General features: G+C 43.6%; 1 protein-coding gene across 2 annotated transcripts; it reads left to right on the top strand.

Moving 5' to 3' along the window:
• The first annotated feature begins 19,662 nt into the window (after positions 1-19,662).
• Positions 19,663-56,702, top strand: MKNK1 (MAPK interacting serine/threonine kinase 1). 2 transcript variants are annotated; one of them, XM_074961796.1, is made up of 14 exons: positions 19,663-19,814; positions 22,928-22,990; positions 30,782-30,887; positions 35,204-35,305; positions 36,200-36,297; positions 37,899-37,978; positions 39,219-39,292; positions 43,704-43,808; positions 49,079-49,134; positions 49,271-49,366; positions 51,794-51,988; positions 52,469-52,633; positions 53,376-53,419; positions 54,751-56,702. In XM_074961796.1, the coding sequence occupies exons 1-14, from the start codon at positions 19,809-19,811 to the stop codon at positions 54,980-54,982; spliced, it is 1,422 nt and encodes a 473-aa protein (XP_074817897.1). In that variant the 5' UTR covers positions 19,663-19,808; the 3' UTR covers positions 54,983-56,702. The 2 variants fall into 2 exon arrangements, with proteins under 2 accessions (XP_074817897.1, XP_074817898.1); XM_074961797.1 differs by lacking the exon at positions 53,376-53,419 and having other exon boundaries at positions 54,751-54,950.
• Positions 56,703-72,089: the final 15,387 nt, after the last annotated feature.

Consider the following 72,089-nt stretch of genomic DNA (forward strand, 5'->3'; position numbering starts at 1 on the left):
GGGCTCTCTGTCTCTCCTATTGAAGCTGCTCCACTGTGGGTAAATCATGAGTCATTAGGCCAGACAGAGACCAAGAATGATGCTGTAGCCTAGTAGTTAGAGCTCCCACCTATGAGCGGGCATCCCCCTGCTCCCATGGCTATTTAATTATTTATCCAGAGTGGTACAGCTTCAACCGGAGAGACTGAGGGCTCCCTCCCCCCATCAGAATATCCCACAGCTCAGTTGTGAGAGAATGCTCCTGAGAGGCGGGAGATTCCTGTTCAAATCCTTTCTCCCCAGCAGGCAGTGGGGAATTAAATCTGGTCTCCCATAGCCCAGCTGAGTGCTCTAGCCGTAAGGCTAAAAGTTACACGGTGGGCACCTGCTACCGCCACCATTTTGTGCTGTGTGAGGTAGGCGCCTAACTCATTCTTGCAAAAACCAGTGTAGGCGTCTATACTACCTGACTCCTTGACTTTCAGGCCAGAAGGGGCCATCATGATCATCTAGTCTGACCTTCTGCACATCGCAGGCCACAGAACCTCGCCCACCCACTCCTGTAATAGACCCCTAACCTCTGGCTGAGTTTCGGAAGTCCTCCAATCGTGGTTTAAAGACTTCAGGTTACAAAGAATTCAGCATTTACACTAGTTTAAACCTGCACGTGACCCGTGCCTCATGGTGCAGAGGAAGGCGAAAACCCCCCAGGGTCTCTGTCACTCTGATCCGAAGGAAAATTCCTCCCTGACCCCAAATATCACCAGTGATCAGTTAGGCCCTGAGCATGTGGCAAGGCCCACCAGCCAAACACCTGGGAAATAATTCTCTGCAGTAGCTCAGAGCCCTCCCCACCTAGTGTCCCATCACCAGCCGTTGGAGATATTTGCTGCTAGCAGTTGCAGATCGGCTACATGCCGTTGTAGGCAGTCTCACCACACCATCCCCTCCATAAACATATCAACCTTGAAGCCAGTTCAGTTTTTTGCCCCCACTGCTCCACTTGGACTCCAGGCGGATGGTTCCCGTTCAAGGATTCCCTAGCAGAGATGGGGGCCTCCCTGCAGCCTGGACTTAAGGCTTGAACTCTGTGAAAGGGGAGAGAGTTAGCATCTCCCACTGGCTAGTTTAGGTGGTTCCCCGCCTAGCCAGCACACTTTTGTGGATCGCAGTCTAAGGGTCTGTCTCTCTCCATGCATTGTATAGAGAGCCCAGGCATCTAATAGGCTTTGTAGTTTGCAGTGTGGTTCCTGTGATTTTTCTAGTGCTTATAAGTTTGGCACTGCAATGCTCTTTTGTAGATCCAGGCCTTAACCTCTCTCTGCTTGAACTTTCTCGTATATGAAATGAGAATATATCCATACCTCAGGGTATTGAGAGACTAATCTAATTTATGCTTGCAAAATGCATAGAGCTCTTTGGATGGAAGGTGCTGTCTATCTAAAATATTATTAATAAACCAAATCTGGGGATTGGGATGGGGTGCGTCCCCCTTCCATGCATGAGCTCTAGCTTCTCTTTGGGGTCACATAGGAATGACAGCAGAGCAAGATCTAGGATCCATCCACACGAGCAAAGTGGCCTGTTGCTGCTGCCGGGTGGTAGCAAAGGTTCCCCCTCATGTGGCATGGAAACCAATTTAATTGCTAGTGAAGTCAGGACAAAACTATTTCCAACACATTACAGAAGGGGAGGCTGAGGCATGGTGGGCTGCGTGAGCTAACATCCAGTCTCACAAGGGCTACCTGCATCTGCCCCCGGACTTTAGCACTAATGAGCTTTCCTCGGATTATCATTGACTGGTGGTGTACTTGACAGGTACTGCTTGTCCAGACTACGCAGACATATAAAATTCCCTGAGAGTGAATAGATAAGAGAAGGTTGCACTAGGGTAGGGCTTCCCAAACTCTTCCATCCCAGGACTTTCCTCCCATTTAGAAATATGCAGAAGAAGCTGCAGCCTTCAGGTTGAGAACGTGTGCCTTACAGTGACGCTGCTGGTTTTAATGGAGGTGGTTCTGATCCATGGGAATGAGAGGAGAACCAGACCTGGTGATGTCCCACTACAGAATAGAACCAAAAATATAAATAAATCTAACTGGAGAAGAACAGGCTAAAAAAACCCTACTAAACAAAGCCTTGGGGTAAATACACCTCTTTTTGCAGAAAAGTCCCTGTATTACAAGGACTACTGAAAAAATTATCCTCTATTCAATGCTGACCTTTTAATTTTCAATCCCAAACCTACTTTCCCCTTCAATTGAAACTTTTGCAGCTGACAAGCTAATTTCACTTGTCGAGAGATCTGTGCCTATTTTCCACCTGCAACATCTATCACAGAACTGTTACATGTCACAGAAAGACTGTAAATGTCTTTCTGTGACATGGCTCCTGTCCCTTGAGCTCCCAAATTCACTAAAACCATCACCCTCAGCGTAATGCTGCTCTTTTGGTGGGCGGGTTCACTGAAGAAGGTGACACGTTAATGTGAGAAATGAGCTTTGAGAAAGTGGAAAGTTCTGATGTTTTTGTAACCGCTGAAGAAAACGATCTTTTTTTTTATTTAAATGACAGTAATTTGGCCCCACCTTTATTATTCCTTTGTTTCCTTCCTCCAAATCTTATCAAAGTTTATATTTAAAGGCTACATTAGAGTGTGCACTAATTATTCTCTCCATTTCAAGCTGACTTTTCTGAGCCTGATTCTGCAAAGTGCTGAATACTTATTATTTATTATTATTTTATTATTTGTATTGCTGAAGCTCCTAGGAGCCCCAGTCATGGATCACAACCCCATTGTGTTAGGTGCTGTACAAACACAGAACAAAAAGACAGTCCCTGCCCCAGCTGAGCATGAGCTCCTGTTGCGGTTCAAATACAAGACAGAACAAGGCTTTAAGCAAGCAAGCAGGCTGGTCTGCCAACGGGCTGGTCTGCCTGTCAGCTTTTCACCCTCTCTTTTATTTCTCTCTCTCCCCCCGCGCATTACATACTCCAACAGATGAAAGGAATACACTGGCTTTGTATAATATTCTTATTTACCAATATCTATCTACCGCATTCCTTGCTCTCGGGCCTTGAGCCCAGTCCTGGGAGGCTTCCCACGGTTCATGTCATCTGGGCGAGATTCCAAGGTTCATGCCCTTGAAAGGAGCCGTGTGTGCACTGCTCCTACACAACACTCTGGGTGTGCCCTGAATGTTGCCAAGTGCATGAACCCTGCATGAATGCTACAAGCTCCCAGCATGACACTGGGGTCAAAAGAGTTAATGAGATCCTGGGATGCATAAACAGAGGAGTCTTGAGTAGGAGTAGAGAGGTTATTTTACCTCTATATTTGGCATGAGTGTGACGGCTGCTGGAATCTCGTCTCCGTTTCTGGCTCTTCCTTCTAGCAGAGAAATATAACATGATCCAGTGGATGGAAGTTGAAGCTAGACAAATTCAGACTGGAAATCAGGTGTAAATTTAACAGTGAGAATGATTAACCACTGGAACAATTTACCAAGGATCATGGTGGATTCTCCATCATCTGACAATTTTTCAATCGAGATAGGATGTTTTTCTAAAAGATCTGCTCTAGGAAGTTCTCGGGCCCGTGTTGTACAGGAGGTCAGACAAGCTGATCACAATGGTCCCTTGTGGTCTTCGAATCTAGGAAGCTGTGAAAGACCTTAATTCCCCTTACCTTCAGTGAGTCCTTAGCCTCTCACAGAGTCAAGCCAATGGAAACATCTATGGTTATATAAGATGGGATTTGGGAGAAAGGAAAAAAGTACCCAACCCACACAACTCAACAGTTGGGAAGGGATATGAAATTCCATGCTTCAGAGTATAAATTAACCTCTAACTCATGGGGATTGGGAAGAACCCTCCCCTGTGGGAAGGTTTTTCCATCATTTTCCATTCTGCGGGTTCTTTCACCTTCCTCTGAAACACTTGGTCCTAGTCATTGGATGCCCACTGGTCTGGTCCAATATGGCAGTTCCTATGTACCCATCTATGCCTATTTGTTGTATCAATTGAATTACCTGATATTTTCTCTCTCAGGGGACTATATACCCACCCTTGCAGAGGGATGGATCTAATAGGTTTTTTTCTTTTTTTTCATGTATCCTCCCCCTACTCCTCATTAGAGGAGGGTACTACAATGATACATGATGGATCAAATTCACCACTGGCCATTAACTTCAATGAACTTCTATCAGCTTATACAAGGACATAAAAATGCCAAACTGGATCAGATCCATGGTCCATCTTCTCCAGTATCCTCTGTCCACCAGACAAATTTGGCCCTACATACACTGTTTGGGACTATGTCCCAACAATCTAGTGGCCAGTCATATGGGTCCCCTACTTTCTTTTCTCTTGGTTATTGGGCAAACATAGTGCAGAACCACCTTCCCTGTTGTATGGCTATTCAGGATGGCTGGAGAAGCTTTTGTGGAGAAGATCCTGGGCTCCTGATGCTGTGACTTTTCGTTTTACCTCTTAATGGTTGCGTACTTATTTCTTAAAGCCCACTTTCGGTGCAGTCCCAGTATTCTTCTCTTGCTGGAACACGTGCTGATCACTGTTCTGTAGAGGTAGCAGCTGTTCTAGCTGCTCTCTCAGGTAGCTCTTGCTTGACCTCCTCAATTTATGTGCACTATAACTGTGTTAGATTTAACAAATAATTGAGTAAATAAAAAAAGGAACTTAGCGTAACCAGGCTCTGCTTTCAAAGGTGTCACCACTTACAAATTAGCCTCCCACTTCTGTTCTAAGCGATTACTGTAAATATCTTTCTGCGATATGCCTCCTGTCCCTTGAACTCCCAAATTCACTAAAACCATCACCCCCAGCGTAATGCTGTCTCTTTCCAACACCCAAAAGGGAGTCTATGAGAGCATTACAAGCAATCCACTTCACTCCAACCATGCAAAGAAGCATGCTTGTTGCATATCCTCAGAAATAATGATATATTACATGTATATAGCACCTCTCATGTCAAAGGATCCATTTCACAAACTATTGATGAATTTCAGACTCTATTGAACTAAAGTGCGGTTTTGCCAAGTCAAGGGGGCCAGAATTTCAAAGTAATATATACATCCAGCACCACTGAAATGCAGCCACCTCTCGGGTGGAGGTGGTAGCTCACTGGGGAGGAACATACTGTGCACAAAGTGAGAGAGTGGAAAAATGTTGCCCAAGGATACAAGGGCAAACCGCCGCTCTTATGGAAAATGCCAGAGAGAACCTAAGGTAGTTGGACACCCTGTTCCCAATTCATTTGACTGTGAATGGAGTGTCCAAATCCCTTACACAGCTTTGACAATCTCAGCTCTACTATTCATGCCAAGCAGATAAGGTCTCCGCATTTTACGTCTCATTCTCTTCCTCTCAATATTTAGCGAGCAACCAAAAGGCGATGACCTAGAGACTCCTCTTGTGGAGACAAACAAAATACTTCTAAAGGAGCCACCAGGGGGACAATGAGCAGTCATACACATCCTTGCTCATACAGCCCTGACTCCTTGGAGTAGAGCAGACCCTTTGAAGCCAGTGGCCATGGACTATTCCTGGGAATACAGAATTGTCGGATCAGGACTGTAGGTTGTTCAGGTGGAATACCTAGGAAGCAGTGCATGGAGACTGATAGTGGAGAGTGAAGGGAATCACGGAGGTATGTGTTAACTGTGCGTCAGCTCATGGGGGAACGACTAAGAACCTGCCAGAGGAGTGGGAAGGAGGAAAAACGAAGGGACGTGTGAGTTAGTATGTTTCTAGGTGCTTGTCTACACGGCAAGTTACCAAGCAGCAAGTCAGGGTGTGAATCTACAGCACACCAGCTTGCTGTGCAGTAATGTCTTGTGTGGACCCAGCTAGAACACACCGAAAGTCCCAGAGTGCAGCTTGGTTTGTTACACTGGTATTGCCATAACACCAACAGTAGAGTTACTGTGTGCTGGTGCACTGTAGATTCACACCCGGCTGCACCGGGTAGTCACATGACACGCAGACAAGCCCAGAAACTGCCTTTGGTGTCTCGGGTTCCAATCCTGCAATCTTTACCACAAACACGGGAATTGCCAGGGTCCTTCTAGCCCAGTATTGTGTCACGAGCTGATGAGCACAGGCTGGTGCAGAGAAAGATGCAAGAAGTCATGTAGTTGGCAGTTAGGAGACAAACAGCTGTGAGGAAAGTTCCTCCTGACCCTCATTAGAGGTCGACTCTCATCCTGCAGCAGAAGGGTTAATAGTCCTTCCAAAACCCTTGTTTATTTTGTTAAATATTTGCGACTAAAACCCCTGATATTATCCCTTATCAGTGAGGGTAACAGACCACTGGAGCCAAGGGAAGTCGTGGACTCTCTGTCTCTTGATGTCTTCAGGTGCCTTTCTGGAAGAGTTGCTTTAGCCAAACATAAGTTAGTAGGCTCCATACAGGGGCAACCAGGTGAAACGTAATGACCTGTGATGTGCAGGACATCAGACCAGAAGATCTTATGGTCTGTCCTGGCCCTGAGCTGTAGGGATGAATTTATGAATCTATATTCATGTTAGCCATACCAATGTCCAATCCATTGTTTAATCCCATAGCTCTCATATGAGTACGCTCTATTTTTGCAAATAATCCCATTCAAGCCAAGGCAGTATTCATATGAAGACGGTTTGGCAGGGGTGAAAGTAAGTTAGAAGACTTACCGGTACGCCAGAGTCCTGAGCAGGGGGCGTGGCCTCAACTGGAAGAGGCGTGGCCTTAACCGGAAGAGGCAGGGCCTTAAATCCCCAGGCCCTCAGAGCTCCAGCTGTGGTAGTGGTGGCTGGGAGCCCGGGGCCCTTTAAATCACCCCTGAGCTACCAGCTGCAGAGGCGGCTGGGAGCCCTAGGGCTCGGGGGCGATTTAAAGGGCCCAGGGCTCCAGCTGCCGCTACCGCAGCGGAGCCCCGGGTCCTTTAAATCACTGAGGAGCCCTGGGGGCTCCCGGCTGCCACTGCTACCCCGGGGCTCTGGGCTCTGGCAGAGCTTCAAAGGGCCTGGGGCTCCGCTGTGGTAGTGGCTGCCGGAGCCCCGAGCCCTTTAAATCGCCACCTGAGCCCTGATGCTCGAGCTGTGGGGTAGTGGCAGCCAGGCTCTGTCGGGGATTTAAAGGGCCCCGGGGCTCCAGCCGCAGCTACGGCCCTGGCCCTTTAAATCCCCTCTGGAGCCCCGCCACCGCTACCCCGGGGCTCGGGCAGCAGGGCTCCGGCGGGGATTTAAAGGGCCTCGGGGGCGGGGGATAGCGGTGGCTGGAGCTCCAGGGCCCTTTAAATCCCCACCTGAGCCCTGCTGCTGGATCCCTGGGGTAGTGGTGGTGGGGATTTAAAGGCCCAGGGCGGTAGCAGGGGCTGGAGCTCAGGGGCCCTTTAAATCCCCGGCAGAGCCCCGCCGCCGCTACCCCAGGGCTTTGGCAGCAGGGCTCAGGTGGGGATTTAAAGGGCCAGGACGGTAACAGCAGCTGGAGCTCCGGGGCCCTTTAAATCCCCGCCGCCGCTACCCCAGGGCTTTAAATTGCCGTCTGGGAAAGCCAGTCCCGGTACAGCGCACCGGCTCTTGCCAGTACGTCGTACCGGGGCGTACCGGCTTACTTTCACCTCTGCAGTTTGGTCATTGGAGTAAGGTTAGCAGGATTAGACCCTAAGCATGGCCAGTCTGTCCCAGGGTAGCTGGTCTCTGTGGAGAGACTGGGCTGGGAGACCCTGTACTGGAGCAGGTGAGCCGAATCCAGCTAATTAAAGAGGGCTGCGCTACACCTCGGCCTATAAAGGGCTGCTCGAAGGTAGCTGAGAGGAAGGACTGAGCTAACTGAGCCCTAGGGAGCAAAGTCGTGGTGGAGTGGAGCTGATTCCTGTGGTGGGTAAAGCAGGCACTCAAGGAAGCAAGCCCATTGCTGCAGCTCCAGGAGGGCAGCAGAGGTAAGGAACTGGGTGGCCCTGAAGCCTGGGGACCAGGTATTGAGTTAAGACAGCGTTCTGTTCATTAACAATTATAAAAGAATAAACGTCCTTGACTGAAGGTGGGCATGGAGCCGCAGCAGCCCCCAGGGACACAGTCCTGTTATGCAGTGGGAGTGAAATCCTGGCCCTGTTGATGTCAATGTAGATTTTTTTCATTGACTTCAGCGGAGCCTGGTTTGGGTCTATCATAAGTATAAAGGGAAGGGTAAACCCCTTTGAAATCCCTCCTGGCCAGAGGAAAAATCCTCTCACCTGTAAAGGGTTAAGAAGCTAAAGGTAACCTCGCTGGCACCTGACCAAAATGACCAATGAGGAGACAAGATACTTTCAAAAGCTGGGAGGAGGGAGAGAAACAAAGGGTCTCTGTCTGTCTGTATGCTGCTTTTGCCGGGGACAGAACAGGAATGGAGTCTTAGAACTTTAGTGCGTAATCTAGCTAGGTATGTGTTAGATTATGATTTCTTTAAATGGCTGAGAAAAGAACTGTGCTGAATAGAATGACTATTCCTGTCTGTGTGTCTTTTTTGTAACTTAAGGTTTTGCCTAGAGGGATTCTCTATGTTTTGAATCTAATTACCCTGTAAGGTATCTACCATCCTGATTTTACAGAGGTGATTCCTTTACTTCTATTAAAAGTCTTCTTGTAAGAAAACTGAATGTTTTTTCATTGTTCTAAGATCCAAGTGTTTGGGTTTGTGGTCACCTATGCAAATTGGTGAGGATTTTTACCAAACCTTCCCCAGGAAGTGAGGTGCAAGGGTTGGGAGGATTTTAGGGGGAAAGACGTGTCCAAACTACATTTCCCAGTACACCCAGTTAAAGTTTGGTGGTGGCAGTGGATCCAGGGGCAAAGGATAAAATTAATTTGTAACTTGGGGAAGTTTTAACCTAAGCTGGTAAAAGTAAGCTTAGGAGGTTTTCATGCAGGTCCCCACATCTGTACCCTAGAGTTCAGAGTGGGGAAGGAACCTTGACAGGGTCCTTGGAATTAAGATATTCAAGGCAGCACTGCTGAGCATGGAGAAGCCACCAAGGGAAACCAATTTGTTTTCTGTGTGTTTAGCTTCTCCTAACGATGCTATTATGGAGTGGGGAGTAAGTCACTGTGCATTTATCATTTCCTTACACATTGGCTCTGTACCCTCCTGTTCCATCTGGCAAAGCTCTTCCTCTGGGAGGGAGTGTGAATTTCTCTGAATTTGTAGATATTTTTAATGTAATCAGCTAAATGTTTAAGCTCTCAGCCCCTTTTGTTATCCATGAATAAGTGACTCCCCCACCCTTAGAAATCATAGGAATGATTAGATTAGAATCCTAGAATCTCAGGGTTGGAAGTGATCTCAGGAGGTCATCTAGTCCAACCCCCTGCTCAAAGCAGGACCAATCCCCAACTAAACCATCCCAGCCAGGGCTTTGTCAAGCCTGACCTTAAAAACTTCTAATTAATTAAGGCCTCTTGTATTCATAGTGGCGTAGCTGTGACAGTCCCAGGACATTAGAGAGAAGAGGTGGTTGAGATGGTATCACCTCATCCATCTTGTCTCCAAAGGCTTTTTGGACTATCTAATCCATCTCGCTGCTATTGCAGGATTATTGCCTGAAATACCTTTTCTAGTGCCCAGTCTAGTTTTAAATATCCAAAGCGCAAGGTCTTCTACCAGTTCCCATGGGGGAGACTATTACATAACTTAATAAAATTCATCATCAGGAAACTTGGTTCTCTTGAGATTCAACCTAAAACTTCTGTTCTTCCATGTCATCTCACTGCTCCTCGCTATACCATGTTCCATAACCATATACAATTCTTCTCCCTTCTTGGTGTTCTTATACCTTGCAGTCATGAGCAGTGATAGAGCTGATCAAATCATGGATTGTTCACTGAGGGCTGTACTGAAAAATATGAAAATGTATTTGATTCAGTTTGAACAGAAACTGTTTTTCCCTCCAGTCTTTCTTGTCAAAACCAAAATTTGTTTTTGTTTTTTTTAATTTCAGATTGTTTTTGGGGTGTTTTTCACCATGCGTAGTGGCTTTTTTAATTAGGTAAATTCCAAAATGAAACACCATTTCAAAATGAAATGCCAAAACATTTTGTTTTGGAACTGTCAAAATGCTAATGTTCTCTTCTTTGTTTAGAAGCCAGCAGTTCCTCACATGGAGTGGCCATGTCTTCTCACTGCTGCCCACGGCATAGTTTAAAAGCCAACAGCTACCTGCAAAGCCATTAACAGAGTAAATAAAAAACGAATGGCCCTGGGAAAAATTAGTTATTTTAGTGTGCTTGGTAGATGGCACCTTAGCAAATGACCATAATTGTTCTTTCTGCTGCCATTTTATAAGATTAATTCCTGGAATATCAGCATAATGATTTCCTGGAAGCAGAAGCCCCTTTTTAGAAGGCAGTGTGCTTTGAAAAGCTACTGAAAACAAAAAATAATAAAGCCCGAAGAAGACACGAAAGAACAGTTTCATTCTTGTATTTGTTAGAAAGGGATAGACCGGGGTTCTCAAACTTCATTGCACCGCGACCCCCTTCTGACCCAAGTCCCGCCCAAGCCCCACCACCCTGGGGTGGGGGGCCAAGGGCTTCAGCCCCAGGCAGGGGGCCTGTAACCTGAGCCCTGCTGCCCAGGTCTGAAGCCCTCAGACTTGGGCTTTGGCCCCAGCAAGTCTAAGCCAGCCCTGGCGACCCCATTAAAACGGGGTCCCGACCCACAGTTTGAGAATCGCTGGGTTTGACTGATGCCATGTCTACACTACAGGTGCTGCAGATTTGTAGCTATGCTGCTGAAGTGCCAGAGGATAGACACTTCCTACAGCAACGGATGGGTTTTTTCCTTTCGATGCAGGTAATCCACCTCCCTGCATGGCGGTAGCTAGGTCCAGATTCTACCATTGACCTATCTGCCTCTACATGGAATTTCTCACATCCTTGAGCAATGTGGCTAGTGACCTAAATTTTAAGTGTAGGCCGGGCCTGAGACTAATTTAGCCTTGTGTAAGGGGCGAATGCAGAGCCGTTCTTACCCATACGCAGCTGCATAGGGCACCAGGAAATTTGGGGCACCAAATTTCCTGGTGCTCTGCGCAGCTGCATGCTGCTCCAGCCCCTGCTCCGGCTCTTCCCCAGAGCCCCGCCCCTGCTCCGCCCCGCCCCTTCCTGCCCCGGCTCTGCCCCAGCCCCGCCCCCCACTCCCCTGAGCTCTGCAGCAGGGCCGGGGCTGCACTCACCGGCATCGGGAAGTGCAGGGACTGGCCCCAGCTGTGCCGCCGGTGACTGCTGGGGGGGGGGTGATTGCCCTCCTCCGCGCCCCGCAGAGGCCTGAGGCCAACCCCCCCCCCCGACTTCCCCCCTGCAGAGTCCTCCCCCCCCCCATGTGGGGGCCACGCAGGGCCCCAGAATTGCTAGGGCCGGTGCTGGGCAGATATGCAGCTGGGTCGTGCCAGAAGGCGCTCCGGGAAGGAATTGTGACTGAGTGACAACTCCCTCCCTGCTCCCCCGCCTTGCTTCTAGAAAAGGAAGGCTCAGCTCCTCAAATATAGGTTGGTTCCTAAGTCCTACTGGCTTCAGTAGAAGCTAGGAGCTGAACTGCCTTTGAAGATCTGGGCTGCAGTAACTTCCTGGGTCCCTTTATGTTGACTGCAGTGTGTAAGAACCTTCACAGGGAGAAAATACTTGGCACGAACAGGCTCTGTAATCTAGTGGAGAAAGGCAGAACTAGAACCCATGGCTGGGAGTTAAAGGCAGACAAATTCAAAGAGAAATAAGGCACCGCTATTTAACAGGGATGTATGAAGTACCCAGGGAACTGGTGGATTCTCTTGAGGTTTTTCGATCAAGACTGGATACCTTTTTGGAAGTACGTTTGAGCCACGTTTTGGGGCTCAGTGCAGCAGGAATCCGCGGAAATTCTCTGGCCTGTGCTATCTACACAGGAGCTCAGATGAGATGATCTAATGGTCCCTTCTGGCCTTAACCTCTGTCATAAATATAAAGGGAAGGGTCACCACCTTTCTGTATACAGTGCTATAACATCCCTCCTGGCCAGAGGCAACATCCTGTTACCTGTAAAGGGTTAAGAAGCTCAGCTAACCTGGCTGGCACCTGACCCAAAGGACCAATAAGGGGACAAGATACTTTCAAATCTTGGCGGGGACGGGGCGGGGAGGCTTTTGTTTGTGCTCTTTGTTACGTGGTTGTTCTCTCTTGGGACTGAGAGAGGCCAGACAGAAATCCATCTTCTCCAACCCATCCTAATCCAAGTCTCCAATATTGCAACCAGTAGAGGTAAGCCAGGCAAGGCGGATTAGTTTCTTTTGTTTTATGTGAATTTTCCCTGTGTTAAGAGGGAGGTTTATTCCTGTTTTCTGTAACGTTAAGGTTTTGCCCAGAGGGGGATCCTCTCTGTTTTGAATCTGAATACCCTGTAAAGTATTTCCCATCCTGATTTTACAGAGGTGATTCTTTTACCTTTTCTTTAATTAAAATTCTTCTTTTAAGAACCTGATTGATTTTTCATTGTTCTTAAGATCCAAGGGTTTGGGTCTGTGCTCACCTATACAAATTGGTGAGGATTATTATCAAGCCTTCCCCAGGAAAGGCGGTGTTGGGCTTGGGGGGGATATTTTGGGGGAAAAACGTCTCTAAGTGGGCTCTTTCCCTGTTCTTTGTTTACAACGCTTGGTGGTGGCAGCATACGGTTCAAGGACAAGGCAAAGTTTGTACCTTGGGGAAGTTTTTAACCTAAGCTGGTAAGAATAAGCTTAGGGGGTCTTGCATGCGGGTCCCCACATCTGTACCCTAGAGTTCAGAGTGGGGAAGGAACCCTGACAACCTCTATGAACAGGGTGTAGCTTACTTCCCCCCTTGGGCCAGCTCCATGATGCTCGTTGGGCATGGGGGGGAAGGGGAATTAAATGTCTCTGCCCACTGCCCTATCCACATACCTAGGGGAGCCAGAGGAATAACTGGTGTGCAGCCCCTGCTCAAACCCTCTCCCTTGTGTCTGAGCTGCAATGTGGTGAGTGCCAGGGTAGCTACACAGGACAGTAGCATGGGGTCTTGCTCTCTCATATGTCCCTGTTAGTTTGTGCCAGGTTGTCATACAACCTATTGGGGGGGGCGGTAAATAAACAAGAAATCTACCATATATATAAATAAACAAGAAATCTACCATATATACCCAGAAGGAATGTACTATTTTCTCCTGCTAATCCTTCAAAATAATGTTGGGGCCCAATCCACCCAATAAAGAGGGGCCAGCACAAACTCTATGCACCACCGAAGAGCTATTTAAGTCCTAATTGATTCCTGTGCAAAGGGCACCACAAAGCCTATACATTGTTTAAGCTTCAACTGTTGAACCTGCAGCATGGGGGTGAATTTCACCCCGATTCCCATTCAGGTGACAGGATATCTGTATAATGTCTGTGGAACGCTCAACCACAGGGTTCCCGTATGACTGTGAGAAAGTCACTTAACCTCTGTCAAATGGGAACGTTTTCCTCCTTACAAGAGTGTTGAGAGATTTAATGTATTAATGTTCCTGATATCATTGGATGGAGGGTGTTTTAAGGCAGCCAAGTAGTGGTACTTGGCAGTTGCTTCTTGCTCCTTACTTTAATCTACTTTTATGTCTCTCTTCATTTCATATGGACGTTAGCTCTACAAAGTTTGCGTTTAGTTTGTGGCAGATTTTGTAATGTCGCTGAAACTGACCTTTGTGAATGTCAACCTGAGTGAATAGTAGCAGAGCTTTTTAGCTCCAGTGCTATTTGTCCACAAGTCATCCAACTCCCCTGATCGTTCCTATATTGGGAACTACTCACCATGGATAACTGTCTTCCCTCAGGCCTTTTTAACTGCAGAGAGGTGGACTGGAGCTTCTTAATTTAGAACTGGGTCACTGCAGAGCTAAACTGCATTGAAACAGGACTTCTTTCTGGCTGCATAAACACAGTATGTCCTCTTCTGATGCTTGTGATATATACTTGATACTGGTTTTTATCATTTAATGATGCTCCTGGGTGCAGATCTGAAGCCTTCATATTCCATCAGTTCTGCAGGAAAAGAACATCTTTTTCATTTGTCAGACCACACCACACGATCCATTGTCTACAGCCAAGCTCTAAGATACAACCGCATTTGCTCCAACCCCTCAGACAGACACAAACACCTACAAAATCTCGATCAAGCGTTCTTTCAACTACAATACCCACCTCCTGAAGTGAAGAAACAGATTGACAGAGACAGAAGAGTACCCAGAAGTTACCTACTACAAGACAGGCCCAACAAAGAAAGTAACAGAACGCCACTAGCCATCACCGTCAGTCCCCAGCTAAAACCTCTCCAACGCATCATCAAGGATCCACAACCTATCCTGAAGGACGATCCCTCACTCTTGCAGATCTAGGGAGACAGGCCAGTCCTCGCTTACAGATAGCCCCCCAACCTGAAGCATATACTCACCAGCAATCACACACCACACAACAGAACCACTAACCCAGGAACCTATCCTTGCAACAAAGCCCGTTGCCAACTCTGTCCACATATCTATTCAGGGGACACCATCATAGGATCTAATCACATCAGCCACACTATCAGAAGCTCGTTCACCTGCACATCTACCAATGTGATATATGCCATCATGTGCCAGCAATGCCCCTCTGCCATGTACATTGGCCAAACCGGACAGTCTCTACGTAAAAGAATAAATGAACACAAATCAGACATCAAGAATTATAACATTCAAAAACCAGTTGGAGAACACTTCAATCTCCCTGGTAACTGGATTACAGCCCTAAAAGTTGCAATATTACAACAAAAAAACCTTCAAAAACAGACTCCAACGAGAGACTGCTGAATTGGAATTAATTTGCAAACTGGACAACCTTAAATGGGGCTTGAATAAAGTCTGGGAGTGGATGGGTCATTACACAAAGTAAAAGTATTTCCCCATGCTTATTTCTACCCCGCCCCCCGCACTGTTACTCATACCTTCTTGTCAACTGTTGGAAATGGGCCATCCTGATTATCACTACAAAACGTTTTTTCTCCTGCTGATAATAACTCACCTTAATTGATCACTCTTGTTATAGTGTGTATGGCAACATGCATTTTTTCATGTTCTCTGTGTGTATATATATCTTCCTACTGTATTTTCCACTGCATGCATCCGACAAAGTGGGTTTTAGCCCACAAAAGCTTATGCCCAAATAAATTTGTTAGTCTCTAAGGTGCCACAAGTACTCCTCGTTCTTTTCCCTGTTCAATGGAATTCACCCTGTAATGTAAAGGATCCCCATCAGGCAGATAGAATTTCAATGGAGAAATATAAACTATATTCATTTGTAGATCATGTAATAAAACAAGGATCAAGGCCATATTGTATTAATATTATTTTATCAATACTCGTTAAAAAGGTAAAGTCATCACAACAAAGTCCTTATCCCACAGTATTTATACAATAAAATCAAAGCAGTTTGCTTAATTTCTTCTGCCTTGGCTCACTACTGTTCTGATTCTCATGTCCTATGGCTGCAATGATCACAAACAAAGAGTTCATCTTGATCTGTGAATGGCAAAAAGATCGCAATTCTGGGGAGATGAGGAGGGATCTTTGGGAAATTAAGAAGTTTGGCAAGTTAGAAAATAGGAAAACTTTGTCTAATACAACGTCTGTGATTGTATTAGCATCGGGTTAAGAAGGCGAGGTTTGGTCGCTGATTAGTTGTTGGCTACTATTCAGGCTTGAGGCAGCAGAAGGTGCAGGTTTTAGATCTGTAACCTACAGCACTGACATAATGTCATGCTGTCCTTCTGAGATTCTGGCCCAGAATGAGATTTCACTCATCATTGTGTGTCTTGGTTCCCCTAGATCTACCCCTGCTCAATCCCTTCTGCATGCTGAGATGAGAGGCCTAGAAAAGTGCACCTCTATGGCATGCAAGGGGTGCAGACGTTGACATCTTGCCTCCATTCCAATGCAGTATTGCTACTCTGGTTCCATTGCAGTCAAGGTCCTACATGCCGTAGGAAGGGACTGGAGGCAAAGGAAGGGGTAGGATTTGGTCTACTAGCAGTAAATCTAGAACAAAAGCGTTCTCGTCACCATTGGCGGAGATGGCATTGCACCAAGAAACTGGGGGACTAGAGTGGTCTTGTTCTCTTCAGAGAAGTTACTCTGCCTTCAGACATTTAGATGCACTATGTAGTGTATGGAGATTTAAGAACTGTAGCAATCAGATGCAGAACACAAAAGATGGAGAGCTTGTGACAGAACACAAAAGATTTGTCAGTTGGCCACAATTGCAGCTGGCCTCATAGTTTTAGACTGAACCCAAGGACTGATGTAGCTTGCAAATGAAGATACACTGTGCTAATTTTATTTTTATTGTTACTTTATTTTTCTTCTTGTTCTTAATCTGATCTACTTGGAGGGATATTTGGTCTACACGATTTCTGGAGACATAACACAACTCCCACTGACTTTAGCCATACAGCTGTGAAGGCAAAGATGTGGAAGTCTTGTGCTTTGTGTTATCTGACATACTGCTGACATATGCAAGCATCTTCCTGGATCCTGAGGCTAATCTGGAGATTGCTAAGAAACTTGTGGTTTATGTAGCACACCAGCTGGGAGTATGTGAAATGAGAGAAAACAGGTAAAGGAGATATGTTTCAAAATATCAGCTATGTGATGTGTAGGGGATGCCATAGGCATAAATATAACACAGTATTAACTTTCTGTGAAAGTATTTGAGCCAAATAGATGTTCTTGAATAAAAGATTTACATGAGATAAATATTCTTGCTATGCTCTATTGCATAACCAGAATAAACATTCACTATAGTATGAAAAGTTAAATTGACGCTTGCATTTTCAGAACTTGACTGGACATTTTCTGACACTTTAGGCAGCATATCCTGAATTTTGTTTTCTTGTTCATTAAATTTATTTACGAATATTTACAACTATTATTTGCATTACAGTTAGCATCCAGAAGCCCCAATCAAGCTTGGGGCCCATTTTGCTGGGGGCAGTACAAACAGAAAGAGACTGCTCCAGCGACTTTACAATTTAAATAAAAAAAGATAAACAAAGAGAGGGAGGAGAAAACAGAGCCCCCAAAAGGGAAAGTGACTTGATCACGGTCCCACGGAAGGCCAGTAACAGAGCCAGGAAGTCTCCAGGCTCCCAGCTCCCCATTTAGGAGGTTTTCGGATCCTCTGCTGTTTACAAGGATCTTTTTAGCTGGTTGATTTTCCCTTTGTAGGGTAAATAGCATCACTGATGCCAAAGCTCTGTATTGGGCTCATCCCTCACTACACGTCCAGGATTGTCAAATGTCATGCATCTCACATGATGGTCATGCATTTGGAAGTCTAGTCAGACATTCCAGTAACTCAGCAGGATTCTCATGAATCCAACTGAACTATGGGAAGGTTGCAGGCATTTGTCTGCAGATGAGCCTTTTGGCCACTAGAAGCCACATTAGTGCCTGCCCTGCAGATGACCAGAGCCCTCATCTCCCTCCCCAAAGCTGGATCAGGGCAGGAACCAGAACCCCAGAGTCAGTGATGATGGCTGGAGAAGAATCTGGGAACAGCAGCACCAGCGCTGGCATTTAGAAGCCTAAATACCTTTGAGGATCTGGGTCAAGGTATCAGGTTCAATACTGGTCTCAGGTTTCCTCACTTTTGAGCTGTAACAGGCTGCCTCATTATTTGTACTGTCCTAGCACCTAGAAGCCCCACTCACAGTCTAGGACCCCATTGTGCTAGGTTCTGTACAAACATAGAACCAAGAGATTATCCCCGCCCTAAGGAGTTTACAATATAAGTATAAGACAAGAGACAATGGATGGATACAAACACTGACAAGGGAGTACAAAGAAACTATATTGTCAAGATGAGAGGCATGGGTCTCTGCACGACAGCAGCCTCTCCATTGACAAATTTTTTGTAGGCTTCACAGCAAAGAAGAGTTTTAAGTAGGGTTTTGAAGGAGAACAATGAGTTGGTTTTGTGGATGGTTACAGGGCACTCTTGACCAGCACAAAGGGCAGTATGGGAGAAAGCACAAAGGTGCTTCTTTCAAAATGTAACAGGTGGGCCATGGAGGCTTGCATCATGGGCCAAATTGATCTGTGGATACTAAGTAGGAAAGCATACGTAAGGTGGGGAGTGAAGACAAGTAGCTTATGTTTGATACAGAAAAGGGAGCCAATGGTGGGGTGCAAAGGTGGGTGGGGACATAGTCAAAATGATAGGCTAAGAGCCCCTTGCCCCTAGCATCCACTACACACTCCTCCGGGAGCTAACCAGAAGCCCCAGAAGTTCTTCCCCGCCCCTAAAAGAGAACTTCAGCACTTCCTACCTATTGGGGCCAGGGGATGTTGTGAAGGCCAAAAGTCTAACTGGGTTCAAAAAAGAACTAGGTAAGGTCATGGAGAATAGGTCCCTCAATGACTATTAGTCAAGATGGTCAGAGCTGCAAGTCCATGCCGTAGGTGTCTCTAAACCTCCAACTGCCAGAAGCTGGGACTGGACGACAGGGGATGGATCACTGGATGATTGCCTGTTCTGTTCATTCCCTCTGGGGCAGGGGTGGCCAACCTGGGGCTCCAGAGCCACAGGTGGCTCTTCAGAAGTTAACATGCGGCTCCTTGTCTAAGCACCGACCCCGGGACTGGAGCTACAGGCACCAACTTTCCAATGGGCCACGGGGTGCTCACGGCTCCACCCCTGGCTCTGCCACAGGCCCTGTCCCCACTGCACCCCTTCCCGCCCCCTCCCCTGAGCCGGCCATGCCCTCGCTCCTCCCGCTCCACCTCGAGCCTCCTGCATGCCACGAAACAGCTGATCGGGAGGTGCGGGGAGGGAGGGGGAGACGCTGATCGGCGGGGCTGCTGGTGGGTGGGAGGCGCTGGGAGTGGGGGAGGGGGAAGCTGATGGGGGCGGCTGCTGACGTATTACTGGGGCTCTTTGGCAACGGACATTGGTAAATTCTGGCTCCTGCTGAGGCTGAGGTCGGCCTCCCCTGCTCTGGGGCACCTGGCATTGGCCACCGTAGGCAGAGGGGATACTGGGCTAGACGGACTGTTGGCCTGACCCCCTATGGCTATGTACCCCCAGCAGAACTAGCCCCCCCGCCTACTAGCCACAGCCTCCCCCAGCTACCCCTGAGCCCCCTCCTCCAGCCACGACCAGGGCCTCGCCCCATGGCTGGGCAGGGCAGGGCGGGGTCTGCGCGCCCGCGGCTTAGGGTGAGGGGACGAGCCCCCTGCGAGGCTGCCCAGCGGCTGGTTAAGGGACGCGGCCCAGGTGGGGCAGAGCCGTGGTGCAGCCTTGGGGCACCCAGCCCGGGGGGAGCGGCCCTGTGCCGGGATGGGCCCCCACTGCCCCTCGTCTGCCAGCCCAGGGCGGGGCGGGCGCTGCCCAGGCCCAGAGCCCACTGGGCCCCACAGGCTGGGGGGAGGGCGTGGCCCGTGGCTTCGATGGGCTCCTCCCCCAGCCTCTTTTCCCGCCCGGATGCACTGCGCTTGCGCGCCGCTCCCGCGCTCCCCTCAGAGCGCCTTGACTTGAGCAACTCCCCCGCCCCGCCGCCAGCGATTGCATCTGCGCACGATTTCCCCGCCTGTCCGCGGTGCGCTTGCGCACATCTCCACCCCCCCCCCACCCCCTGACCCGACTTGCGGCGCCGCTCCCTGGTCCGCCGTGCGCCTGCGCTGAGCTGAGCTGCTGCCTCCCATCCTCCTCTGCGGCGGTGTCCTGGCCTCAGGGCAAGTCGCCAGCGGCGCCCCCTGACCCTGGCGAGGTGACTGAGAGGGACGTGCTCCGGCAGCGATGGAGGTAAGGGGGGGGGCGCGCTCCGGAGCCCCCCACAGGCTGGGGTCCCATCCCCCCCGCACCCCTTATCCCCCCTAGGCTGGGGCCCCCTCCTCTACCCCACCCCTTATTCCCCCCCCCCCCCGGGGCGCCCCAGTGGAGGTGCCGGGGCCCCCTCCTTTACCCCACCCCTTATCCCCCCCCCCCCGGGGCGCCCCAGTGGAGGTGCCGGGGCCCCCTCCTCTACCCCACCCCTTATCCCCCCCCCCGGGGCGCCCCAGTGGAGGTGCCGGGGCCCCCTCCCCCCCCCGGGGCGCCCCGGTTTGGGGCCTGGGGCAGTAAGTGGAACTCCAGGGGGAGTTTTGCCCGAGTGCGGACGGGGTGGGTTCGGCTTTCGCTGCCGCTGCAGAGGTTACAACAGCCTCGCCACCGACTGGTGTTGGGCTTGGCCAGTAGTGCCCTGGGCGAGGAACCGAGTTGGCAACCGTTCTGGGTAACACTGGGCTCTGCTAGCCGAGTTAAGGTTTTGGTTTTTCTTCTGATCTTGGAGAATTTCGGCTTTTGTTCTGAGATAAGCATCCAGGGCTTCACTGAAAGTACAGTGTGCACTGTAACAACAACAACAAAAAGTCTCCAGAACTATAGCAACTCTTTGAAGGTGTGTTTTGCGTCCACGGCTATAAATCTGCATCCTAGTATTATCACTTGAGAAGCAATACAATAAAACTGTACAGCAATATAGCTGAACATTTGGGAGCTGAGGACTATGTGAAGGAGCTTCAAGTCTTGGAGCCCCATGTTTGCAACATAAAACAACATGGAAGACTCTTATTGCTTCGTTTATAAGTACTCCCTGAGAGCATCAAACTCAGGGTATTCTGTAATTTATATAGCAAGACATGCTGTGATCAAATTGATGTTTCCTATTAAGAATATATTTTGATGGGGGAGGGAGATGGGGAAATATACCTGTCCCTATGTTTTACTGTTAAATATTTACTGTTTTTTAGATATTTTAATTAGGGCTGTCTAGCAATTAAAAAAAATTGTGATTAATTGCACTGTTAAACAATAATACAATACTATTCAAATATTTTGGATGTTTTTTACATTTTCAAATATATTGATTTCAATTACAACACAGAATACAAAGTGTACAGTGCTTTATATGTATTTTTGATTACAAATATTTGCACTGTAAAAAACAAAAGAAACAGTATTTTTCAATTCACCTAATACAGTACTGTAGTGCAATCTGTTTATCATGAAAATTGAACTTACAAATGTAGAATTATGTACAAAAAATAACTGCATTCAAAAATAAAACAATGTAAAACTTTAGAGCCTTTACAAGTCCACTCAGTCTTACTTCTTTTTCAGCCAGTCCCTCAGACAAACAAGTTTGTTTACATTTGCGGGAGATAATGCTACCCACTTCTTGTTTATAATGTCACCTGAAACTGAGAACAGGCATTCACATGGCACTGTTGTAGCTGGCGTCGCAAGATACTTATGTGTCAGGTATGCTAAAGATTCATATGTCCCTTTATGCTTCAGCCACCATTCCAGAGGACGTGTGTCCATGAAGATGATGGGTTCTGCTTGATAACAAGCCAAAGCAGTGTGGACCGATGCATGTTCATTTTCATCTGAGTCAGATGCCACCAGCAGAAGGTTGATTTTCTTTTTTGGTGGTTCGGGTCCTGTAGTTTCCGCATCGGAGTGTTGCTCTTTTAAGACTTCTGAAAGCACGCTCCACACCTCATCCCTCTCAGATTTCGGAAGGCACTTCAGATTTTTAAACCTTGGGTCGACTGCTATAGCTATTTTTAGAAATCTCACGTTGGTACCTTCTTTGTGTTTTGTTAGATCTGCGGTGAAAGTGTTCTTAAAACGAACATGTGCTATAACATGAAATATATGGCAGAATGCGGGTAAAACACAGAGCAGGAGACATATAATTCTCCCCCAAGGAGTTCAGTCACAAATTTAATTAATGCATTATTTTTTTAATGAGCGTCATCAGCATGGAAGTATGTCCTCTGGAATGGTGGCTGAAGCATGAAGGGGCATATGAATGTTTAGCGTATCAGGCACCTAAATATCTTGCAGCGCGCCGATTACAGAAGTGCCATGCGAATGCCTGTTCTCACTTTCAGATGATATTTTAAATAAGAAGCAGGCAGCATTGTCTCCCATATATGTAAACAAACTGGTTTGTCTTAGCGATTGGCTGAACAAGGAGGAGGACTGAGTGGACTTGCAGGCTATAAAGTTTTACATTGTTTTGTTTTTGAGTGCAGTTATGTAACAAAAAAACCCCTACACTTGTAAACAGTACTTTCATGATAAAGAGATTGCACTACAGTACTTGTATGAGGTGAATTGAAAAATACTATCTCTTTGTTATTTTTATAGTGCAAATATTTGTAATAAAAAATAATATAAAATGAACCCTGTATACTTTATATTCTATGTTGTAATTGAAATCAATATATTTGAAAATGTAGAAAAAATCCAAAACATTTATAATTTTCAGTTGGTATTCTATTATTGTCTAAACAGTGTGATTAAAACTGCAATTAATTGCAATTAATTTTTTTTGAGTTAATCGCACAAGGTAACTGCGGTTAATCAACAACCCTAATTTTAATCTCTGCTACTTGGAGTTCAGTATTTACTATATTTTTCTTCTATCTTAAGAATTGCAAACCCTCTGAAACACGTTGAAAGGCTGTCCAGTTTCAATGCAGGTATCTCTTAGTATTTGGTAAAAATTCTATCTTTTGTGTTGTTTTAAAGCAGTATAAGACGAATCACAGCAAATGCACGACAGAAACAGTATACTGTTAACTCCTGCATGGAAGTATGCTACTATCTCAAAAGGCTGTTCAGTAGCCAAAACTTAGCCCTATCCATTCTGATGCTAGGAGCTCTTGTACATGTAATTTAAAACAGTAGTGATTAAAATATTTTTATATTTATGCTCAATTAAATGGCCTTAAAAGCTTTTTTCAAATAAAGAAACTACATATAGAAGCTCATATGGGTTTTTTCAGTGCGTGTTCTGATGACTGAGGAAGTAGGGAATGCACTTTGACATTCTTCAAAAATAAGTTCTTCTTTATTCCTTCTAGATGCCGGATATTGTGAGGCAAAATAAAATTGCGGAACTGAAGAACTTCCTCTGTTCTTCTAAGGTAAAGCATATAGAGTATTAACGTCACTCTTACTGCTGACAAGTTTCACGTTATGTTTGATCCATGTGCCTTGACACTTGCATGCATTCTGAAGTTGTATATTCTCAGTTTTGGGGAAAAACTTGTTCCAGTATGCAAACAGTTTAAGAACTCTTAACTAAAATATTGCTTTTAAAATTAACTTTAAAAGCAGTCTTAAGAATTCTTCTGTCAACCTAGCTACCGCCTCTGGGGGAGATGGATTAACTATGGTGAGCCCGTCCTGTCACTGTAGCGAGTGGCTATGCCAAAATGCTACAGCAGCGCCACCGTAGTGGTTTAAGTGTAGACCTAGCTAGAGCCTGTGCCTTACTGGAAAAATATTTTTGGCATTGCTCCTTTTATATGTCTGTAGTCTGATTGTCTGTGGAAAGAATTCTATGAATGAAAACAAGTTGTTGTGGTATGAGAACTGGCTCAAAGGTAGCAAGTCTGTTTGTACGCGTGATGTGGGCTACAGCACGGATTAACCCTGACTTTAACTGAGTAAAGACTTTAAAAAATACAAATTGCAGAAAAGGCATCATTAGTATCAGTATGGCAGTTTGAGTGGGCTCTCTAGTAAATTTAGACTTAATTTTAAAAAAAATGTATTTCAGTACCATGTTTGACTTTCTCCCAGTTCCAGATGCTTTTGGGGGCTTTTAAAAAAAAAAACTTTGGTGACTAAACTGCAAATGATTGGAACTAAATGTATGAAATCTTGCTGGTTGGCCTTAAACTGAAAATTTTCAGGTCAGATACTAAATTAATACTCAGTTTTAAATATTAACTTGATTATTGATTAGCCATTTCGACTCCATAGTTGAAAACTAGTTATGACAAAGGTAAAGTAGTGTTAGCCTGGTTACAAATTGTCAAATGTAAATGGATATTTGGCTATTAGTAATATTTGTATTGAAATGAAATACCATCTATCTTTACTAGTTTATATACAAGCAAAACAAAGCCAGTAGTGGCTTTTACCTAAAATACCCAGTATTTTGAAAACTACAATATTTAAACTCTAGGATTGTCAGAGAGGGACATTACATATTGTTTCAGAGTTGCTCTACTGACAATAATGGTAATTCTATTAATGTGTTGCTTTCAGGAACCTTTGTAATTTGTCACTATGCTAAACTGAAATTGTTCCATCTATAGCAAGTCTAAACTCTGTCAGTGAATATTTTAGTCACTACTTACTGCTAAACTAAACCTCTCATTTTTTGTAAAGAACATTGAACTTTCATAATGTAAAACTATTGAAATATACAAATGATAGAATTTGTTTTTAGAAGAGGAGTCTAGTTATGGTAAGGGAGAATTCCTTTACACCACAGAAAAGATCATTACTGCTTGATTGAGGCAGTATACCATAAAGTTGGAGGGATGGAGTTCAACATGGTTCAGCTTCATTCAAGATGGAGTTTAACATGGTTCACTTTTTCTAAAGAATCAGAATTAAAAGTACAGAAAGGTAATACAAGGAAAAATCACTTTCTACCTTCTGTACTTAAAATATTTATTGGTTGTAAATTAGCAACTATAGGTAGGGCTGTCTACACTACCACTTTTGTCGCTATAACTTATGTCACTCTGTGTTGTGAAAAAAAGATCCCTCTGTGTGACACAAGTTACACCGACAAACGCCGGTGTGGACAATGCTATGTAGGCTGGAGAACTTCTCCCATAGCCACCACCCCTCGTGGAGGTGGTTTTATTATGTCAATGGGAGAGCTTTCTCCTGTCGGCATAGAGCAGCTACACAAGCGATTTCACAGTGGTGCAGCTTCATTGGTACAGCTGTGCCGCTGTAAGCTCGCTGGTGTAGACATGGCCTAAGGAAGGAAGTATGTTTTATAGCTTGACTTCCAGTAAGAAATACCATATCTGATTTGAGTGAGTCTCTTAAGAGCAGGAAATAAACTACTCTTATAGGTGCATGAAATTTTAAAAGGAAACCAAAAGTCCGAAGACCACTTCCTAGAAAGCTTCCATTTCTGGTTATGTTTGAGTAATAGGAAATTAGCTGACCAAATTAGAGTTTGATGATTCATTCTGAGATCACTAAGAGTTCCCTAGGCAATCAAATGGAGAAAAAAACCATAATGATAGTCTTTCATGAGTGGCCATCAAAACTGACTTACCCTGTATATTTTTTCTGTAATTTAAAACAGGTCAACAACATTCTGATTTGAGATTCAGAGAAATTGACTTGCTTAAGTCAAATTAAGTACTATTACTGTTATTTTTTTTAAAAAAAAGATAACTCCTCTTGAATTCCAAAATAACTTTGCAACTTAATTCTTACTGAAACGTGATGAAGACTGCTTATCAATGAGTGCTTATTTCCCTTGATCAGTAGCATTAAACAGCCTTTCCTGTTAGTCCAACGTATTTACTTCTCTGAAGGAAACTGGAAAGCAGGTGATCCTCACTGCATTAAGCAATTGATATGCCAGGGAACCCTTGCATGAGACTGACCCTCTCATATTAATTTTCTGCTGAATGAAACACTGGCTGCTGTTATGCCTTCTCAACCCTAATATTGATTTGCAGTTGAGTGCAGCCAGGTCACTGGTTTTTCCATCCCCCCCCCCCCCCAAAATAAATAAATAAACTGGATAGTTTTCAATCTTATTTTTAAGTTGCCTCAAGTCTTGCTTGTTGCCCTTGCTAACTGACTTATTGTATTGTATTGTGCAAGTCACTAACCTTACTTTGCTTGCCTCTTCACCGGGCCAATAGGAATAATTACCCTTGCCGACCTGGCTGATATTCTGAGAACATTTTTAAAAAGATGTATAAATGTCTATGTTAATATAGATATATCTCCACTGCAGAAAAATCTGTGGTAAAAGTACATGACCTTCTCCCAAGAGGAAATTTAAACTTTAAAAGCAGCAAATATATTTTGTCCTATATTCCACTATGTTCTCTAACAGCATTCCAACAGGTATCAATGAAGATGTAACCACAGATTTGAGATGAGAGGAATCCGTTTTAAAAATCAATCTATGCTAGCCTGAAAAGTGTGAGATTGACCCATTGTGAGAGGACTTCACTCTCCATGCTACAGAAACCCCATGGTTACCTTGCAAGAGAGGTGGGTAGCTGAGCAGCGATAGGGTTGGCCTCGCCATTCAGTGTACACTTGGAAGATGGCTGATCAAAAGCAGTGTGGAGGCCATTGTAGAGGAACTGTAGAGGGCAGGCCACTGGACTCATTCTTATGCTGATGAAGCAGCTCAAAACCCCCTGCAGCCAGGGTCACTAGACTTCCATTATGGCTATGGCTGGGCTGGATTGCAGCTGGCCATGGTAGACTTTATCACATTTACCTTTTGACAGAGCCAGATTATTCAGACTTTATGTGGATTTTCAGAATTTCATCCCAAAAGATATTAAATTCGTACATTTCGTCAAGAATGTATGGGATATTTTTCTGTCTCATTTTTCATCATGCTGTTTAGGTCACCAAAGTCCAACGCTAACTATGATAGCTAAGGCACTCCCTACACCACCCACAGGCAATCTTAATTACTAGAGTGATTTGTCAAATTATTAATATAGATAAGTGACCAATAGCAGTGCCTTTTCTTTGACGGAATTTGAAACGAGTATCTTCCTTCTGTGTTGTAATGTTGCCCTCCATAATGCTTTATGGAAATATGCTTGAGTGTGCATATGATGCAACTGGAATATGCTTTATGCAAAAGGTCTCTTGTAAGATATCATTACAAAGGTTATGATCTACTGTGTGTTTTCATCCCATTTGTTCGCATGTATTAGTTCTATGTCTGGAGTTAGGAGAATAAGATGTAAACATATTAAGTTTTAAGGGTGCTTCAGAATCAATGACCTGTAAACGGCTCTGTTTACTTGCAAACCTTCCTGAGTACCTGTGGGCCTGGAAGAATGGAGGCTGGGATCTCACAGGACATGTGACCATGTCACCTGATACTGGAATCCATCTAAAACCTGGTGCTTTTCCATGTAGAAGGAGGGGTGGGGACCCAGAGAGACAAAAGATTCCCGCCTCATGCCAAAGCTACAAATGGGGGTGGAGTAGGACAAGGAGGGCTGCCAGTCATGAGAAAACCCCTAGTTTCCACCTAAGATGTCTTCTGAAACTAACAAGGACTGTACCGGGGCAAGGATTGGTCCAGATTAGGAAGAAGTCTAGTCTGTGAAAGAAGCTTATTGGAACATCTCTGAGGATGAGATTTTTCCTGTAATCAGTTTCTTAATGTATTAGGCTTAGACTTGCGTGTTTTTGCTTTATTTTTCTTGGTGACTGACTTTGTTCTGTCTGTTATTACTTGAAACCAGTTAAATCCTACTTTTTATACATAATATTACTTTTGTTCATTAGTAAACCCAGAGTAAGTGATTAATACCTGGGGGAGTGTTAAGGTTCCTTCCCCACTCTGAACTCTAGGGTACAGATGTGGGGACCTGCATGAAAACCTCCTAAGCTTACTTTTACCAGCTTAGGTTAAAACTTCCCCAAGGTACAAACTATTTTACCCTTTGCCCTTGGACTTTCACTGTCACCACCAAACGTCTAACACCGGTATTATTATTATTAGGAAAGAGTTCGTTTGGAAACGTCTTTTCCCCCCAAAATCCTCCCAAATCTTACCCCCTTTTTTCTGGGGAAAGTTTGATAAAATTCCTCACCAATTTGCATAGGTGACCACAGACCCAAACCCTTGGATCTTAAGAACAATGAAAAAAAGCATTCAGTTTCTTAAAAGAAGAATTTTAATAGAAGAAAAAGTAAAAAAGAATCACCTCTGTAAAATCAGGATGGTAAATACCTTACAAGGTAATTAGATTAAAAACACAGAGAATCCCTCTAGGCAAAACCTTAAGTTACAAAAAGACACAAACAGGAATATCCATTCCATTCAGCACAGCTTATTTTCTCAGCCATTTAAAGAAATCATAATCTAACGCATATCTAGCTAGATTACTTACTAAGTTCTAAGACTCCATTCCTGTTCTGTCCACGGCAAAAGCATCACACAGACAGACCCAGACCCTTTGTTCCCCCCCTCCAGCTTTGAAAGTATCTTGTCTCCTCATTGGTCATTGTGGTCATGTGCCAGCGAGGTTATCCTAGCTTCTTAACCCTTTACAGATGAAAGGATTTTTCCTCTGGCCAAGAAGGATTTTAAAGGGGTTTACCCTTCCCTTTATATTTATGACAGGGAGCAAGCAGCTGTGCATATCTCTCTGTCCATATAGAGAGCGGACAATTTATGAGTTTACCCTGTGTAAGCTTTATACAGAGTAAAACCAATTTATTTGGGGTTTGGATCTCATTGGCAACTGGGTGTCTGGGTGCTGAAGACAAGTAACCTGCTGAGCAGTTTTGAGTTAATCTGCAGCTTTGGGGGCATGGACCAGACCTGGGTCTGTGTTGCAGCAGGTTAACATGTCTGGCACAACAAGACAGAGTTCTGGAGTCCCAGGCTGGCAGGGAAAACAGGTTCAGAGGTAATTTCCAGCACGTCAGGTGACAGCCCCATTGGGGTCTCTGTGACCGAACCCATCACATGTGTATCTGTGAATCCTACTCTATGTTGCAACAGTTGACTTGACTGGAGCAAGAGACATGATTTAACACAATGCTGTAATGAATAGTATGATTTCTAATTGTTTTTTTCACTCTGAACCAGTTCATTTCTCTACATTTGGCAGCCTGTAATACACTGTGCTTAAGCCTTTTCGCAAGTGTTTGTAACAAAGTAATATTGTTCTTCTGTGACTTCACCCAGTTAGCATGTTCCAGTAAGATCGACACCTGCTAAGCGAGTCCTATTTGGCTGACGCTTGCAATTGTGACTTATGTAGTTAACTTTCTGGGAAGGGAGGGCCTTGGCTGAAAATTCTTGAGAGATTTAATTCTGGATGCCTCAAGTTAGGCTCCTCAGTGTCAAAATATGGCTTGACTTTCAAAAGTGCTGAGCCCAAACAACAGCGGTGGAATTCTGTGGGAGTTGCAAGTTGTTCAGCATCTTATTGAAAATCGGGCCACTTCTATTCAGGTGCCTAGATTTGGATTTTAGTTTAGCTGTATGGAGCCTGGCTTGAAAATGTTTGGCCTCTGTAAACAAACCAAAATCCCAGGAAGAAAAGTTTTTATTCTATTTAGAATACCTGGACTACTCTACCAGGGAGGGCCACCTGTTTGGTGCTTATCAGCCAGCAGAAACAGGATATGAATTTTTAAGCCCTGGCTAGAAAACGTCTTAAGAAGGATCTTAGTGAGTTGCAATTCTGGAAGGGAGTCTTCTCACTTGTTTCCACCCGTTACCTGTGACTGTAGTGAAATTCTATTGTCCAGTGTATTGTCATGCTTATTTAACTGCTTACCTCGGTGGGCTGAGTGTGTGTGATGCCAGCTATTTGTTCTCTGCATTGGCTTTTGATTTATTTCCAGGTGAAATTCAGAACATTGGTTATCATCTATGAAACTCTGGAGAGTCTGGGTCCAGATTACTATTTGTATTCCTCTTTCTCTCCATGCCTTACCATGACAGTTATCTGGGGCTATTTGACTGTTGGTTGCTAGGGATATATTGTTGAGCATTGGTGGCCCCGCTTTTCGATAGAAAATCCCTAGCTGTAGAAATTGCTTGCTCGCTCTCATGGTTTGTCAGAGCCTTCAAGATTGGTTGCAAGGTATGTCTTTAAGTGATCATTTTGGAGACTCTTGTGCCTGCAGCCAGGGCATTTTCGGATGGGAGGTGGGGTGAGAGATTCTCCTTAATCATTATCCCTCGATGCTATGGCAATTGTAACATAACGTAAGGAATGCGCTGAGAGTGCGGGGCTGATCCTCAACTGATATAAATTGTTGTGGCTCCACTGAAGATAATGGAGCTATGGCAATTTTGTGTCAGCTGAGGATCTGCCCCAGAGTATGCTAAGGTTGCCTTTCTGACTCTTGGCTTTCTCATTTGTACATGTCTATGGAGAGTGAGAAGTTGTACTAGTCATCTAAACAGGATAGTAAATTTCCTTGGGGGAAGTTGGCTTTGTGCTTGAGGACTGGCCCAAGACTTGGGAGATCTGTGTTCAGTTCCCCGGGTCTGTCACTGATTTCATGTGTGACCTTGTGCAGTTCACTTAAGCTCACTGTGCATTAGCTCCCCATGGGAAAACAGTCTCTTTCTGCCTTGCACGTGACTTATGAGGAGAGGCTGAGGGAACTGGGATTGTTTAGTCTGCAGAAGAGAAGAATGAGGGGGGATTTGATAGCTGCTTCCAACTACCTGAAAGGGGTTCCACAGAGGATGGATCTAGACTGTTCTCAGTGGTACCAGCTGATAGAACAAGGAGCAATGGTCTCAAGTGCAGTGTGGGAGGTTTAGGTTGGATATTAGGAATAAACTTTTTCACTAGGAGGGTGGTGAAGCACTGGAATGGGTTACCTAGGGAGGTGGTAGAATCTCCTTCCTTAGAGGTTTTTAAGGTCAGGCTTGACAAAGCCCTGGCTGGGATGATTTAGTTGGGGATTGGTCCTGCTTTGAACAGGGGCTTGGACTAGATGATCTCCTGAGGTCCCTTCCAACCCTAATGTTCTGTGAGTCTATGATTCTATGCTTATTTTTGGATTGCAAGGTCTACTTCTGCTGTGTGTCTGTAGAGAACCTAGAGCAACAGGACTCCAGTCTCCGGAGCGTTTAGGCACTATTGTAATATAAATAACAAAGGTAAATGATTTGTGAATCTAAATATGCTTTTGTTTCTTTTTAGTTACAAAATAATCCTACTTCAGCAAGTCCTGTTTTTGAAGCAAATGGTAATCAGCCTGTCTACCCAAACTCCCTTCTTGCAGTGAAGTCAATCCAACGCAGACCAGGTATCTACTCTTTCTCTCTCAAGTTCTTATGCTGGTGTCCATTGCTGTAGTACCCAAATGCCCCGCAGGATTTCTTTTAAAGAAAGATAATTTTATATCCCTGTCTTTCCAACCCAGGTGATTAGAATCAAGGCTTTTTTTGGTTTGGGTTTTTTGCATATGTGAGAGAGGAGTACTTATTTGTGGGGAAGCTGTGTCGACAGTTAGGTTTCACTGCGTCCAGAACTTAATGCAAAACTATGGTCATTTTTACCTTTTCTGGTAGTGTGTTCTGTGGTCTTGTTCCCTCCTCTCTGAAATTCTGTCTTTGGCACCCATGTCAGTGCCATTCTTCTTGTCAGTGGATTCATTGATCCAGTGGAACGTAGGTGTTGTAGGAGGCCATAGTTGTGGAAGAAGGCTTTTCTCGACTTATCCCATGGAGGACTTTAAATATTGTATGTATTGAACATTGGCTCTAATACTAAGCAAGTTTACCTGTGTGTAGGCACTTACTAGGGATGTAAAAGGTTAACCAGTCTTGTCGGTTAACACACCTTAACTGTTAACCCTGGGCCGGCCAGCCAGCTTGCCAACCCTAGCACTTACAAGAGCAGCAGTATTTGAGGCTCAGGTAGACTTGCTGCTAGAAAATGTGTTCTCCCCTTAGCTTGTTCCGTTGTCCTTTTGTATTACACCTAGAGAGGAGAGCTTCACCTCTTTGGCTCGAATGAGAGCTGCAATGCCTAGACCCAACAGAAGGGAAAATGAGAGTTTGAATCCTAGTTTCTCTCAGATTCTGTCATCTCTTGTCAGTGGGCATAGTATGTCTTTGTTTTCACTGTTGACAGAAGGCCTGAGAGTGCTCCAGCTGAAGTCAGTGGAAGAATTCCCATTGATTTCAGTGGAAGCAGGAGCTAGTCTATACTGTTCTAGACCAGCAGTTCTCAAACTTCCTTGTACTGTGACCCCCTTCTGACAACAAAAATTACTACAGTACCCCAGGAGGGAGGACTGAAGACTGAGCCCCACCTCCCTGGGCCAGGGAGGGGCCAAAGCTGAAGCCCCAGGGCTTCTGCCCTGGAGAGCGGGCATGTAACCTTAGCCCTGGGCGGTGGGGCTTCAGCTTCAGCCCCAGGCAGTGGCGCTTGGGCTTGGGCTTCAGACTTGCTAGGGCCCAGGGCCAACACCTGCTTTGGTGACCCCATTAAAATTGGGTTGCGACCCACTGTTTGATAACCCCTGTTCTAGACCCTCCAATACCAGGCCCAGGGTCAACTGCTGGGAAGATGGGGGAGTCATGTCTGAGGGAGAAGGTTAAACCTCTGAAACCATTACCATTAAATGGGTGATATAGTTGAATGTTCCCATTAACTGTCAAGTCTTACAAGTGTGAAGGCTTGTTCTTAACACTTACTCCAAAGTATACTCCATTAAGGAGGTGAGACCCCAAAACAAGTTGCTGGGATAAAGGAGTTTTCTCATGTCATTCAAATTGCTATTTGGGCTTAAGCATAGGGGTGGTTTATCAAAACAGAGTGACTAACGAGAACAAGACTGCACCAAGCTTCCTCCTTTCTGTTGAAACAACTTTAAGAAAAGGAAACTAGGTGTCCTCATGCAGAGGTATCCTTATCAGATCACAGGCCAAACAAAAAGCTAATTAACAAATCTTGTGTCCCTGTTTCTGCACAAATTTAGTACAGAACGCAAGTTGAAAGTGTCAACTTTTCACTAATTCAGGTTACATTTAAATGACTAGTTTACTTTCTGGTGTGAGGAAGTATCTCTCTGAAGCTTAGGTTTTAGTCTCATTGGGGTATATCTAAAGTAACATTGATCTGAAGATGAGAGACTGAAAGATGATTGTGGCTTTGAGCGATGCATTAAGTATTTCAATGAGTGGCACTAAAGCGACACAGATTTTTCACCAATTTCCAAATCACTCTAGTCTGAAAATTTTGTACACAACATATGGCAGTTATAAGTGACTCCCATAATTACTATCACTGAAAAGTGTTACAGAGAAAAGCATTTTTCCTGCCATTTCATCTTATTTTGTGCCTTTGACAGCACTCTGTGTAGTCTGTCTTACTCTTAACTTGCATAGCTTCTTATTCTGAAAAGACCTTTACAAACATCACTGGAGAGCAGAAAAACCCTTTTTTTAAAATCAATAATAAATCAAAAGATGTATTATTTATTGGGTGCTTCATTAGAAATGAGTCTTTTTAAAAATTGGTTAATTAAGAAAAAAAGATTTAAGTTGACAATATCTCCTTAACTTCTACTCTGCTTCCTTTTGCCAGTATGGTAGAATTGTACCTCCTACAGGAATTTGTTTTCTGTGGCACAACACAGCAGCATGTTATGGGGTTTTTTTTTTAATTTTTTTATTTTTTTTTATTTATGTAAAGTAAAATAGTGAATTATTTGCATTTCATTCTTTAGGAATCCTACCTACAAGAATTCTGGAAAATGGTTGACAAGGTTATTGCAAAACAGTACTTATCCGTTTTGAACACTGATTTTAGCTAGCATGGTATCTGTCAGCATGGATAGACATGATTAGAGGCATGGAAAAGCTTACACGTGCAGAGCCAATGAAAAGATTAGGCCTGTTTAGAGAGACTAATAAAAGGGGACATGATACGAGTATATGACATAACGAATGGCATAGAAAAGGGAAATCTGGTGCTCCTAGTTACCCATTCGCATAGTACAAGAACAAGAGGATGTGTGGTGTTTGGTTTGTTTGTTTGTTTTTTTGTACACAATGCAAATTAATGGTAGAGAGTGAGTGAGGTTATTGAGTCCAAACAAAGGCATAATAAGGTAATTAGGACTAGACACTGATAGGGATAAAATCCACAGTTACATAACATGAGAACAAAATGTAAAAAGGGTATGTGTTTCAGGGCATAAGCAAACCACTGATCTGCATTTAGAAACAAACATCCCCTATGGACAGGTTATTGCATAATTGTTTGTTATGGCTTGCACATTTCTGTGAAGCATGTCCACTGTCAGAGCTGGGGAATGAGCTGAAATGGAATAGTAGTCTGATTTGGTATTTTAATTGTCTTTACAAGTCTAGTCTATGTTCCTCCATTTTTCCCACCAGTCTGAGACTCTCTGGGCTTGGCTACACTTGCGAGTTACAGCGCAGTAAAGCAGCCCCGGGCGCCCTAGCTCACTACCTGTCCACACTGACAAGGCACGTAGAGCACTCTGACTCTGCGGCTACAGCGCTGCTGGTATTCCACCTCGGTGAGTGGAATAATGTTTGCTGCACCCCAGCTGGAGCTCCACAGCACCAGCGTGGATGAGGTGTTGCATTACTGCGCTCTGCTTGACCTCCGGAAATGTCCCATAATCTCCTTAAGTCAAGTGGCCACTCTTGTCCTTGTTGTGAAATTGACGGCAGGAATGCAGAAATGCCGGTTGGGTGAAAGCTCCTTCGGAGAGAAAAAGCAAACATTTACTGTTTGCTTTGAGTGAGAGAGAGGAGTGGGGTCTGAACTTACAAGACAGCATGCTTACACACAGCACCCCAAAAACCCACTCTCTCTCCCCCCACATACACACAACACACTCCACCCCACGCCCCCATTTGAAAAGCACGTTGCAGTTACTTGCATGCTGGGATAGCTGCCCATAATGCACCGCTCCCAAATGCTGCTGCAAATGTGGCCACGCCAGTGCGCTTGTTCCTGTCAGTGTGGACAGACTGCAGCGCTTTCCCTACTGCGCTCTCTGACGGTGGGTTTAACTCTCAGCACTCTACATCTGCAAGTGTAGCCATGCCCTCTGTGCCTTCCTGTTCCTTGTCTCCCCCACTTCCCAATTGCTGCTATGGGAACCCCTTTTCTTTTTAAACAAAAGGACTTGAAAAAGTATTAAAAAACGTTGTAGCTCTCTGCCAACACCTGTGTACTTGCTGTGAATCCTGCTAACCCCCGGGATCTTTATTAGGTGATGGAGGCATGCAGGTGGCTCTTGCAGCAGTCTGAGCCGTGCTGTTTGCAGGGCTGACTTAGTATACACCATGGTAGCAGGAATAGGAGCTACTTTCACTGTAGCTGTATGCTAATTGCTTGTATTTCTGTCCAACTTATCAAACCAGTACTACTTCTTGTGTGTTTAATTCGCATCCAAATTGTCTTGTCTTTTTTTTTTTTTTTGCTTCCTTCTGATTTTGGGGGAGAGATGTCCGCCTGTAATGATGAGGAAAAGCAGTGAACATTTTGGATAGTTTAAGAGCACATATGCAACCCATGTTGATTTCTCCTAACATAGGGTAGGTTTGTTTACGCTGCCTTTATTCTGCCACACAGAGATGGTCAGCAGTCAGCCTCTCACCATCGTAGATAACGGCAAGAAGAAAAAGAAAAAAAGGAGGACCAGAGCCACAGACCATCTCCCAGGGAAGTTTGAAGGTTGGTGTCAATTTGCAGTGCCTCTGATTTATAATGTCTGTATCCTCTTGGGCCCCTTTCAATTTTCTAAGCAAAACAGTTGCTGTTCACCAGTGCAGTGAAAATTAACACGGCTTCATCTTTTTTCTTCATCACTTGTTTCCTTTAGTCTTCGGTGCCTTTATGCCTTGCAGTGAGCTCTTTGCCTTTGTATTTCCATTGTAAATTTGTTTTTAGAATGGGCATGGTGCAGAACATCTAACAAGTGTTTGTTTTTTGAGAATATTTGCATACAAACTGTTAAGTAATGTGTACCTGTATACATAAACCATTTTAGAACAGCTCAGTGTAACTGAACTGATCAATAAAAAAAAAAAAACCTGTGCGGAAAATAGCACTGAGTGAAAACCAAAAACTTGAGGTAGTTACCCTAAATATCATTTTAGCTTTAATATTTAAATTCAGGCAGTATTTATTCTATAGATTTCTAAATCTAGAGCATTTTCTGATTAAGAAATGATGAACATTTTCCTCTTTAGAAAATCAGCCTTCTGTTTTTAATCTTCGAATCCCTAATTAGGTAAGATACTGAGAACATAGGAAAAGTGGTTGAGATTCCAGCATTCATTGAGTTAGAAACACTTTCTAATATTAATAGGATTGCAGTTTCACTCCTACAAGGAAATCCATTTCCATGTTGTTTGGGTGGCGATCAGAACAGATAAAAATTGAAGCGTAAGTAAAGCTGATGCATCTAACTGATAATGCTGCATAAGTGCAACTTCCCCAGTTTATTACCAAGGGAGTTCTCATGGTTGCTGTTGTATTAGGGGTGTTCATCAAAACAGTAGCTTGTCTTTACAATTCACCAAAATAGTTCTGCTAATGTTTGCTTTGTGCTGATTTTTCTGGCAGACTTGTACAAGCTGACTGCTGAGCTCCTTGGTGAGGGAGCATATGCCAAGGTTCAAGGTGCTGTTAGTCTGCAAAATGGGCAAGAATATGCAGTAAAAGTAAGTGTAGTATTTCAGGAGGGAGTGTTTTCATTTGTGTCTGCATATCTTGTTCCTCACACTGAATCAGTGATAGAGTACCTTCAATAATTGAGTAAGGAATACATAGAGCTCTGTTTATTTCACCCCCCCCCCCCAAAAAGTCACTTCTAGTGATAAGTAGCATTGATAGACATTCCGTACCATGCCCTCTCTGGAATGAACTGAAGTATTTTAGCAGTGGACAGAGTTCACACAATAATATACCATGTAATGGTTAGAATTCCATTCAAAATAGGACGGAAAGGTAAAGGCAGAGGAGTCTAACAGCTGGTGTTTTAATTTATGAAAATGGAGGCAAAAAGGTCCATCGGAAGCATTTTTCTTCAGCTTGTTTGAATAGCTTGTCATCTGCCACAGTGCTCCAATCTTTCTGACTGGAGGGTAGTCCAGGGTGGCCTATTAAATAGCTGTGAGCTTTTGACAGAGCAGCTCAGTGTACAGAGCGTACCATCGACCACTATAGTTACATTTATTGCTCTTTCCCCTTTTAAGTATAGGAAATACCTTGGTAAAGGTAAATGCTATGATGCAACAAACTCTTTAATGGCACCAGCCTTGGGATTATAGAGTATTTGTGACCAGCTTTTAGAAAGAAACATTTTGTGCCTGTACTTTTGAGGCAGTGATTAATTGCAAGTGAAAATGATAATTGTCTAAACACTATATCACTTGTGACACAATATTGGAGACACAAAAATGGAAGCGGTTTTGAAGCCTCTTTAAAAATCTGGCCCTGTAGATACTGAAAGCCTTTCTTTTGATTTGTTGAAGTTAAAAACTGAGATTAGAGCATTAACAATTTTATGAATAAACTACATTAAGGTACATACCTCACCGATGATACTGGCTTCTGAGCTTTCCTTTTTTATGGGTGAGTTTTGTGCTTGTGAAAGTGAGAAACTATAATATTGGGTGTAGCCAGTGATAGAACCTGTAGCTACTTCACAAGCTTCCAGCCCACACATCTATCATTTAATTGCAACTTTTTTGTAACATCCTTGCCTTTCCAGTCCTCACCCTTTTGTTTTTACCACTGAGCAGTACCTGAAGTGCAAAATTGTATTGCAACTTCCTGGTATTAACAAAGATTTGCTCAGACCTGTGAACGCATCACACTTGACTAAGTTATTGCATTAACTAACCAGCTCTCATCTTGGAATGAAGTCAAAACTGCGTCATTAGATGCCTGTAATAACCAATTCTTCTCTTTTGGTTGCTAGATTTGAGTCATGCCATAAAACTCTTTCTTGTAAAAACTCAAAAGGATTTCCTTTTCCGGCCACATAAAATTAAAATGTGGTAATTGGGTTTTGAATGTCCCCTTTTCTCCTCTTTTCCAGTTCTTAGATTGCCCTCATTACTGTAGTATCTGAATGCCTCCCAGTGCTGCATTAAGTGCTATGACTAACGCCTTCACATGTGAAATTAGACAAGCCATGGATATTTCCCCGGGACAGGGCATGATGGGATTTGAACCCAAGACCTCTGAACCCAAAGCCAGAACTGTACATGTGGTCCACAGAGCCATTTTTAAATATAGATTCCAATTCTTTTACCAGATAATTGAGAAAAATACCGGACACAGTCGGAGTCGTGTTTTTCGTGAGGTAGAAACATTGTATCAGTGCCAGGGTAACAAGTAAGTATTGCTTATTTTTGTCTTTAGGAGGTGTCTCTCAGAACTGGTGGTATAGGAAGAGACAGAAGTGCATTTTTCTCCCCCATATCAATTATAATTTAGCCTTAGTGTTTTGGGTGTGTAACTCACATGCCTACTACATTTTATCTGAAAATTTAAGAAAATATTGGGGGGGGGGGGGGGGGGGGAATGAAATTTTAAAACTCTTATTAGCAGCCAGATCAGCATGGAGGTAATATGCTTGAATATTAAATGGCTTTCATTCCAATAATTTTTTTTAAGTCCCATATTTGTCTGAAATGACTTAGATACCATTATCTTAATATTGGTGTTCCTTATTATTTATTTGTTCAGCAGCAGGATTACAGCTCCACTGTGGCAGGCTCTGTACAAACACATTTAACCATGGAAATACTGTAGGAATGGAGATAATGTTGAGTTATCAAAAGCAATTGAAAGAATGCCCACCTCATTAAGCATCTTTTTCATACTGCCTGGTGTTACAAGTTCTTTTGTAAGGCCGTTTCTAAAACAACTGGTAGAACTTGTTAGATTCTTTGAGGGACGTGTCGTATCTCCATTTCTGGTATGCACCTAACAATGCACGTGCATCCAATATGTAAGTGATTTAAAAAATGAAACTTTCATGACAACGTGCCAAGTATGAATTTCATGCTTACTTAAACGCAGACTGATCTTGTGTGTTTGTAATTCTTAAGGCAACAAGGGATGTTTATACTTTCTGCCGCAATGAACACAGCCTAGCTAAGCAACGCTTAGTTGTGACCTGTTGGTTATCACACTGAGCCCAAAGTCTACCAGATAGATGTTGCTGTCTCCTTCAAGCAGTGTTAAGTTCCACTCTATGACTTATAGAGGAGAAGAATGGCGAGTAATTATTTTTGTTCTTGCCTTCAGGACAGACGCACTGTTCCAAATTATTAACTGCAAACTATTACAGCTCATTTTTCTCTGTTGCCGTTCAGCTGTTCTCTTTTTATAACCCTGCCTAGTAGACTGCTTTGTTTCAGTGATGTGAAATTTAAGTAGTGGAATCTGACCCGTGTAAGGTGAACATACAATTTTTTTAATCCCACAGGCTACAAAAATAATCTATTTCTCAATTAGTACTTTCATTTTTTGGTTACTTCTAGCACTTCATATTTTTAGCATATATATAAATATATTTAACACACTTTTTCCGTTGTTTGCTTGTTGTTTTTTATTTTCTCTTTTTAAGGAACATTTTGGAGCTAATAGAATTTTTTGAAGATGACACAAGGTATTACCTTGTCTTTGAGAAATTGCGAGGAGGTACTGTACATCATATTTGTGCATTTTTATTAAGAGTTAGCTTGATCTATCATTGTCTCAGTGTTTTAAAGAGAACTCTTTAAAACAGGATGAAGGATTTATTTTAAATGCATGATAAGGTGCATATTGATGTAGCTGATCATACATTTACAGATCATCTGCTTTATAGTTAAATAAATGAAATGTTCAACTTCGTTAGGCTGGAAGATTTGGAGTATAATTATCAAGTCAAATAGTATCCATAGGGAAAGGGGGAAAATAGGATGAAATTTCAGAAATGTTTTGCATGATCTTAGCAGATCCAGACACCTCCGGATGTCACTCTGTCACATTGACACAGCACTCTCTGTGGCAGCATTTTATGTCCTAATAATATGATGTAGATGTTCAGTGACTTATTATTTTTCTGGAAGGCTATGGGGAACTGTTGTAAATAATGCTTTGCTTCTGGCTTAGAACACTGAATTATAACAGCTTGCTTATGAGTCTTTTGAGGACTTGTCCAATTAAGCATGCTTGGGCACTGGTTTTCAATAACATGGAAACTGATGGGTTAGTAAGGAGGATGCCTTAACCACCTCACAAGGGAGTGTGCTTTCTGCCATTGCTAGTCAGGCAAAAGTGGTGCTTGACAGGAGACAGTGCTAAGGGTATATGTGTTCTTTAGCAAAACACTAGATACAAATTTTCCCTTGAAACATCAGTAGTAATGACATATTTCAAAAAGTAAGATGCTTCTCTTGTCCTTTTAAAATGCTGCCTGATAATGTCCCAAAACTCTTTGATGTTGAATTGTCTTTTTTGCAGGAATTGCAGTCTTCCCATACGAGTTTAATTAAATAAGGCTTATCTCAAATAGAAGATGGGAACGGTCTTACATTAAGTGCATGCTTTGAAAGCATGAGTCCCCTTTCTGTCTCCCTCCCTCCTTCCATGCTCTTCCCGAATAACTTGTAACCCATTTTATCAGTGTAATAAAGGGGCTGTGTGTATAGCTCCTGTATCAGTTGGGTAGGGGTGTGGGTGTACTTATGAGTTGCAAGAGGGGCTCTCTCCTTCAGCCCACATCCCCAGCTGAGGTTGGGATCTGAACTCTGTAAGTTTTATATCTGTGTATTTAAACTAGTACCATTGAAACGCACTTGAAATAATGTGAGTTGGGGTGAATCTCTAATTTCCTATGCCTGACATGCAACACTGCATATACTCCATCAGATATTGGTTTTGTCCTCAGCAGTGTGTCTGGCCCCTCTGACTATAATTTGGTTTATGTGCAAGGTTGTATTCAGCTCTCACATCACTTTACAAATATATTTGCATAGGACTTCATTGTCCAAGCTATGTGGCTGTGCAGTTAGCCAGAGGGTTGCATAACATGCACTTTCCTATTGCAGTCATGCCTTACTGTGACTGTGGTAATTGGTTAAACAGACTCTCAACTACCACTAATGTCTTTGCCTTGGAGCTTTTAAACAAAATGTCTAAATTGCTTATGTTTAAATTTAGCTTTTTTTTCTTCTTAATTTACATGATTAACCCACCTGAAAGTGGAACAAGATTGAATTTTGAGTACATATTATTCAGTCATTCCAGAGCATCCTAAAAGTCTTCTCTCTCCATTCTCAAAAGTCCCTTTTGAACAAATATACATATATTTTATCAAAGTATACATAACAAATTTTATCAGTGCTGATGCCACACATGGCGAAACTGTAAAAATGAAGAGGACAGGTCACTGATACGGAATGACCTGGATCTCTTGGTAAACCGGGTGCAAGCAAACAAATATGCATTTTAGTACATCAAAATGTAAATGTATACATCTAAGAACAAAAAACGGAGGCCATACTTATAGGATGGGGGACTCTATCCACCACAACCCCCAAATCTTTTTCAGGGTCACTGTAATCAGCTGAGCATGAACTCCCAGCATGACACTGTGGCCAAAAGAGCTAGTGCAATCCTGGGGTGAATGAACAGGGGAATCTTGCATACGAGTAGAGAGATTATTTTATGTCTGTATTTGGCACTAGTGTGACTGCAACTGGAATACTGTGTCCAGGTCTGATGTACATGATTCAAGAAGAACGTTGATAAAGCCATGAGTGATTAAAAGATAGGAAAACCTGCCTTATCGTGATAGACTCAAGGAGCGTAATCTGTTTACCTTAACAAAGAGAACATTAAGGGGTGACTTAATTACAGTCTAAAAGTACCTACATGGAAAACATTTAAAAATGTGCTCTTCAGTCTAGCAGAGAAAGGTCTAACCATATCTGGAAGTGGAAGCTATACAAATTTAGACTGGAAATAAGGTGTAAATATTTAACATTGAGGGTAATTAACCTTTGGAACAATTTACCAAGGGCCATGGTGGCTTGTCCATCACAGGCAATTTTTCTAAGAGAACTGCTGTAGAAATTATTGTGGAGACGTTCTATGGCCTGTGCTATACAGGAGGTCAGAGTAGATGATCACAGGGATTCCTGCTGGCCTTGGAATCCATGAATCTGAATATGTAACATCTGGAGTATGACCAGGTTCCCACATGTGGCTTTCCTTCAATCACACATTCTGTGTGGACTGGATCAAGGAGCTATCTGATTGTGTTCTCACCACTATTCAGTCTAATTCTTGTTTTGAGAAGAGCTAACAGACTATCTGTATACAGAAAAGTATCTAAAATAAACTTTAAAAAAATATTTCAGTGTTCTGCTGAATGAAACTGATACCTGAAATAACATGGAACATTTCGCTTATTGGCCCTTTTCCACAAGGACGAAAAAGACAAGAAAGCTGATTTGCTTTTTTAAAGATATATCTAACAACTCTACAGGGAAGACCCTCTGAACAGTAGACTAAGGGGCAAGGCTTAGCAAACTAGAAGCCCTTGCCATTAGCAAGGTAGAGCTTGTGCATGATTGAAATATGTACTGAGAGTAGGCTTCCTCAGGCCCTGCAACGCTACTTCAAATGCTCTAAGAGTCTTTGTATCCTTCTATCAAGCTAGAATGAGGCTTGCTTTCTCTGTAAATATTGCCTAGTTACCATAGGCTTAGTTTTGACTGTGTTCACCATTGATCAGCCATGTCCCTTTCTCGTATGGGTTGCCACTATGCAAAAGTGGCAGCAGCTGCCTAATGGATAAATATGCGGGAGGGGAACATCACCCTCCACATAGTACAGTATGTGAGGTTTCCTTCCTGGGCATCTACCAATTCAAAATAATAGGGCTGAAGTAGCTCAGTGTATAAACATCCACTGCCTCAAGGATTACATATCAAGAGGTGGCAATTTGTCCTTCGTCCTCACTGCCTGATCTTTCTGGTAAATATAACAATCATGCTGAGTGTGTGGAGGAAAAAAAGAAAAGGTGTTTAGGGCCACTTAGTATGGTAGGAGCCTAGTGGGCAACATTAACTGTAAGCCTTGAAAGATTTTATGTTGGAGGAAAATGTAAACCTATGTGGGGAAAAGCCTTTATCCTGTATTAAAGGGACACTAATATTGTCTGAAAGTTGATCTGCATTCCCTAGTGTTGTGTTTGGAATCCTGAACAAGACCTTTCAAGCACAGAGGGGGACATTCTGCCCAAATATGTCAGCATCTCACCTTGACTTTAGTGGAAGTTTTGATGCATATCTAAAATAAGAGGTTTGTTTTGGGCACTGAGGGACAACAAGTGTGTGTGTTTGACTTCTACAGCAACATATTCATCAGTCAAGCATAGGTTACACAAAGTTAGATGACACCCACGTCATTCTGTACCACAGCAGGTATAGTCCCACTGTGCTGTAGCAAACGTTCAGCAGCAATCGAGGTGCTGGGCCATGGTTAGATCCCATGGTTTTTGAAATTCACTACCAGGCCAGTGGTATTTTACACACAGAGAATATTTGCATATCTGCAGTAATACCCACTTCCTACCAAATCAGGGTATCTTCTGTGTACTTTCAGTTCATTATAACATGCTAGATTTTCACTCTCGCAAAACTGTGTATCAAGTATGCTGCCTTATATCCTTTTTCTGTCATTGTGTTTTGTCCAAATGTGCTAGTTACCAACAAGCTAATCCAAAGAATAATCAAAGACAGAGGATTTTAATGTTTGTTACTAGTTACATTTACATGTTTTCCATAAAAATATAAACTAATACTGAACGAAACAAAACCCATGTAACGTGTTAATTGAGCAAGTGTGAAATCCTATTCTAATGTAATTACGAATAATCTTCTAAATTTTAGCACTGTTCACACTGGGATCAGACCTGTGCTAGTTACAAAGAGGTTGAAGCTAACACAACTCCAATCCCAATATACGCAGGGCCTTTGGCGTTTGATACTTGCAGGATTTACATTCAGTAGCTCTGCTTCAAATAGTCTCTTCTTCTGTTTGCTTGTCACTTTCACAGGTTCGATCCTGGCCCACATACAAAAGCGAAAGCACTTTAATGAACGGGAAGCCAGCAGGGTGGTAAGAGACATTGCGTCTGCTCTGGATTTTCTGCATACAAAAGGTAAAAAATAACAACAAACCCTTCTATGTGCTCCTAACTGAGGTTCTACATGTCAGATTATAAAATTAATCCATAAATATTCAGAATTAAGCATTAACTTTGCTAACCTTTCCAGTCATGTCAAATTCCCAAACATTTATTAGTTAGAGTTGTGTTTAAGTGGGTATCTCCTGTTAGAAATCACCAGCCAGGGAGAATTAATATCGAAAGTTAGGTCTGTTTTTGTTTGGGGCTTAAACCAGTATGTGATGACTATTGGAACAGAACTACTTTTACTTTTTGCAGTCTCCTTTCAGTCTTACCTGGATTCTTTTCACAATACTTGTCCAGAATAGCTCTGTTCAGCTGAGTTTTACAGTAAGATATGTTCTCCAGCCTAAAGGCTCCGACCATGCTAGTAGCTGCGTGCAAGCAAATCCTCATGCCTGCTTGAAGACACACTGATTTCAGTAGAACTTTGTGCAGGAGCAAAGACGTGCACATCTTTTTGTGGAAAATAATCTCACTGTAAAATTTGTTCCCTATCCTTTATGCAATTTGGGGTGGATTCTCAAGCTCTAAATTAAAATATGTTGTATGTGCTTTGCACAGCTTTAATATATATAGACACAGAACTCAATGAGCACAATTAAACTATTAAGAGAGTTACCATTTGGCTGTTTGGTGGTCCTATCTGAGTTGAGTTACTTTGTTCATTATGTGCTCTCATTACTGCACCATCAGAGTGTCTGAATTAGATTGCATGTAACCAGACATTAAATCTCTCTCTCTCTCTCTCTCTACAATGGACAATATAAAGCTATTTACTCCCTGCCCTTGTTCCACCCTACAAATGAGGATTGTAAATGCTCTGTAGGTTTAGGATTCTATCTGTCAAGATATTGAGCACTTTGGCCCCAGTTCAGCAAAGCACTTAAGCATGTGCTTATCTTTAAGTCCCAGAACTACTCATGTGCTTAAATCTTTTGTTGGATTGGGGCCAGAGTGCTCAACACCTTCCTGGATTAAGCCCATAAAAGGTAAAGAATCTATATAATATTCCAAGATTGTTACTCTGAAGCCTAAAACGTCTGAGTCAGCGTGAAGGGTTTGAAGCAGCTACAAGCATGGTTGAAAGCTTTTGGTTCAGAATATCATCATGTTCAGTCAGTGGGATTTGTAGTCTGTTGTCCAGTTCATAAATTCTCAGCCATTTTAGCTGTTTATACACACGTGATTTTACAAATTGTACCTGTACAACAGTATGGGCTTTCGGCTACTAATGTAATGTTAAGCAATTGAGGAACAAATAAAATGGCAGACTTAAGGTATATGGAATATTGTATATCTCTATGCACTTTAATATCAGAAGTCAAATTGGGGGGTGGAATACAGAGAAGATCTTAAGCTAGCTAACCAGCTGATGGAACTGATTTATGGAGAAAGATGTATTGCTAATCTTAATAGCTTGGCTATATAATGACTAAAGCAAGGTAACGATCTACAAGTATAAATGCTGCTGGAGAGAATGGAGTTTTGACAGTTTACAGCAGCTGTGGATCTGCCCCTTGTGTGGCGTGGTTTGAGAGTTACGGTCTAGAGCAGGGGTGGGCAAACTTTTTGGCCTTAGGGCCACATTGGGTACAGAAATTGTATGGAGGGCCAGGTAGGGAAGGCTGGAGGAGGCTATGCCTCCCCAAACAGCGAGGTGTGGCCTGGCCCCCGCTCCCATCCGAACCCCCCTGTTCCCCACCTCTGACTGTCCCCTGGGACTCGTGCATCCTATCCAAACACCCCTGCTCTCTTCCCCCTGACCATCCCCCCCGGACACCCGTCCCGTATCCAATCTCCCCTGCTCCTCGCCCCCTATCCAACCCTCCCCGCCCTGTGGGGTGGGGGAAAAGGGGGCTTAGTCCTTTCCCTGTGTGTTTTCCCTGCTCGTTTGGCTGCTCTCCCTGGCAGTCGGGCAGGGCTCACTCCATGTCTGGGCTTGGCTGCTGGGGACAGGGGCCAAGCATGCTGGAGGTGGAGGGGGGCCCTGGTTTGCTCTGCCCCTGTCCTCGGCAGCAGGGCCCCTTGACCACCCTCCTGCAACCCCCCACCCCTGCTCCTCTCCTCGCCTCCCTTCCCCCCAGGAACTCCCCCTGACCACGCTGCCCTGGAGCACCAGGTCTGGCCACGCTATAGCCCTGCCGCCCGGCCGGAGCTGCAGCCACACTGCCCAGGTGCTGGGGGCACTGTGACTGCAAGGGAGGCAGGAAGGGAGGGGAGCAGAAGGGGAGGGGCCAGGGCTAGCCTCCGCCCCGCTCACCCCGCTTCCAGGGAGTTGGGCTGACTCCTCTGCAACCTGTCCTGACCCTCCCCCTAAGGAGCTCGGGGGCCAGAGGGAAGAGTCCTGCGGGCCGGATGTGGCCCACGGGCCGAAGTTTGCCCCCCTCTGGCTTAGAGTGATGGGTAAATTGAGCAACAGAAAGTTCAGGCAGAGTATCTAGGGAAAGTACTGAAATTGTTAAGGTTATAGTAAAATCATATGTTAGCCTATATATAGGTACTGTCTGTTCAAGACATACCGCAGGTGTCGGCATGTTGAGCTTTCCTCACATTTTCCCAGACATGGAGAGGTGAGCGTGTCTAGCAAAAGTAGGTGAATTCATAAAAAAAAAAAAAAAAAAGTTTGCATTTAATATTGAAGCACTTAGTTTTGGGAAATGTCACTAGTAAAATCCAAGATGCCTCCCCATTCAGCTCATTTCTTGCTCTGGTAATTACTGTCAACCATCAGCTTTCCTTTGGAAAGGGGAGACAAGGGAAGCTTTTGCAAAATGGCTTCATAAACAGTGCCTCAACTTGTTGTTTGTCCTGGTTTGGATTTTGTCATTTGGTGAAGAGCAGTACAGCATGAACATGGCTGCAGAAGCACCTGCAGTAATAATTCCTTGGATTTCCCATTTACTTTATTGTTCTACTGTGTGGCATTAAAATAATTAGTAAGCGGCTCTCACAACATTAAAGTAAACAGGAAATTAAAGCAGTGTTATCACACATCACTTTGTCATGATGCTGATGCTGCAAGTGACTTCTTAACTCAAACGTTCCTTAACAGCAAGGCAACTAATCTTCCAGTTAGCGATATTCTAAAACTTAAGGGAATGACAGTTTCCTCAAACACCCGCATGGCACACTTGGGAAGAAACCCCATGGCTAGCTAACAAACCGTTGCATGAATATTTAAAAGGTGGCTGCTTTCCTTCCAAGGCACTGTGGAGTAATTACAAAGTGAATTTGTTACATAGTGGACCCAAAAATGCAAATGAGAATCTGCAACCCACAAAATCTTAACTCACAGCAGTGAAATACATTGTAGGAGCTGGGGACAAATAGAGGGACAAATACTGGGAGACTAGCTAGAAATCCCAGACATGTTGTCTTAAGACAATCTTGATCACAACACTCTTCCACGCACAAAAACGGGTTGCACCAGTATTAACACTTTGAAGAATCCTTTGGGTTAGAAATTTAACTATTTTTCTAGCTAAACTGCAGGAAATGGCTTAATGTCCTAAACTAATAGGATTTGACTCTTCTCCTTCCTGGTTATTTATAAAGCACCCTTACTTTCTCATACTCCAAAATAGTAAATAGCAGGTGTGTCAAAGCTTAGCAACTTTTGCAAAATTGCGTTGCTGAGACGGTCATTAAACTGCAAGCAGGTTAGTTGTGCAGTTCAACGATTTACTTCTGGTGATTCATTTGCTATAACCGCCCTTCTTAAATTTAATTTTGGATGCAGAATTTTTGGTAACTGGCTGATCAGGTGCATGAAGAAGTAGTGCTTCAATACTATAAAACCACCTTCATGTGTTTGGATGGATGTGTGTTTCAGGTGCCGCCTTAAGACTAACTGATTTCTCGAGGGCATCACAGAAAAATGTGAATCAAATAAACAAACCTCCAAATTACTCCCTTTTCTGGGTTTCTGGATGCTTCCGATTGTGTGTGTTTTGGTGTAACGGGGTCAGCACCTACCTCTCGTGGGTGCCCTTCTGGCTGATAGTGCCTGCAAACACCGTTCTTTTCACTGGGGGAGGCACCCACCTCTTGTGGATGGCCCCTTTTCTCTTGATTAGATCTTTTTTGGTCTTACATCAGGGCAGCGCCTGCCTCTCACAAGCACTCCCCCAGCTGATGTTTATAGATTCATAGATATTAAGGTCAGAAGGGACCATTATGATTATCTAGTCCAACCTCCTGCACAACATAGGCCACAGAATCTCACCCACCCACTCCTGCGAAAAACCTCTCACCTATATCTGAGCTGTTGAAGTTCTCAAATCGTGGTTTAAAGACTTCAAGGAGCAGAGAATCCTCTCTTGACAGGTCTTCAGCAACTCAGTCCTCCGGCCGAGCCACCTACACTGTCCCCCCCCCTTCCGGGGTATACAGTCCCAAGTTCTTATTTTGGCCCTGGTATGGGGCCGTAACTCTTAGGCTTCTTCCCAGAGGCAGGGTCTTCTTCAACCACCCAGCCGAGGCCCATCTCAGTACCTGCAGCTGGTGGTGTTTCAGCAGGCCTCCCTGGGCTCAGTCTTCAACAAGACCAGCGGGGCCCATCTGGGTACCTTGCTGGCCTGGCCAGGTTCTGTGCTTAGTCTCCCTGGGCTTCAGCCTGCCTGCACTCACCCTCCACTGGTCCTGCTGCTCTTCCCGCCAGCCAGGTACCCTGTCTTCAACAGTCTTCCCTGGGATTCAGTCCTGTCTGCAGTGAGCTGTCCGCAGTACTGCTGCTGCCCTTTCAGCCAGCCAGTCACCCAGTCATTACTTCTCGAGCTGCAGCTGAACTACTGTGCTCTGCTGCTAGTCTTATATAGGGCCCTTCTGGCCCCCGATTGGTCATTCCATCAGCCCCTCTGATTGGCCGTTAAACTGTCATGCATACATGTATGTGTAAATATTTCTTACAGCTCATTGGTTTTAATAAGCCACTTAGTGCATCGTTATTTTGGTGTGCACTGAGTAATGCCAAAGTGTTTCAAATGATCTTTTTACTTTACTGACTTTCATACAAATGTAATTTCATAAAATAAATACAGCGGGACATGTACAGGGCAATCCAAATGTACACTGTTCATCATCTAGTTATTGTCATTAAAGAACCTTAGGCTAGATAGCTTTTTATATCAGACCTAGACTCAGAATAGCCCTATGAGTCTGCCTTGCAGTGAAGAAAGGTAGAATGAGATGAAAAATTTGAGGAAATCTTACTAATGCACATTTTATCTCATATGTTTTAGGCATTGCACATAGGGATCTGAAGCCTGAAAACATACTGTGTGAATCTCCAGAAAAGGTGCTCTTTTATTTTCTTGTTAAAGTGAAAATTTTCAGGCCATGGGGACTGACACCTGTGTAATTATTTTGTTAGTTTCTGGCTTCCATAACCTCTTAACTCTTTTTTTTTTTTTTTTTTAACTTCCCATTTTCAGGTGTCACCAGTGAAAATATGTGACTTTGACCTTGGTAGTGGAGTGAAACTGAACAGTGCGTGTACTCCAATAACTACTCCTGAATTAACTACTCCAGTATGTAACCCTCTGTTTTCTGCCCCATTACTTATACTGTAAAGCAACCACTGAGACCTCTAAAGGAGAGGTTATAAAGGGCTTACTGGAACTACTCTAAATATGGAGAGATCATACTAAACCAATTCCTTGTCTAGGGGTGCAGAGATTGTGGACTGCAGGCTTTCTCTATTTAAGGGATAGGGGAGGGAACTCCATGTAAATGATTGAAAACCATCCAGTTATGCACACAGCTAGCCTTTTGCGAACAAGAGGCATTTGTCATATTTGCAAGTTGTCTTGTCTTAAATTGTAAACTTTTGGGGATGAGAAGCCATGTTTGTGCTTGTACAGCAGTTTGCATGGCGGATGCCTAATTTTGACTGAAGTCTCTTGGCACTGTCTCCATACAAATAATAAATAGTAAAGCAGAAAAAAAATCACTAAAAGAAAAGGAGTACTTGTGGCACCTTAGAGACTAACCAATTTATTTGAGCATAAGCTTTCGGATGAAGTGAGCTGTAGCTCACGAAAGCTTATGCTCAAATAAATTGGTTAGTCTCTAAGGTGCCACAAGTACTCCTTTTCTTTTTGCGAATACAGACTAACACGGCTGCTACTCTGAAAAAAATCACTAAGTGTTTCAAAGCACTAAAATATGCCCATTGCAATTCCAGTTATAATGAACTTCCAACTGCAGAGAAGGTCTGTTTGGGGAGGAAATCAAATCACCGTAAGATAGCTCTGTTGCTTCTCTTTTAAAAAATAATCCTTCTGTAAATAGGAAAGGAATAAAGAAACACATCACGGTAGAAGATGCACCCTTTGAGCATGGGTTTAGTAGCTAGGACTGTCCATCTCTTATCCACTACCTCGGCTTTTCCACCTGAGGAGGGAAAGGACAATAATCACGCCCATTAACCTGCTATGAACATTCTGTGTCTTTCATTGTTTAACAGATGAAATACAATTAGCATATGCAAAGGATATTTCTTGGGCAGCTGCAAAAACAGCTTAGGTGGTTTTCTGTCTGTTTCCTCAGTCCTGAGGGGATGCAATACAAAAATAAAAGGATGGAAAAAGTGCCCTTGTGGTCCATCTGCTACTGACTGAAGGAATTGTTTCAGCTTTTGATTCTGTTCGATTGCACATGTTTCTGCAAGCAGCTTTTTCACATGATTTACCCTTCTCAAATGCCATCACGAATCTTGCTGCGCCATCCAAAAGCCAGTGGTGTAGTTAGCAAATGATAGCAGTAACATACTGTGTGCATTAGTTGGTGCTTGTGTGCAGTCTATTAGACTTTGTGATTCACAGCCAGGAAGACAACTTGAATCATAATTTTGGGGGTTCTCCAAACATCTGACTAAAAGGTAGTGATTCTCTTAAGCCAACCAACCTTTTTTTGCATTGTGTAGTCTAAAATATTTGTTATATGTGTATTAAACACTCTGTCTTGACAGAGATCAGACTCAGTGAACTTTTAAAATTTTGTGCATTTGTTTCTCTGTTAGTTCTGACTGTTGCCCAGCAACTGGTACAGTAGCTGATTATTTAGCTATTTGTCTGCTTTTTTGTTGGTCATTTCTAAGTGGTGTGAAATCTGTCATTACTAAAATTCCCCTTCCTCATTTGTTTTTTGAATAAGGAGGCTTTTGCATAGCTTTTATTTTTATAGGTAAAGATTGGGTTAAAATGCATTTTCAGTACGTATTTCTACAATATTATTTAGTATGTAATATTTGGAATTGGTAGCTGAGCCTCGGAGGACTGAGCAATTAAATTATGGGCAGAAGACTGAATTTCAAGCTACATTACTGCTTTTCCACTGTCTGTGTAGTTGTAACACACATCGCTACATAAACCCAGACAGTTTATTTTTGGCAGTGCAATGAAAGGCTAATCTGAGAGTGGAGCAGGAATTAATTTTTAAAATTTTGTATAGAAGACCGTCCACTTATATTGCTAGATTTTTTTTTTGTCATAAAGGCAATTAGTTAAATATGCATTGCATTTTGAAAAACCATAAACATTAAACAAGCTTTTTTCAAAAAATTTTCAAGTGCTCTGTGCTCTCCTTATCCCTGCACACCTAGGACAGCTAGAGCTGGCTATCTCACTTAGCATTTTGCATGGTCTGAGAACTTTCTAAACATTAAGCCTCTCCACCGCCCCATTTTATTCTTGAGAGATGCAAAAGCAGAATAGTTCTGACTTAAGAAATCTACGTTGCCCATGTCAGAGGCATGATTAATATTCAGTACACCTTGGCTCCTAGTCCCATCTTTAGACCACTTCTTACAATCATCCCAGCATTACTCTAAATAGTTCATCAAATATGACAATCCTATCCAGTTTCATGGTCCCCTTTTTGGCATGTTGCATTGGTTGCATTGATTGTTCACCACTGCACCCATTGAAAACGAATTTGAATTCTCTGTTTACTAGTGTGGTTCCGCGGAATACATGGCACCAGAGGTGGTCGAAGTCTTCACAGAGGAGGCCACGTTCTATGACAAGCGATGTGATCTGTGGAGTCTGGGTGTGATTTTGTATATCATGCTCAGTGGCTACCCCCCTTTTGTGGGGAACTGTGGCACAGACTGTGGCTGGGACAAGGGAGAAGTCTGCAGAGTCTGTCAGGTGACTGCATAATCTGGGATGTTTGGGAGAGATTGATATAACTATGTGAATTTTATAGGGCTGGCTGGCACATAAGATTGGGCTGCAAAGCAAGTCATTATGGGTTTTTCCTATAACCCAACTAGTAATCCTCAGAGAGAATGAACTTTAACTGATATGTGGGGAGGGTGAGGTAGAAATGTGAGTTACGGATGCTAATATACTGAGTGCCCCTCTTAAATTTGCAGTCTGAGAGTTGGCAGCCCCTCTTCCTCTCATGGGCTAGGAGACTTGCATCTTGGTGTTTGGGCCTCTGGTTACATTGTCACTAGCTGGGTTTAACATAAGCTACCAAAGCCCTCCAGCTAAAAGTGAGAAGTTGGGACCTGCTGTTTCAAAGGGTGTAGTGTTTTTGGGTTTGAAATATTGTAAAGGGCAGGAACAAAACCTTTTCTCTTACTTGTAGTTAATATTTAGTATAAATGAATATTCTTTTGGCAGAATAAGCTCTTTGAGAGTATCCAGGAAGGCAAGTATGAGTTTCCGGACAAGGACTGGTCTCATATATCCAGTGATGCCAAAGATCTCATCTCAAAGTTGCTAGTTCGTGATGCCAAAGAAAGACTTGGTGCTGCTCAGGTTCTTCAGCATGTATGGCTGCAAGGGGTAGGTATCCTTTTAAAGCATTGCAGATTGGCTTCTCCTGAGTCATACTACAAGCCATCATCTTCAGACATGGCCACTCTGCCCATATCTGTATCAGAGTGTGCCTTGTTTAATCAAGTAAATAAAATCCAATGGTTTTATTCCTCAAGCTGCTCTTTGCACCATGGATAAGTGATATTAGCAGGAATATATCTAGGTGCTAATGTAAGGCACTCTTTTTGCTCTCCAGCATTACTGGCCTGTGCATTTAAATAGCTTCCCCTGTGGCTGCCAGGCACTGGACCGGAGAAATTATTTTGGGGACATATGATCTCTAATACAGTGATTAAGAACCCTGGTGAATTCTAGGTGATGGCTTTGAGGACCCTTAATATTTTGCATGATCTTGTATGTTAGTTTCCAGTTCAGGAAAGTATGTACATCCAGTTTGTACTGGATACAAATGTAGCTTGTTCTGCTGTTCTAGGCATACTATATTTAGAGCTTCCCAATTATTAAACTGCCTTAAAGTTGCACAATTGTTGAATCCCTATGGGATCTCCGTTAAAGACAAGGAAGCTGAGAAATGTGTTGAGTCCTATTAAAGTCTTCGGAAAATAGAAAATCTGTCATTAAATATGAAGTGTTTTGGTTGTAACGATGCGGGGTGGGCAGAGAATAGATTTCTGTTGGAAAATCTTGGGCAGCACAAATGCAAGTACAGTAAGGAAATTTACCTAACTTTTTAATTAAAATTTTATAGCAGGCTCCTGAAAGGGGATTACCCACGCCACAAGTTCTTCAAAGGTAACCTTCCTTGTTAAGAATCTGTTGCTTTAATTGAGAATAACATCACAAGACAGGCATTGGACTGGAACCCTCAGGGCAAGAGGCGACAAAGTAGAACAAAGATAACATGGACCTGCACAATAGAAGCAGAACTGAAAGCTGTCCAAATGACCTGGGAAGAAGCTCAAAGTGCAGCAGGAGACCACCAAAGATGGAAGGCAGTGGTGAAGGCCCTATGTTCCACATGGAATAAAAAAGGCATGAAAGCAAGAGAGATTTAGTTGAGGCGACACTTACTGATTAAAGTAATCTCACCACCTGGGTTCTGGGGAGAGCGTTAGGGTAACAACTTGGGAGAGCTCCTTTAGGGAAAGCACGCTTATTTTGCACATATGGTTGCAATAATTTTTTTTGTTGTGCTAATGCTTGGGATTTTTTTTGTATCTAATCTGGATTAGTTGTGGAAGAGGCAATAAAGGGCATTCCTCTGTGTTGAGATGCTTGGAGGGATTTGAAGGGTGGGATGGGAGGTGTGGGGCACAGGAGGAAAGACATGTAGGTGCACGGTGTCTAAGGAAGTTGTGTTTCAATGATGGGTGAATGATTGCTGCACCCACACAGTCTGATCCTTCTCCCATTGAAGTCAGTGAGAATTGTGCCATTAATTCAAGAGGGAGTAAGGTCAGGCCTCAGTGACAGTTTTGGTGAAAAATTCTGAGCAACAGGCCCTGTGGCAGAGGGGTTTTGCAAGTCTGAACACCCAGGTCCTATTCCTAGCTCTGCCACTGCATCACTGTGTGTCCTTGGGTAAGTCACTTTACTTCCTGGGGCTCATTCCCCTCTGTAACAAGAGCATTGTACTTACCTCACTCAGGTTTATGTACAGGGTCTAGTTATAGAGAGGTTGGGGTCTCTAGTTGTTACCATAATACAAATAATAGCAGCAGGGTTAACTTATTTCTGAAGTGCTTTCTAAGTCTGTCTGTCTCTTCTGTGGCCCCCATTACTGTAGTATCAGTTCGCTTCACAATCTTCTAATGTATTTATCTGCACAACACCCTGTCAGGTGGGAAACTATTATCCACATTTTACAGAGGAGAACCGAGGTACAGAGAGACTGGACTTGAACCGAGGTTTCCGGAGTCCCAGACTAGTGCCCAAACCATGGGACCAGATCCACGTTATAACGTGAATCACTAGTCGTCCTAACAAGTACAAGTGTGAAAACAAAACCTCAAAGTGTCTTGCTTGCTAAACAAAGGTTTCCTTAAGAAGACTTGGCAGGTGCATAGTTGGGTCTAGTGGTTTCTGTGCATACGTTGTATAACCTGATTTTCCTTTTCCCGCAGAAGGAACAGCAGCACGAAAGACCTGACGCTTTTTGCAGCAGAGGCCATTGCCCTTAACCGTCAGCTGTCGCAGCACGAGAATGATCTGGACGTAGAGCAAGAGAACATCGCTCAGGCCATGTGTTCCATGAAGCTTTCTCCCCCATCCAAATCCCGCTTAGCCAAACGCAGAGCAATGACCCAAGCCACCAAAAATGGTGACTTCCAGCCAGGCACTCATGCAGCCCTTTGACATGCTGACCTTGCTGTAGGATCTAATGGGATTGGTCAACTTTACTTCATGAATTTTAAAGTCTAATAGACATCAAGATTTAATGACTTTTAGTAGTAAGCTCATTTGTAAAGGGACTTGTACCTTTTAAATGGATACATTTTGTAGGAATGTTTTTGCTTGATGGATTTGGTAGATTAAGACAATTTAATTGAAATTCTTTTTAAACTAAAGAAAGCGAGGTTGCTGCTATGTTTCCAGAGATGATAAATCACTAAGCTTTCCTTATTTTCTCTTAAAAGAGCACACTTTAAAATGTAGACTTGAGGACATTTGGAAGAGTTCTCTTGCTTTGCATGTCTGAGTACAAAGACTTTCTACCCCCAACTCAACTACCCTTGCGTAGGAAACTATGGTGCTGCTCCTTTGGGGCCTCTTGGTGCTGCTCCTTTAATCAGCTGGAGCTGCTGCTAATGATCTACTCCGTACATTTCTTTTAACCCACCAAAAGGCCGTTAGTGCCCCTTGTCCTTAGCACCTACTGACTCAGGAAGTGCAGAGGATGCTTAAGGCTGGACCCTGCAACTTGATGAGCCCTCTCCACTCCCATTGGCTTCAGTTGGAGTTAAGCGCATCCTGCAAGATGCTGAGGATGCTCAAGCATGTAACAGGATCAGGGCCTTGGAACAAACACAAATGCCAGGAAGTAGATTTTCATCTTTTGGGGAGGGGGTCCAGTGGGCAAGCACATGGACCCAGAACATTGTTTTAGTTCTATACCAGACATCTCTTTATAGTCTCATAACTAGAATGTACTCATATCAATTTCAGCTGTTGCTCTCTGTTTTAATACATTAAATTCCACCTTTTCTTTCCAGTTACATTCTTAAATCTGAATCTGATATAGTAGTCTTAGCAGAGAAACTTTAAACGAATGTATGTTATACTAAGGACAATGATGTAGGGATCTTTATCTCATGAGGAGCATGTCTCTAATTAATTTTTCCTGTGTTATCCTGACTATTTCTTGATGTAGGAGGGGTGAATGCACAGGTTCCAATCAAGTATGTTTGGTGAGAAATCTGAGCTTTTCCAGCCAGTGGGAAGATACAGTTTGTGTGAGGGCAGGGAGGGGGCATGGTCAGGCACTTGCAGCAGTCAAACCAGGTGGCTGAGGTTCAGATCAGAATGTTTTTGTTACTGCATTGTTACATTATGCATACTGAGCCAAGGTGGTTCAAGAGCGATCATGGAAGTGCATTGGCCCAAATTTTCAAGTCTCTAGCAATTTTAAGTATTCAACTTTGAGGTACCTTAACAGCACTTCATTTTCAGAAAGCGCTCAGCATCCACACTGTGAAAATTGGCCCTTTTAAGTTGTCTCAGGCTGGGCATGCAAAAGTGCTAGTCGTTTTTGAAAATTTATACTAATGTGTCATGGCAGGTGAAAAATATGCCTTCAGATTTCAGGATTAATCATCCTAAACAGCTAGAGAATGAACACAGGAAACCATTGGAAATGGAGAAGTCTGAACTATAGCAGATTTCATCGCCCAGTCTGTCAGAGTTTCACATTTGCCTTTTGAGAAGTGTGTATTTTTATATATAAATATTTTTATACAACATGCTGTATTAGTGACTAATAAGAAAATGTTATACTTTATTTAAACTATTTTATATATTGTGCCAGTGGTAAAGATTATGAATTGTACTTAGCCTTGTTTTTTAAAATGTTAAGTTATAGATTTAATACATTCCATAATTTACTGTGTATTTTTGGTCTGATTTTGGAGACTGAAAACTCAGGAAGCAATTTGCTTACCGCTCTCTGTGACACTCTTGTTAACTTGTGTACTGAAAATTAAACTTAATTTACCTTCTATATTGTCTTTATCCATCTCCAGTGTTGTAATAGTCTCTTTCATGGTAAAACTAATCTCTAGATTTTTAAGGCCAGAAGGAACCATTATGATCATCTAGCCTGATCTCCTGTGTAACTCAAGTCATAAATTTCACCTAGTGATCTTCCGCATCAAGCCCAATACCTCTGCAGATGCTACTGTCCAGTGGAGGTTGGAGGTAGAAGAAGCTGCATTGTCAAGGTGAGGGGAGGTCAGTTGAGCAGGGGCCTTGGATCTGGGAAGATCTGCTGGCTTACTGGTCCATTCTCCCTGCTCATTCTGTAGGAGACAGTAAGAAATGAAGCATACCATGCACGTATTTACACACAAACATACAATGAGGAATTGCCAGTTTGAAAGTCATGGAGCTGCTGCTGTCCATAGGTCCTGCTGGAGGAGAGAGATGCTTCAGTATATCTTAGCGTAGCGTCCGGCTCTTGTGAATGCAGGTCGTACTGTCATTTTGATTTTAAAATGTGGTCACATTGGTTGATGTAAAGGTTTGCACTCTTACGATCGATGCAGACCATTTATTATGGCTCTTCTGTACACTCTTAATGGGTAAAGACTGCTACACATATAGAGGAGAATTTGAGCCTTTGGATACATAGAATCCAGACGACATTTCTCAACAGTCCCTTTAAATTTGAGACTGTGCCCTTAAGTCCAGGTGGACAATATATATTTGGTGTCAAAGCAAAGCTTGTGAAAAGATTGTGAACGTCACCTGATGTCCTGTGGTCTCAAGTTCTAGTTGGCACGTATTAAGATTTGGAGACGACGAATTTTAAGAGGAGGGATGCAGTCATCTGGGCTAACTTCAGCTGATTCTTATTTTTTAGGCGTTCAGAGGGAAAAACATTACCTTGTGAAACTGGTTGTAGATTCCCTCCGTATAAAGTTAGAAACTAAGTGAACCTCCTGAACTTGACTGACCTTTAAGCAAACTTGTTTACTCCGTTAAGAACTTCAAAGTTTTGAATGTTGTCCCAAAATCTTCATCTTGAATGTGTTTTTAAAAATGAATGAACAAACCTAGTTCAGATCCTACAGGGATAGATGATCACAAATTTGCCGTCTTGTCTTTAAATGAACAGCAATTCACTAGGCAGAGTACAGCTTGCAACACTGAGGGGTGCGGTGTTCGATCTTAAAAAAACTGGAGGAAGCAGATAATTCATCCTATGAAAGATATTGTAGTGTTCAGTAAATCTTCTCAAGGAGCTCTGAACATGGCTGGAATTCAAAGGCAGACAGCCAGCATCTCTGATTCATCAGCTTTCTTGAATCCCTCCTTGGTGATCACCTTCATTTTAAAGTCAGCCCTCTGATCATATCCTGTTCCAGGTACTTTATTAAAATGTGCGTTAGATGCATCTGTTTTAACATTCTCTTGCATCCAGCAGGAAATACAGCAAAAGGGAGAGGGAGGTTCACTTTTTTTTTGTCTTGATAAATAAGATAGGAGCTATGCTCCAAGTACTACAATATCCATACAGGGGGTAACAGTGCTTTAGCTCTGTTACTACTAAATGCTTTTACTCCTCTTACCTCCTGTGTCTTCATATTAGAATTAAAGATTTCAAATATGTTAGGTCCTAGTGTTTTCTAAGGAGTTTGGTATATTTAGTATGTCTTTGCCATTTTTTCCATACAAGTGGAAAATTTCACACTTTTGCCAGCAACTTAAATTCTTCAGTTTTCTTGCTTCCTGAAGATGGAGAATGAATCACAAGATTAGGTACTGGCTAAGATGCATCCTTGGAGTATCAATGGTTTTGCCCTTATCTTCACAAGCCTTGCCTTTAAGGTGGCCTACTGGAAAGTCTCTCCATTTCCTTGGTGAATCACATCAGAGCCAGTGGGACAATATAAAAGAGGCTGAATCACCACGGAATCACTCAGGTTTGCAGTTGAGAGAACTCCCTTGACCTGTTGCAACACATCAAGGTGCCATCTAAAGAGGATTAGTGTTTCTACAGATCAGTAAGAGTGACACTGGCCCCACCCACCTTCAGGACCTGATGAATCATCCCCATGACTTTTATCTGAGCCTTTGGGCAGAATACCAATTTTTCTTTTATCTCAATTGTCCCTTCTTTCAAGGAATGTCTCACTTTAGTTGCACATTCCGCACACACCTTGGTGTCCCTTCACCTTACAGGATTATGATGGTGACATTATAGAAAGTCATTTCTCTACAAGGAGGAATCTGATATCATTTAAACTTTCCTGCATTAATTTGGTCCCTAATTTTGGGTGTCTGTCCTATGCTGTTTCCCACATGTGGGCCTTGGCAGGTGAAATCTGACTGTCAGGATATGCGGTGAGGCTGTTAGTAAGCATCAAAGATCTAACGAGTATAAGATCAGCCACACCAGGTCAGCCTCATGGTCCATCTAGCCCAATATCCTGTCTTCTGACAGTGGCCAATGCCAGGTGCTTCAGAGGGAATGAAGAGATCGGATAATCCTCAAGTGATGTTATCCACCCCCAGTTTCGGGCATACAGAAGCTAGGGACACTCACTAACCTACTGTTTCCTTAAGGAAACTGATATTTAGTCCTAAGTAAGGCATCCCCATAGACAGCATTTAATTAACCCCATACTGAAGTTAAAAGAACAGTAACCAACCCTCATTAATCTCAAAGTACTGAATTACATTCTTTTAAATCTTGTGGAACAGAACATTTTGCAAGATTTTGCAGTCTGTGCGCATGATATATCTTCAAGTGACCTTTAATACAAATATTCATGCTCAATCTTGGCAAAGCTTTTTAGAAGGGTTTACTTTCCATATCGTTCATTGTACAAAAGGGTGCTAATGGTCCTAGGTGTATGTTTTTTCCCTCTTACTCCTATGTCAGAAATGGAAAGACAGTCTATTTTTGCAGAGGCTGTGGGAGGGCTGGTTTTCAACTTAAGAGCAGCTTGGTTAATTTCCAAGGCTGATGATTTTCTTTGGACGTTCCAGTGGCAGAAACAGGCTTCAAGTTTTGACTTCCATGGAAACACACTGTCATGGCAACCAAAAGACCTGACAATGCTGAGGAAATGTATAATTGTACTAAGCCATACTCATGGTTCCCTTTTCCCTTGCTGCTTGATTTCATTCACCACGAAATATGTTTGTGTGACTGGCTTATACCACAGTGATGGGTGCAGTAGAGAAAGGCACTTTCCTTGGACGAAGTAGTTTTGAAAACAGCAGTATTCTGTTTTGGTTTTGTGAAAAGCTGTTGCAAGTTTAGAGGGAGATGTTCTCCGTAAGCACATTTCTCTTCTGACAATAGGGGGAGACTACTTCATAAAGTGAACTCTTCATCGATACAATTTGCCAGTGGGCTTAATGGGAGTAGTAGTAATGGGCTGCTTTATTAATCAGATGTTGTGCAAATTGATGTAAATTGGTGGTAATGAACCCTGAGAGTAAGAGAGCCGGTTTGTCATCTAAGGGCTTGTGTGCACTGGCGGTGGTGTGGAGAGTACGCGTAGCTATGTGCTGTAGCGAAAAGCAGGCTGCGTCCACAATGCAGCGTGTAGCTAGCTACGTGCAGCAGTGAGAGGCTCTGGCAGTGGGACACGACCCTGCTAAAAATAGCAATGTACTCGGGGGAGTCATTGCTTGGATATGTAGAGTATGTACCCGAAGGTTTTGGCTAATCAGAGTCTCCGTTTACACTGCTCTTCATACCGTGCTGGAGGTCTGTGCAGTGTATGTATTCCACCCACCACTTGTAAGTGTAGACACAGCCTAGCAGAGAAGCACAGAATACCAGCACTATGACTGGTCCCTTCTGGCTTATGTATCTGAATTTTATGCTACTGACCATCACTGTAATATCTAAACAACTTCTGCATAAGATCAGTAGCAGTTTGGGCTGGAAAACAAATTCTATTTAGCAAAAAAAAAAAAAAAAATTGAAGACTTCAAAATTTTTGCTCCCTTCTGATACGGAATGAAAACAAGACCTTGGAAACTCGTCATGAAAACACACCCGAGCATAGCGTGGTGGTTGGGGTCTGAATTGGGATGTGGGAGACCCAATGTCCAACTCTAATCTGGATTTGGGTCTCCCACGTCCCAGGTGAGGGCCTTCACCACCAGGCTTTTGGCTGTTCATGTGAGTTGCTGTCTGTCTCTCTCATTTTTGACCTAAAATTTTGAGCTGGCAAAATGGTTTGACAGAAAAGTCATCAAAAATTTATCAACCAGCTCAAATAGCAATAGCAAAGTCCTTGGTGGAGTCTGACTCCCAGCTACAGGCTGCTTTCTGGGGAAAACGTTTGTCTCCTATTCCCCTTTGTCAACTCATGTCTCCATTATTTATTTGTGTTGCGATGGCCCTTGGAGCAAGGGGTGTCCTTGACTCTATTCTTGCATGATAAACCACCACCCAGACTTTGGCCTCTAGGAGCTGCTGCAATAGACATGAAGAAGGGAGTTTGGTGGAGGAATATGTAAGAGGAGAGTGTGGATGGCAGATAAAAAAGCAGAGGGGGTGAATTCCAGCCTTAGAGGCAGTAGAAGAGGACCAAAGGCTACAAGCTGAGAATTATAGTCTTTGTAAATATTTTTCTGCAGTAATATATTTTTGCCATGTGGTGAGCATTACTTAACTATGAACTGATTGATCAGGCAAACCCTAGGAGGGGCCTCTCTGGAGAATGTTCATTTCATTAGAGCCAGAAATAGCTGTTCACAGTTAGCACAGTCTTCAGAGATTTTTGGAAGGACGTTCAGGGCCTTACATGAAATATCTGCATTCAGGTCTGTTGATTATGATTGGCATTTGTTTGGCCTTCCTATGTCACTCTAGAGAGATCCATCTGCTCACAGCCTGGCTCTCTCACAGGTAAACTATTCTGGGGGCAACTTAGTTACAGAAATGAGTGGATTATTTGTGGTGGCAACTGATAGGAGGATAAAACAGGACAGGTGTTCCGCCTGGAGAGATGAGGTGAATGGGGAAAGGAAGACCCCCAAGCTGTGTTAGCAGGAACCTGATTTGCAAGTAGTACGTTAGGAGTGTGGCGCAGTGGATTGAAGAAACTGGAGTTGTCATTGCTGCCATACCTGCCACTTTGTGTTGCCATCCTACTGGCTCTCAAAAACTTAACAGTATCAGGCTGGGATGGTGCTTGGAGGGGAGACCTCAAGAGACATGTTCATGATTTAGCAGAAGACGCTTATCCCTCCAAGTTGTAGTTAACTATGTTCCTGCATGGAGTTAGGAGTCGATGTGCTGTCTTGCAGGTGAGATGTAAATCAGCTGGTTTACTCTTGAATACTTGCCTCACAGCAAAGCCTCAGATGTGGTCGGCGCAGGTGTGGGTTAGCGGACACTGCTACAAACAGTTCCGGCGCATGGCATGCATGCACATCCATGTCTGGAATCCATATAGGGACCATCACTCGAAGAAGAACTAATGGATTGATCCAATGCCAAAGTATTGAAGTCACCAAGACTCTTTCAACTGACCGAGCTCAATGACTGCTAGATCAGTGGCTCTCAACCTTTCCAGACTACTCTACCCCTTTCAGGAGTCTGATTTGTCTTGCGTACACCAAGTTTCACCTCACTTAAAAACTACTTGCTTACAAAATTGGACAAAAAAATAGTGTCTCAGCACACTATTTCTGAAAAATTACTTTTTTACATATAGTTGGAATATAAGTATTGTATTTTCAGTGTATGGTATATAGAGCAGTATGAATAAGTCATTGTCTGAAATTTTAGTTTGTACTACTTGGCTAGTGCTTTTTATGTAGCCTGTTGTAAAACTAGGCAAATACTTTGAGTTGATGTGCCCCCTGGAAGCCTTCTCCATAGCCCCAGGGGGTTTGTGTACCCCGATTGAGAACCACGGTACTGGATCAAGTTGAAATAGCTTCATTTAATATTAATATGTGCAGTATCTATGTTATTCTATATAGTACTTCTAGGACAGTTTTGGTAATACTGGGTATATGTATGTATTTATGGCAAACTTGGCAAGTTCTTTATGGTGATGACCACTGTAAAGCTGTTAGAGAATTCCTTGGGTAACTTTTGCAAAATCAGGCTGTGTTAACTCTCATGTTCTGGCCAAATTCCAATTTGGGCAACACCTTAGCTCTCCCTCCTGTCACAACTGGACAGCGTATTCTTCATTGCCTGTACTAAACTGTTAACAGTTTCATGCCTTCTTAAACAATTGCATGCATTTCAGTAGTGGCCTGACCCTGGGGAGAATTTTGTTTGATCGGTGACGCATAGTGGTACCTATAGTTAAGGTGGCCAAACACTTTTTATTCTAAGACCCTGTTTGTAGTTGTTTATAACTTTGCCAAACTTAAATGGTTCAGGCTGAAATTTTCCATGCAGGGTGTTTGCCTTAGATTTAATCTTTTAAAAAAAATTTAAAAAAAAATCAGCATAAATTCTCTGAAAAAGCATCTACGTACTGAGCATGCTCCAACCTCTCATGGCTTTTTATGTGCCAACTAGACTGAGTGAGGGCCATCCCCACAAAGCAGCGGAGCCTGCACCAGCCCTGGACTACAGGGACTGAGCAGGATTTTTCCCTGCAATTGTTTTTCCTGGGCGCTTGAAAGGCTAAACACCAGGGATGACCCTCTCTTCTGTCTCTTGGTGCGCCCACGGCTGACACCCAGGCAGTGTGGAATAGAGGAGGAGCAGCCTGACTCTAATGACAGAATGAAAGAGGGGGGGATAGGCTTCTTAGGACGGGGTGAGGACCAGGAACCAGAGAGAGAAGCCGATGGGGGCAGAAAATGGAGAGAGGGAGGCAGGAGCTGGGGAAGGGTTAGAGGAGGAGTGGGGGAATGGACAGGAGCTGGGGGGATTATAGAAGGAGGGCAGCAGCTGGGGAGAAGGGTTAAGAGCAAAGGGGACAGTGGTAGGTTGGGGGGTACTGGGGCAGAAGAGTCTATCACCATTAGAACATCCTCCCCTCCAGAACCTGGAGCTGAATTCATCGTTCTTGCTTCTCGCCATTCTTCTTATCATAGAAGATAAGGGTTAGAAGAGACCTCAGGAGGTCATCTAGTCCAACCTCCTGCTCAAAGCAGGACCAACCCCAACTAAATCATCCCAGACAGGGCTTTGTCAAGCCGGGCCTTAAAAACCTCTAAGGAAGGAGATTCCACCACCTCCCTAGGGAACCCATTCCAGTGCTTCACCACCCTCCTAGTGAAATAGTGTTTCCTAATATCCAACCTAGACCTCCCCCCTGCAACTTGAGACCATTGCTGCTTGTTTTGTCATCTGCCACCACTGAGAACAGCCGAGCTCTTCGGAACCCCCCTTCCGGTAGTTGAAGGCTGCTCTCAAATTCCCCCCTCACTCTTCTCTTCTGCAGACTAAATAAGCCCAGTTCCCTCAGCCTCTCCTCATAAGTCAAGTGCCCCAGCCCCCTGATCGTTTTCGTTGCCCTTCACTGGACTCTCTCCAATTTGTCCACATCCCTTATGTAGTGAGGGACCCAAAACTGGATGTAATGCTCCAGATGTGGCCTCACCAGTGTCGAATAGAGGGGAATAATCACTTCCCTCGTTCTGTTGGCAATGTTCCTACTAATACAGCCCAATATGCCGTTAGCGTTCTTGGCGACAAGGGCACACTGCTGACTCATATCCATCTTCTCGTCCACTGTAATCCCCAAGTCCTTTTCTGCAGAACTTCTGCTCAGCCAGTTGGTCCCCAGCCTGGAGCGGTGCGTGGGATTCTTCCTTCCTAAGTGCGGGACTCCACACTTGTCCTTGTTGAACCTCATCCAGTTTCTTTTAGCCCAATCCTCCAGTTTGTCTAGGTCACTCTGAACCCTATCTCTACCCTCCAGTGCATCTACCTCTCCCCACAGCTTAGTGTCATCCATGAACTTGCTGAGGGTGCAATCCATCCCATGCATCCAGATCATTGTCAGCAGGGAGCTGTGAAACCCACTGGTAAAGTGTCTCCATCCCTCTCTAGTGGTAGAGCCACCGAGAACGTGAAAGCTTTCTGCTGCTACCAGTTAGCTAGCTAGCTCAAGTGTCTGAGGACTGTGTGTGGCACCAGAGATCTCAGCCTTGCTGATGACCCATGGGGAGGGGTAAGCATGGTTCTAGAGGTCCCCCCACCCCCCACAACTGCAACTGTGGTGAAGGGGAGCTCGGCTCTGAACGTACAAAATACCACAGAAAATCTAAGCACTCTGAAAAATAAAGCTTAGGCATCTCAAACGAGATGCCTCAAATGAGTGAACACTTTTGACCCTTTGGGCTTTAATCTCTGTGCCTCAGTTCCCTGTTTGCAAAACGCGGCTAAATATCTCGCCTCGCCTCCCGGGGGTGTTGTGAACATAAATTCATTCGTGTTTTTAAGGCACTGAGAGACTTCGCTAAGAGCATCATCTAAAAACTTCTCAGGAAATTAATAATTCCGTATTGAGTGCAGGATGATGGGCCGTGGCTAATGCACGGGCCACACATTGAACGATGAAGCCAAAAAGAAATACCGAAGAGATTAAAATAAACTTAAACAGCTGCTCACTCAGTACGTACTTTCCTTCCTGTGCGCTCTGGAGCACTTGGTAATGAAAAGTGCTATATAAATAAGATGGAATAATTATTAACGTCCCCCTTATGATTCAGTCAGGGCTCTCAAGGAGTTCCCTCTGGTACGCGTGCCTGGCCTCAAGTCTTAGTAAGCAAAAAGGCTTCTCTTTTTCCCTTTTTTAAAAAGAAGTAAAAGCAGCCTGAACAGTGATGCTCAAGGTCTCAGGGTTCAGGCTTCTAGCCAAACATGCAAGGGATTCTGGGATAGCTGTAGTGGATGCTACCGGGAGCAGAAAGTACCACAGACTGCTGCCCTTTGTGTGTATCTGACCATCTGCTACCCCATGGAAGACTTCCAGGGGATTAGGGCCAGGGTTGGGTCAGGAAAGCTCCCCTTCCCCCCAAAGAAGCAGCGGAAGGGGAGCAGCCACATTCACCTGAACAGTCAGGGGCTCAAGGCATATGGAAGCCCCCATCCCAGAAGAGTCCAAGGGTGAGTGAAGGTAGTGGGGGAAGGGAGGGAGAGTGATGTAACGTCCACTGCTGAAGCTCGGAAGCAGATAACTGATGTTTTCCAGGGTTACAGAAGCCCAGATGATAGATGTGGCATCCTGGGTCCAAAGAGTCCCCAAATTCAGTTGTTTGGAGCTGACGTTCCCGTTCAGGCCCATCTCTCCTCTGAAATAGCATATCTATAAAGAGCATGAGGAGTCTTGCACCATTATTTGTGTATTACCATAGTCCCAGTCCCAGATCAGGACTTCATTGCTCTAGATGCTGTACAAACACAACAAAAAGATGGTGCGTGCCCCAACCAGCTCACAATATAAGTCAACACACAGCTGGATACAGACGGACAGCTGGGGAGAATACAAGGAAACAATGAGACGCTATCGGTCAGCATGATTGGCAGTCATATCGGTGCAGCAGCCAAACGGGTGTCGATTTTTTGGTAGATATCACAGCAAAGGAAAGTTTCAAGAATAAAATAACACCATTGAATGCAAAGCTATCTAAAAAACCTGATCTTTCACCAATGTACTTTAAAAGGACGATGCTGCATTGGAGAAACCATGCAGTAGCTACACAAAGCTCTTAATTGGATTTTGCTAAAGAAGAGAAGTAAAAATGCACCAATTGATTATGTAATCAATCAGACTTAGATTCTTGAGCGCTAGACACTGTCTTTTGGTTCTGTGTTTGCTTAGTACTATGGATCCCTCATCCATGACTCAGGTTCCCAGATGCTACTGCAGTACGCGTTAAATACTAATCCCAATTTAGCAAATAGAATATTTGAGGTGGAAGGAAAGTTTGTATTTTTTTCCCCGTTATCTGCCCAAATTTCAAAATTGTGTTGACATTTTGAAACTCAGAACATTTTAACCAGATCTACAAATGGTATGAAAAAAGAGGGGACTTTTTTTGCCAAAATTTTCCCATTTGTTTTTTGAAAATGTGTCATTAGATGTATATATTTTTTAATTTCAATGAATCACCCCTACTTAACGTGGGACAGTTATTTCAGAGTCTGCTAATGGTTTGGACAAGAATACAGAGTAAGCTGCATTCTGTCAAAGGTTCTGATTCTCCCCCCGATTGAAGGCTGAGGAAATCCTTGCCAAAAGCAATGAAAAGTGGAAGAGCAGCCTATGTTTATAATCCCTGTCGGGAAAACTCAGGCAAATTCCCTTGGTTATGTCTCAGAATTTCAGGGCTGGCAGGTTATTATGCCAACGAACAATTTAATTATTCATATAATGACAGCATGCAACTTGGGAAGAGATAAGCAGCATAGCAAAGGAACAGCTCCCAAGGAGAGGACGTGAATGCGAGAAAGGAAGAAGGATTCTGGGGTCATTTGAAAGCTCCCTACAACCAAGTATCAAGGCACTCTCACTTAATTTGTTGTTAGTTCATATTTTTCCTCTTGCCGTTTCTTTGGCAGTTGGAAAAAAGTCAGTAAGCTATAAACCATTTGGATCTCACTATGTATTTTCTCTCATTTAATTATTATTTTTAAGGGTCCTTTCTGCTTCTAGATGAAGTGAATGATTTGCACAATGATTTGTGCTTTTACGTTTTCCTGGCAATTGGATGAGATGACTATAAACTACCCATGTTTCCATCATGCTCTGTACCAACCACTTGATAACCTTTATAACACGAAACCTCTGTTGCATATAAATAAGGCAAAATTTTCCTCGCCATCTGTACCCTATGGAATTCTAAGCAAGAAAAAAGAATAGTTTAGCAGGAGCATCCAATTAGATCCTGGTTAGTTAATCTTTGTCAGACTGTATTATATATAAAGGAGGAGGAAGGTCCAGTGGTTAGGGTGTTAGCTTGGGACTTGGAAAACCAAGGTTCAATCCCCTGCTCTGTCAAACCTTTCCTGTGTGACCTTCAGCAAGTCGCTTACTTTGTCTCTCTGTTCCTCAGCTGCCCATCTGTAAAATAGGGTAACAGCACTGCCCATCTTTACAGGAGGGTTGTGAGAATTAAAGATTGTGAGGTGCTCAGAGATTATAGGAATGGGGACCATATAAATACCTCAAATGGAGAATGGATACCAGGGAGTTGTATGAAAGCACAGGGCCTTTCCAGGCAAATGCCCCTGTTATCCATGCGTACTGTATGCTGCATCTGTAATTTTCACTCCATGCATCTGAAGAAGTGGGGTTTTTACCCACAAAAGCTTATGCTCAAATAAATCTGTTCGTCTTTAAGGTACCACTGGACTCCTTGTTGTTTTTGTGGATACAGACTAACACGGCTGCCCCCGATACTTGTCATCAAAGTCAATGATTCCCCACCACCGCCTACTTCAGGGAGGTTTTCTTTTCATTCGCCTCTCCTGCCAATGAATTATTGATCCTATCCACTGCAGTTCAAGTCCTTGAGACTTGTGATTTCTAATGAGGGAAGCGATTGGCCAACTTTCAGCTTTCCAGTCATTTGACTGCAAACCAACATGGAATAATGTTGGAGGTACTAAACAAAATGTTATTTTTAAGTGGGCAAGAAGAAAGTAAGTGGAGTGAAAAACCTGACCTAATGTTCAGAAGTGAAATGTGTGTGAAAAGAGGCACCTGCAGCAGCAGGCGCATCTTTTGCCCAAGAGCGTTCTCTGTTGTAAATGTTGTAATGTTTGAAAGGAAGAACATTGGCTCTCCAAAGACAGATGGCCACATTAGTTTAGAGCACAGGAATATAAGGCTGGATGTTTCTACTCCGGCTCTCTCTCTATGTGAGCATGAAAAGGATTGTCTACAAAGGGAGGGGTTTTTGTATTAACTTCTGTTTTCTTTGGATTGAATGCATCCATGTGAGACAATGTTTTGATTCTTTCACTACTACTTGCAAATTGAATAATCTCCTTTGATTAAATGTATTAAGGCTATTTTAGGATGAGTTAGTCCAGAGAGAGGTTCATGTGGATGCATCTGTATTTTGGATCAACTTTTCCACCTCTGGCAGTCCTCCCAGTGTTATCCCATGCTGCATTGCTTCATACCTGGATTGACCTGTCTGTTTACCTCCACTGCTCGAGGGTCATGTTGCTCAGATTTCACCTCATTTTAAATGCTGGCAAGCAACCAGATGCACCCCATTTCTAAGTATACACTCCGGCCATGCCTCATGCTTTTACGTGGACCTGCACAGAAATAATGGATTTCCATGAGATCTGGGGACAAGAGACAGTCCAGTCCTGTCTTACTATCAGCCACCGGAATGCCTCAATCTCCACTGACTTGCATGTTGTGTAGTTATTTACACCTGTGCAAAGTAGTTGGGAAACCCCCAGCTGAATGGGAGTGGTGATGTTAGACTCACTTCACGCTGGACTACACAGGGGCCAAGGCGACGGAGAAGCAGGGCCTCTGAGTTTCAGGGTCAGAGTCTTCCGGGTTCTGAATACTCACAAACCCCAATAAATCAAGGAGTTGCGGTTATTGATTAGCATTGTCATTTTGTACACCCGCAACACTTTGTGTGGCAGAGGAACAGATAGACACATTGAGGTTTGCAGCAAACCCACGTTCCTTTTGCTTGCAAGCACAGCTCCTCTCCCCCCCCCCCCCGCCCCCCACAAGTGCCTGTTAAAAATTCTGTATGGTGAAATTCAACAGGATTTCTAGGGCATGAGAATTTGAAAGTGAATCCCTCTAGAAGCTGGCTACAAACCAAATTAATACCTAGCTCTTACCTAGCATTCATCAGCTTCAGATCTCAGAGCACCTTACACAGGAGCTCAGCATCATCATCACCATTTTACAGCTGGGGAAACTGAGGCACGGGGCATTGAGAATAATGCAAACAAAAAGAAACCAACCATGAAAAACCTAATTTAATTTTCACAGCTTCTTTAAGATGCAACACTCTCCTAGGTGTGGCTTGCAATATAACAAAACGCATTTGTTTGTTAAAGTATTGAGGATGCATCCTCGGGGCCTGTAAATCAGCAGGGCTCCACTGAAGGCAATGAAATGATGCTGATTTTACGTCAGCTTGCAATCTAGCCAGTGATATTTGACTTGAGAGTGGCCCATTAAAGATAATTATTTATATTGATTTACAAATTGTTACCTCAAATCTTTTTGCTTTTAAAAATGTTGTGTCGGTCGTGCAGTAGCATCGAGGCGCCTCAGGCATGGACCAGGACCCCCTTGCGCTAGGTGCTTTACAAAGACAGATGAAAAAGGCAGGTCCTGCCACAAAGAGCTTATACTCCGCTTTCCTGGTTTCGTGTGGCCTGGATTTACTACTGGAAGCAAATTCATCGAGATGCAGAAAATTGAGCTGAATTTCAGATCTGGACCAAGATGTAGCTTGAGATAAGCATTTGTGAATTTGAAATTAAAGAAAAGTCCTGTTCACATAGCTGGTATTAATGCACGTACCCTTAACAGACACAAAGCGGATGTGTAAATTTGCAGAGCTGACTGGATTACAGCAGCGGAGGATCTGGGTTGCTGTTTGGATCGATCTGATATATCCAAAAACTGGGGAGATGAATTTGAGATGGACAAAAAAACCTGGCAAAGCAAATAATTGTAAAATCTCATGCGATGCTCCCCACAATGAAACCCTTCCCTTTGCTCATCCCTAGGGGAATGCTAGCTTGCAACTGTTGCTTTAAAGGCAGCTTGACTTCTAGTTGCATGAGGCTTTCAGCCACCTGGCCTCATCACTGCTGGCTTATTATTTATAATCAGCCTGCAGGCTTCCTCTCGGTGGTGTCCTATGGAGCTCATTGCCTTCTTGACTCATCTTTGAGCTATTAGTGGAAGGAAGACATACGCCCCTTTGGCTTGCATGAGATTGGATTTTACCCGGCTGTTAAGAAGGAGGACTTATCTTGTCCAAGTATTATTAATGGCTGCTGCCATAGACCTTTAATGCCATGCTTGCAGTTAGAGGAATGGTGGTATCCTTAAGAGTAACAGCAGACAGTCACGTTTGTTTTGTATTCTCTGGCCTTGTCTGTTTTCTACAGGGATGTGAGTTTGTGGGATTTGACTGAAGTTGCAGGCACTCGGCAGCTGTCTGAATGTAGGCCTGCTGTGAACTGTAGGACTAAACGAATAGATTTCCTTGAGCTTGCTGAAGATGAGCCAGTAGAAACTATGATCTAGATCATGAGGTGGTGTAAATCAGCATAATTCACAACGTTTGATGGAGCTGCACTGATTTACACCAGCTGAGGATCTAGCCCCTGTTCCTCGCTCTTGCTTTTGGTAACGTGACTCGGCAATATCTAAAAGTGTCTCCTCCACCAAGGTGCTGCTTCTCCAGGTGCTAACATTCATCTCTTCTACAATCAAACTAAACTAAGGCAGCGGCTTCAAATCGGAGCTTCACCTTGAAGGAACAATGTTCTTATCTGCTGTGATTCTGCCTGGCCCTTCCTCCATGTGTGGGCTACACATGAGTGCTTTGTTTTTGTAGCAGCTGGGGAAGGCAATCATGGGATGAGTAATCACCCCACTGTCTCCGAGCTTTGAGACGAGGACGGTTTCTTTTCTTCCCTTGCTAGCCACGCAGCTCTCTCGCCTGGCTCGTAGCTTTTCAGAGTTCGTGAACAGCAAAGCAAAAGAAAATAATAGTTTGTCCCCTTTGCGAAGTATACATGTGACTCATTGTGCAGCCTGCTGTCATCATCCCTTCCTGTATCCATAGAGGATGAGAGTCTACTGTAGCCTCTAGCTAGGGTACTGAGGTGCTGATGTTTTTAGCCCTGGAGGTCCCAAGCTTAATCGCCAGGGATGACTAAAGGTGACTGTTACGCAAAGATGGCCTAATTAGGATTTTTTTAAAAATGTGTATTCTGATTTTGTTTGTTATACTGGAAGGAAAGGTTCAATTTGCAGGGCACATTTTAAGACGTTCAATGGGTGATGCATATTTATGGGCACTGGAAGGGAAAGTTGATGGCAGAATAGCGCAAGGCAGAAAAAGATCTGGGCTGGACAATGTGGTAGATTGAGTGGTTCAAAAGGCCTATTCATCCACCAAGAGATTAGTAGAGGATAGTACAGAATGGGCTACCATGCTGGCAAACGTCCCATAAAGGAGATGCCACATAAGAAGATTAGAAATATTCATGGCTGCTACTCTGAAACCTAAAAATATTCAGAATTTTGAGCCCTGACTGTCTCCTTTTTGCTGGAGGACCTTGATG

This window comes from Natator depressus, chromosome 8 (assembly GCF_965152275.1).
Source record: "Natator depressus isolate rNatDep1 chromosome 8, rNatDep2.hap1, whole genome shotgun sequence".
In the NCBI taxonomy this organism is placed as follows: domain Eukaryota; kingdom Metazoa; phylum Chordata; order Testudines; family Cheloniidae; genus Natator; species Natator depressus.

What these genes read in the sequence shown, in the direction of transcription:
- MKNK1 (XM_074961796.1), top strand. An exon ending in GGCAAGAATATGCAGTAAAA is followed by an intron (nt 36,298 to 37,898) that starts GTAAGTGTAGTA and finishes TTCTTTTACCAG; the next exon opens with ATAATTGAGAAAAATACCGG. An exon ending in CTCCTGAATTAACTACTCCA is followed by an intron (nt 49,367 to 51,793) that starts GTATGTAACCCT and finishes TCTGTTTACTAG; the next exon opens with TGTGGTTCCGCGGAATACAT.